Source organism: Mytilus galloprovincialis, chromosome 1 (assembly GCF_965363235.1).
Source record: "Mytilus galloprovincialis chromosome 1, xbMytGall1.hap1.1, whole genome shotgun sequence".
Lineage (NCBI taxonomy): Eukaryota > Metazoa > Mollusca > Bivalvia > Mytilida > Mytilidae > Mytilus > Mytilus galloprovincialis.
The window spans coordinates 19858251-19930339 of record NC_134838.1 but is presented as its reverse complement, the minus strand read 5'-3'; the positions used below and the strand labels follow the sequence as shown (position 1 = coordinate 19930339).

Genomic DNA, 72089 nt, shown 5'->3' with positions numbered 1-72089 from the left:
AATTTCATTCTAAATTAAAAATATTTATAAACTGCAATAAAATTGGTAGGTTATAAATCCAAGTTTTAGTTTTAAAATTTGTTAGCCAAGAAAATGCAAGATGTAATTCGAAAATTAGTAAGTACTTAAACTTTATTTATGCTGTACGGTAATTTTGTATTCACTATTGTTAACCAGTATACAAGGTGTTCCATAGACTGTTCAGCAGAAAGAGAATTAAGACATGTAGGCTGACACTGTTTTCGGTTAATTGTAAAATAGACAATTTAGAATGTACACTGATATTTACTTTTGGTAGTCGAGCATGTATGCAATAGGGTATAGAATGGATTATCATACGTTATTAAGTAGGCCCCCCAAAAAAGAGACCATCTAAAAGACAATTTGACGCTTATCTTTCGATAAAGTTTCGGTTTCGGTAAGGAACTTTTCACCTTTTTATTAAAGGATTTATTTGTTAAGACGTATACAAATTGCAGTTCAGAACCGACTTGTAGCAGATCTATTTAATAAATTGGTATCACATTTTGCATTGATAAGAGATTGCTTCAAACTATGAAAAAAAGTTCTGCGCGGAGTTTTTGTTTATATAAAAAGATACCACGTAATTCAATAAGAGTGACACTGAAATTTCCCGTCAGTGCAATTGCACTTATTTCTATTTATAGGTTGCACATTGTGAATACAGCTGTTTCTCAAAACACGCCTCTTTTGGGGAGATCTTGAATATTCATAGAAAATTAATTTTGTTTACATACTGGTTCCCAGTTATGCTCTCTGTGTTCCATCTCACAGAGACATAACTTGGGAATGTTACCAGTAAATATACATGTGCATATTGTTTACATTGAAATCTGTGGTAACCTTTCATTCGAAGTAGGGGTAGTTAAGAAAATTAATGTTAGTTTAAACTCTGAGAAGTTCAGGGCATATACACGTTGAAAATATGCCGCACAGCCCTATATTTTGACCTTTGAAAAAAATTGTGATGCATATGAACTTTCAATTCTAGGATAAGATTTTTTCAAGACTTCATAGTAAAAATGGTACAGTTTTAGCCGTAAAAGGAGTTCCTATTTGTAAGTTAAATTGTTAAAAAGTGCTGATATTTACTCTTCGCAGGCATTGAAACTCACAGATCCTTCCTGATTTTTTTATGCGGTGTTTGTGTCCTTTCGACAACCCAAAAGTAAGCCGCAACACCTTAATCTGCTTTTTTGTCACCACAGCATAATAAATACAAGCTAGAAAAACAACAATATGTCAACAAAACTAGTGTGTTCTATCCTGAATATGTACTAAATATTCTAAATTGCTATAAACAGCAGAATGATTAAGAAATTTGAGGCCCCAGGGGCAAAAACATAGAACATTTCATATCCCCTTGGGTCATAAAACAAATAACTTAACTAGTAAATGCTATGATTTTATGATTTTAAAGTTCTTGATATAGAAAACAATAACTATGCTTGGAAGTAATGCAAAAATCAGATGTTAGCAGTCATCTCTATAACATTTTAAGTGAATTTATATCTCAGACTGGTATCTGCAAAAATACAACTATTGCAAATATATATGGCTTTGTTTGAACACTTCTAGTATATATATATTAGCTAAATTGTGTCAGATATATGGTTACAGATGAAACTGTTGTGACAAGAATTCTAAATTGACCATTTGAGGCAGAAAATGTGTACTTCAATTGACAAATAGGCATACAGTAAGATTTGGACTGGAGACAGAGGCTGGATTGAATACTTTATATAATCTTGAATGTTGTAATGATTGAATGCTATGCATAACATTTATAGTATTCTAATATGCTTTCAATGTGTTATCAAAACAGTTTTAAACAGGTTCTAGGCTTTTTTTATCAGAAAATATGCAAATAGGGTAAGCTGGTAATAATTAAAATCTTGTTTTCGAATTCTTTGAAAAATTGAAACAGGGAGGGGGTATAAAATGTACAGTAAAGAAAAACTTAGAATATACACAGTGATTTCTTTCAGGCTATAATTCTGATAAATGAGTATTAATGTGAGAAAAACTGATTTTAGAGAGTTTTCTATTTGAATAAATGTTTGTATAGTTTGCACTTTGTAAATACAGCTGTTTCTCAAAACACGCCTCTTTTGGGGAGATCTTGAATATTCATAGAAAATTAATTTTGTTTATATACTGGTTCCCAGTTATGCTCTCTGTGTTCCATCTCACAGAGACATAACTTGGGAATGTTACCATTAAATATACATGTGCATATTGTTTACATTGAAATCTGTGGTAACCTTTCATTCGAGGTAGGGGCAGTTAGAAAATTAGTGTTAGTTTAAACTCTGAGAAGTTCAGGGCATATAAACGTTGAAAATATGCCGCACAGCCCTATATTTCAACCTTTGAAAAAAATTGTGGTGAATATGATCTTTCAATTCTAGGATAAGATTTTTTTCAAGACTTCATAGTAAAAGTGGTACAGTTTTAGCCGTTAAAGGAGTCCCTATGGGAAATGGCATTGTCAATATTTACAGAAATGCAACCGATATGCAGTTTTAATGAGATTTAAATCTGAAGGTTAGTGTAAAATTTACGACAGAAGACACGTATCATATATGATCTACTTGTTAGACTGATTATTATCCATTTCTAAAGTCGTTGAACTTTGCTAGTTGATTTTTTTTAAATCACACACACACACACACACAAACTAATAATATTTTTTGTTTTAATAAAATATATCACTGCAATCGCCCAGTTTTTAAAAGTTGATGTCCAATTAATTCTACCATATTTTCAAAAACAGCTTGTACAACGACCATTTTAGTCGATCTTGCTCATAACCCTGATAAAGAAGTTAGAAAACCTATATTTATGAAGTCCGAAAAATCATACCTTCGACAGTTGGCAATACTGAACTAGAAATCGACACGTGTGTCAGTTTAAGACACGAAGCATATCTTCTAGATTCAGTACTATCGGATATGATGACTGTCAGGAGTTCAACAATATAGGTTAACATTAAAGTAAAACATACAGGAATCTAATTTGTTACCTAATATATAGGCAGAAGCAAATGTGGTACCCAATAAGCTCATATTGGTACAGCAGTTAACGCAACCCGATACATATTTAGTCAGTCAGAAACTTCAACAATTTTGTTTTTGTTGTGTTTGGTGAAGAAATCATGGAGTCTCATTGTTTTGTTCACACTTCGTTGTTAATATAATGAAATTTAATATGACTGTCTTTCAAGTGAGAGGTTTAGCTAGCTTTAACATCAGGTTTAATCCAACATTTCTACAAACAAAAATGCCTGTACCAAGACAGGAATATGACAGTTGTTATCCATTCGTTTGATGTGTTTGAGCTTTCGGTTTTGTCATTTGATTAGGGACTATCCGTTTAGAATTTCCCTCAGTGTTCAATATTTTTGTGATTTTCCTTTTTTTTTCATAAAGTAGATTTTTCATGAACTTATATCATTTTTTCCCACTCCTTGTTGTAAAACACTGTTTAATGGGCTTATTAAGACGATCTATTAATCCAGCAAGATGTATAGCAGTGTTGAGTTTAAAAAATATGTTAACAAAATATTAGGTAATCTTTCTCAAAAAAATAAGGGGAGATAGCCTTATTCAAGATGCTTAGCTGGACATCTAGATTATGCTGAGATTGATATCATACTTTGTTTATGTTAATATCAACGGACGGAACCACATATTTTAGTGTATTTACAATCTCCTCTGTCATGACCCATGTAGGTGTTTCAGTTGAATACTGGGATTTCAGTCATTTATTTACCTGCTTGTCGCATGAATAATTAAACACACAATAATCTTGTTGATACTGTCATTAGTTAATTACTGCCATAAGCTATACATATAGTGCCAAATACATGACTATTTATCATGATATGTATTGATAATAGTTATCACCCTGAGGTCTATGTATAAGCGAATTTGATCAACAAAGAACGAATAATGATATGCTACAATGTCCTTGACATTGATGGTTGTGATATTGGTAAACATAACATCGACGTTACAGTAAATATTTTGTCAAAAAACTAACACCAATACATGTAAAAAGAAATTCAACATCAAACATTTTTGAGAGTGGAATGTTTTACATTCCCCTATGTATTACTAGCTCAAACGGCAGCACTGATGTATTGACATAAAAAAAAACAATGATACGGTTAACTGTTTAGTATTTTATTAATTAGGCGGTGAAAAAAGGTTCCATTCATTTAGGCCCGAAGACCTGGCACAACTTTTCAAAATTTATCGTTGTATTTGCTCTCTAACTCCATATTTGATACTGACATTCCGACTGATTCAATTCAAGTTCTTATAATGAGCATTTTGCAAACGAATACGCGTTTTGCGTAACGATTTGCAACCCCAATATATTTGATAATTATTCATCATCACTGGATTAAGATTTCGTGTGAGGGTATCACAACTTACATAGTAAACACCCCAATGTTAGCTTAAAATATGAATGATTTGGTAAAAATTGTGTAAATTTCCTGTTTTAAAAATTTGGAATTATTCAAAACACTGTCATTTATAGCCATATTTCTCAACCTTTTTAGAATTTTGGCTTTCAATGCTTTGGATTCCCGGACTACTGTTTGGTTAAAGTTAAGTCTGTATAAGTAAATTATGTTAGTAACAATCAAAGGATATACTTTTAAAAATTATTAGTAATTTTTCCTAAAAAACGATTCCTTTGCATCATGGAGGTAACAAAAAAGATTATACCCTGGAATAACTAGTATTTGACAAAACTAAGTTGATTAACACGAATCATTCGACAGCAAAAATCAATGTCGAAATTTACAATTTGTAAACTGTTAGTTGTACAGTTTCTAAATATAATCTTTTATAATTCTTCTCCGGACTTACCTTGATTTTATCATATGTTTAGTAGTAAATACAGTAGTTTTGAATATTTGATAAATAGCCTGCTGTTTAATCCATATCGCGCAACTTTGATGCACACCCTTTATTGCATACCCTTTATCACACCCCTACCCTTTATCGCATACCCTTATCACACCTTTGCCCTTTATCACAACCCTACTTTTTTTTTACAGTTTTTTTTTTATTTTATTTTTTGCTTAAGAAATATTTTTCCTCAAAATAGGTACGGTCATTCGGGCGTGACGCAATTTATTAAATGACGTCATCGTTTGGTATGTACATGTGACGTCAAGAACGTCAAGTCTTCATATTTTTTGGCACACTAAATGCAACTATAAAAAATACAAAACACACGATAAAATACAATAATAAACAAAATATTTTTAAAACAACAGCACGCAAATTGTAAGGTAACCCAGGTGCTTTGGATAAGTAATTGTGCATTTCTTTTAAGGCTTTTAAAACAAGACAAAAGTAGAACTGAAGGTAACCCAGTGAACAGTTCATATAATATAACTTTCCTGTTGAAATATATAATAAAGCGTATAAAACATGGCGAAATCCGTATCAACTGCCGTATCACCCTCGACCAATATCATCCCTCGGGCCTAAAGGCCCTTGGGCTGATATTGGTGTCTCGGGATGATACGACATGTGATACGGATTTTCCACTGAAATTATTCTCTATGTATTGAATAACTAAGCTTTACAAAATTCCGTATAAACATTGCGTTTCGCTTTTTTGTTTAAAAAAAGATCTAAATAATATTTAGTTTAAGTTGCTGCATTTCTCAACCCTTGTACTGTGTGGTATCGAATTTACCCAACAGAGAACGAATACTGATATGCTAATGATGTGCTAGAAACTGAAGGTTACGCTTTTTGTTTAAAAATATTAAGCAAAAATACCTATATTTTGTATAATTAATAAGACATTCATTTCAATTACTCAAGTCATTTTTAGCAAAACTTTTCTGAATCTGAGTTTTTCAATACTCTTCATATTTGTTATTGGCCGTCCGGTGTATTATTTAAAGCGCCACTAATAAGAATCATGTGGACGAAACGCTCGTCTGAAGTAACGATTTGGATTCTTTTTTATCTTTGGTGATTTTTTCAATCCCTAGTCGAGGATCCGTCTTTTTGGGTATCACAGTTAAATGTGTCATAAATAAATAATATAAAATATAACTGATTTGTCAGTTTTAGAATATACCTTTTTATTCCAAAAAGTTGTAATATTTTTCAAAACTAAGTTCATTAACACGAATAATTCCACAGCAAACAACACTGTCTACTTCATTGGGAGAGTAAGTTGTATTAGAGAGTTAGTGGTGATAGGACTATTTGTTAACTGAAAAATTCCTAAAAGCTATCTGTTTGTGTCTTATAAGTAGTTACATATAAGCTACCTTGGGAGTGATACATTCATAGCAGTAATGAAGTTACATAAACATATTGTATAAAACCACTTGCGGGACAAACTACACGTGTTTTGAAGAATTTTTTATTTTTTATTTGTCAACATATGTTGGTGTTCTTAAAGTTGATGATTGATGTTAGTTGTACAATTTTAAACACTTTTAAATAAATTCTCGTAAATGCCGTTGAAGTTTAACATTAACCTGAAAATTCGAGTTATAATTGTTAAATCTTGTTGAAACATTTTATCTGGTATACAAAATGCTGTATAAAATTCAAAAATGAACCCAAATATTTCACAGATTCGTGTAAGTATTCACACAGTTGCTTTTCTTTTAAGTAATGATACTTCTGAACGTCATCATGCTACAGAGTGACTTACCAGTGCCATTTCATAGACTTCGGCAAAATTTAGTCATTAAAAGAATATGAAGTGGGGCATATTCTATACAAACATTTCCTCTGCAAGAACTTATTAGTCTGAATAATGTGTTGCTTTTTAAATTACCATCATCAATAAACATGATTTGAACAACAAAACATCAATAAAATTGAATGTTTAATCTTCCGAGGGTATTATCGATAATTAACGAAAAAAAAAAGAAATAATAAGTTAGTTTTATTGACTGTTTTTTTTTTACAAATTATGCGACACAATAAGATTGTCATACCCCAAGTCCGACATAGCACACTTCTTCTGAATCTTGGTATTACAATGCTTTTCGTATTTGATATTGACTTTCCGGCTTTTTTATTTCAATCGCCACTTATGAGAAATTTGTAATCGAAAACGTGCGTCCGAAGAAACGATTAACATCCTTTGTACCTTTGACAATAAGCACAATCCCTGGTTCGAAGTTTTGTAAGCTAGGGTATCAATCTTAGTAGTCGGCACTTAAATGTTTACATTAAATATATATGATCGATCTGGTAAATATCGATAAATATTCTGTTTCCAAAACTTGAAAAACTCTCATATACTAACATTATAACAACAAAGATAATAATTCATTGGGAGGAGAGTTAATAATTACTAAATCGTTATTCATTTGTAAACTACAAATTTGCATGTCTTGAATGAGGCACATTCTCAGTAAGAATTTATGTCTCGGGAGTGCCGAATACTATCTACAAGGTTTATTATATCCTAGTAAACGGTGAGTTCATTTAGGAGTGATACTGTCCTAGAAGTAATGTAATTACATAGATATATGAAACCAATTGATGTACAGAATTCACGTGTTTTGAAGTAAAAAATGTATGGGTAGCCGTAAAAATAAATATTAACAGTTTTGAACTATTAAAAGCTAGCTTCAGTACGAATTCGGTTACGGTGGATATTAAATTCTTTAGTTATTGTCAACATATATATTTGTTTGATGATTGATGTTGGTTATAAAATTTCTAAATATATACATTTATATAAATTCTTGTAAATACCGTTGAAGTCATATACAAAAACCTGTTCCTAAATATGTTTAACCTGCAAATTCAAGTAACATCTGATCTTGAAATATATTATCTGTTATCACATAATAGAGGAGAAAGATGCCCGACTGTCGCTTGAGAGTCCAGTAGATCTTTTCCGGCATTTATTGCATTGGCAGGCAGGAATATTATAAAATGTAAGAAAAATCCACAGATAAATGTAAGTAACAGTTGCTGTTCTTTAAAGCAATAACATTTCTGATTATTGCAATGACAAAAGGCGACACAACATTACCTTTTGATAGACTTTTGGCATATTTGATGAAGTTAAACACAAGTGGGGAACATTCTCAACAAAATTGACCTCAACAACAACGTATTGATGACGTTTTGCTTTTTAATGTAAAATAAAAGCGACGAAAATACTCAAACAAAAGTTGTTTCTCTGGGAGCCAAAGGTCATAGATGGTTAACACACAAAACAAAACCAGGGAACCTAAGCAAAACATCATATGATTAACTGTTTTAGAGCCATTTCAATAGTGAACTGTTGCAGTCATTGGTCAATTCAAATTTTTATCAAGATAAACCTGCAAGCCGGGTATATAAGGGGTACAAGAGAGAATAATATACATACACAATTAAACGGAATTTCAGGATTTAATAATTACGTAAACAGAATTCTTCAGCTGCGGTTCTACGGTATACAAATTGCAAAAAAATGTAAATTTTGTTTTATTTATTTTCGTACATAAATCATTCGTCTCGAAAACTTTCACATTGCATAGCAAATTATATGTATTTATTTGTGTGTATGTCATCCACCGATTGGGAGTAAAAATGCGTATTTATTGATATAAAAAGACTTGATGATGACTCTTGAATCATAACGAGGACACAATCAAGTAACCCTGAAAAGAAGGGGCTTGTGGTTTAGAGCTATGCTTTTGATCTTGGCTAAAAGAGGAGTCCATTTAAATCTTGTACTATCACTTAAGGGTCATATTGTGTTTACATGTAAATGAAATTCAATGTAAAATGTGGAATTTAACTAGGAACAATATTTCACACTGTTTTAATAGATGCAGATGAGGTGTCTTTCATTTACATTCTACAACGAACGTTTTCGAAATACAGCTTAGATTCATCGAACATTTTTAACCTGTAGATATGACATGTACATGTGACCATGAATGAAATTCAAAATATAAAAAGTTATCCCATTTTTTTTAAATGTAGTACTATTTCCTCCCAGTAGTCATCATCATTTAAATTAAAAAGATTTTGATATACCATTCTTTGTGATGCGGTTTTTTTTTACAATTCTATATCATAAAATGCGCATATAAATTTTCATGGGTAGATGGAATATTAACAAATCCAAAGATTTAAAGTTTTTAAAAGCATGTACGTTTGAATTGCATTGTGAAATTATGCCCGCTGTACACAATTAAGAAACCCTTTGGTGCAGATCATGTCTTTTAAATGTGAATGTAACTTCGATCAACGTGTGCTACCTATCTTGGCGGGGCATGTTAGTTTATCTGGGGTCGACGTTTTGTATTGACAAATGACAACGACTGCTCCGTTTCAAATGACTATAACACGTATAGTTGAATGACATTGCATACCTTTTTAAAAGCTTGATCGCAATTTGATGTATTTGCATGTGTTAAGAAGAAAAAATCCAGTCGAAAATGAAACGTTCGTTTTTCTTATTTTTGTATTCCTAAAATTGTATCAGAAGGTAAACTAATTGTATAACAAAGGAAACATATTGTATGATAAGGAAAACACAACACCAGTAGAAGTCTTAACGTGGGCAGTATTTGTACTCGAATGTACTGATTCTTATTTTTACTAGAAATTATCCCAATCTTAACAATTCTTAACAAACTCTATACCTGCACTTAACCTTTGGTCTTACCCTGCTTTCATGATCTGAAACTGTACTCGACTAGTTCTCAATACTAGTAATACTCAAACAGTTTATTTCTATTTAATCAATCTTGATATTGGTGAATTACTTTTATTTAAAGCTATAGGATGTCTATATCCGTTTTCTGATCAGTTGTAAACAAAAACTACAACGTGCATTGATTAATTTAGGATAAATACACAACTATGCATTATTACATTTAGAAATACAAAAAATGTTACTGTATCAAACTCAGACAGTTCGATAACTAGTTCACACTGTGAAGTATGGTCCAGATAAATGACGTGTACAAATCAGTGCAGTTGAGTACAAATACTGTCCAGATTTTTACTGATTTAATAAAACTGTTTGATGTTAAATCCGACTACTTTTACTTTACATGTACAGCTCATGCTTGAAACGTGCATGTTAATAATTAAAAGAACTTTAGATGATGTATTTATTTATTATGATGGTTGATTAACAGTTACTGGAATTTTCCATTGATCAATATTTCCGCTGGTAATACTGATTTCAGGGTTCAGCTAACAAAGTAGATAACCTCAAACCCTCTACATTTCTTCATACGCAGACCTGTTTGTTGTAAGTACTACTTTTTATACTTCCCAATCTCTATAAACCAGGGACGAAAGATACCAGATGGACAGTCAAACTCATAAATCTAAAACAAACTGACAACGCCATGGCTAAAAATGAAAAGGACAAACAGACAAACAATAGTACACATGGCACAACATAGAAAACTAAAGAATAAACAACATGAACCCCACCAAAAACTAGGGTTGATCTCAGGTGCTCCGGAAGGGTAAGCAGATCCTGCTCCACATGTGGCACCAGTCGTGTTGCTTATGAGATAACAAATCCGGTAAATAGTCTAATTCGGTAAGTCACATTTATAAATGGGAAGGGGATTGTAGTAACGACGTAAGGAACATATCCGATATCATTTGTGAAACGGTTATTCCATAACGGTCAACCATCTCGTGATGGCGTCCGTAAAATTTACGAAGGGATGATTTCAACTTCACCATTTGGAACTCTTGGTTTAATAGCTTCCTTCTGAGCAGCAACCCTCTATCAAGAAAATCATGATAGGAAATGCAAGCATATATGCAAACAATTATAATAGATAGACGTATCAGATTCCTTACAATGCCAATTGACACGTCTTTAATTTGCCTATATTGGTGATTTATGATTAGATTATGATGATGACACACATAAACATGAACTTTATAAATATGTAACTGTGAAAGATTATACATATAAAAGATATGATTTGAACAGTTCAACGATGAATCATTTGTGTGCACTACAAGAGGTTGTGAGTTCGAATCCTGCACATTACAGGTGCGCTTGATTCCACTATTAATTGACTACGAATGTTAGTTTCGTATCGAACGTATGTGTTTTTTCTTGGGGCGAAGTACTCCGTCTTCCTTCAACAATAAAAACTCACCGCAACAAAAGAGTGCAGAAAGTAGTGTTAAACACCTATTAAATAATATATCGTTATTGTAATAGTTGTTATGGTTCTTCAAGGAATTTGTATCATTTTATCCGATTCCCTTTTTGTAGAAAAAAAATCTGTTTAATGAGACATTGTAGTCCATCTTGCAATTAAGCATTTGAATTAGCAGTGTAAAACGTGGAAAAATCAAAAGTTTTCATATTACTGCAAAGTTGTAATGATTATGATAGAAGCTCTTCTGTTGTGAATTCTTTGTTGTGAAGTTTCTTAGTAAGAAATTCCAAAATAATAATTTCTGAATAAAATACAATATTATTTGAGGATTTGTAGGCTGGATCGATAGAATATTTGTCGTGAAGTGAGAATAAATAATTAAATTGAGTCATCTACCTGGATTATGTTATTCGCTTATTTGATTGTACACTTATTTTCTCGAAGCATTCGGTGAACTTGGTTGCTTTAAATGAGTTCAGTATTTTGTGATTTTTCTTTTTGATGATGGATAGAGTGATCTGTTGTAAATGTACAGTCTAATAGTTTTGTAAATTTTAAGTATCGTATCTTAACATGGTAAATTGTATATGTAATACACTCAATCCATCTCTTTTTAAAATTATAGCTTCTAAAATTAAATTATGAAAAATCAAACGAATATTCAGATAGTTGGACATATCATAATTTTACCTGTTGATATTTTGTTGAATAAGCATTTAACTATATTTATAAGAAGATGTGGTACATAAAGTTAACAATAAAGTTCAAAGTATGACTTCAATACGGAAGTTTAACCAATCATTTTTTTAAATGTCCTGTACCAAGTCAGGAATATTGCAGTTGTTATCAAGCTCAATTATATGACAAAGTTGCTAAATGAGCACGGATCTTTCAATCGCATATCCTTCGGAGATGCCCTCTGGAACTCGGTAATACGGCCATCTATAGCACATGGTTGTGCTGTATGGCTGCCGTCGTCAGCTTCAAGCAAACAAATTCTTGAAACTTGGCAAGATAAATCGGCGAAATTCATTTTTAGTACTAATATGAATATCCATAAGACGGCTCTGTTCGTAGATTTTGGTTAGGAACCGATAAATGATTTCCCAGATAGACAAAGGGTGTCTTAGTTTGCTCCATTTCATGACCTAGATAAGAATAGATTATGTCGAATCATATTTGGCGAGCTAAAGGATTTAACGCTACATCGAGGATGGGGATATCCCCAGTATATGAAAAATGTGTTTAATTCTGTTGGTCTTGATCATTTTTACAACTCAAATGTTAACCTGAATAATTTCAAACAGTGTTTTGGAAGGTTTGTTCGTGAAAAAGAATTTCAAGTTTTAAGAAATAAAAGCAGTCTAAATGCGTTCTCTAAATTCAACCTTGCGTCTGGTAGACAAGTTTTGTATAGAATGAATATGTCCGAGACTACCATTTGTCAAATGTGTTCATCCAAATCTGATTATTTGGATTATTTTATAATCATATCAAAACACCTAAAACAACTGCCAGACAAAAATATCATTAACTGACCAAATTTGATAATAAGCATTCAGCTTTTCAAAATTCGGAAGTTAATACGATGACACATGTGATAAAGTATATAATACTTATTGTTGATTTTAATTATAATCATAATATCAGTTGCATTTGTAGTCCATAGTATGTCACGTTTTATTTTGTACATAAAATATAAAACAATCCTTATGCAATATAAAAATAGGGAGGTGTGATATGATTGCCAATGAGACAACCATCCATCCGATTTCTACAAAATGTCTTTTAAAAGTTGCTATGTTCATGTAGTCATAGTTTATTTCTTTCAATTAAGCATAAAAAGACAATAATGGCAGAACATTAAGTAAATCAAATTAAATAAAACATAGCTAAGACGGTAATAGAGCCGATTGTTACTCAGTCATAGATAAAATGTTTTCTCGGGGTAACAATCTTCTCTGTTATCTTCTGAGCTATGCATTATTCATATAAATTTCTCACAGACAAAAGAGTAATGTCATCTGACAGGATGAGCAAATGTCATTGCGAGGGATTACTCACTTTTGTGGTGGTCCTGTTATTTTATTTATTACATTAAAATTAAACAAACTAGTTGATGCTAAACAATTATGTTCCTAGAAGCTAAAAATTCATATAAGGAAAGATAACTTTGAAATTTTGAATGGAATTCTAATAAAGATGGGCGGAATTTTCTTTTACTAAAATAGAGTTTCCTTTGTTCTTTAAAATAAGGAATACCAAATGTACTAAATACATGCAGTTTCTGTTAATACATACTAGTTTTGCGGTACTTTCTTAAAACTATTCAAATGAAAAATCAATTTCTGTATGAACATGTTAGTTTTTTTTAAACTCTTAAAACCACACGCACGACACTCAAGTTTTAGACTAGTATGAAAATGCCAGTTGTGGAATAATTTCAAATATACAAATGAAAACTCAGGCGAATCGTTCATTGATATATTGAACTAGGCTTAAGCGTATTGAAGATTAAATTAAGATTATGAATACAAATCTATGTATATCATAGAGCAAGGATTAAACACTTTGAGAGAAATTATAAAAATTAAAAACCTAATTGTTTACTGTTTTTCCTCGTCACAATTAAATGATTACTTTTTGCTTCCCTGTAACTTGGATATATTGGTTAACTAACACTTATGTCATCGATGTCTTCCTGACAGTGGCTACAAAAGAAACCAATGGAATGATTAAAGTCTTTAATGTAATACATACAATATAGAAATGTTATAAATACTAGAAAGGTGTAATAAGTTATCAAAGGTACCAGGATTATAATTTAATACGCCAGACGAGCGTTCAATAGTAGACCAAGGCCACAATTATATGGATTGAAATAGAACATGGCGTCTTAGCTTTTAACCGATTTTTTTATGACTGTCCTATCTACATTTATAGTCCAATTCAAAAAATATAGGTCAAGAATACTGATAGATTAGAAAATTGATGACCATGACCTTATATAGACATCAATAATTGTATTGTTGTTAGAATGTTTTAAACAGGACTGAATAAAACTTTTTCTCAATTTGTTTTGATAAAATATTGGTATAAAAAAAATATGTTAATAGGGGACGAAAAATAGATGTTATGAATATGAATTAATCGCTACAATTATGTGCTGGTGGACGATCAGTTATCGAATTAATCCGTTGAGTTAAGCTTGTTAATTTACGAATTCTTAGTTACTGGGATGAGTTAAAAATATGTACTTATATCTGATAAATTATGTATATAAGTTACGTAATATAACACTGCACTTAAGAATGCAACTCCCTTTTTGCATAGTTTTTACAGTTTGGCTGTTTTCATGTTTATATGTTTCAATCTCCCCAAACTAATGATAACGAGCCTGCTCAAAATGATTTTCTCAGAAATATTTGTTTAGTATGGATACAATTCTTTGTTTTTATTACAATCACTCAGTTGATCTTGCTGCTGTAGTTCCCTGAGGGTGCCACCCATACAAAGGTCAATGAGATGGCACTGATAAGATCAGAATGGCCAATTCCCATTGACAACTTTAAGTTTATAAATCACAATGGTTAGTTAGGAAAAAGAAACTTTGGGCAAAAATATTGCAGACAATTATATCTTTTCTTCTCTGATTGTTTGCTGTTACTGTCTGTTCTTTTAGTCTAGTCAAAATAGATGAAAAATGTGGCCAACCTAAAAAATGCAACAGAATTATTTTTGGTATTCTAAAAGGTTTTCTTTGTAACATACTAAAAGTCTACCAAGATATCTTATTGGGAAAATGGATTTTTAGGGTGAAAAATAGCAAAATTTGACAAATATAGTGAAAAACTGTGAAAAGCTTGATAAACAGTCATTTTTGATGATAAGAATCTCAAATCAAAAGATTTACATCAGGTTATACAGTGTTTATGAAATAAAATAATTAATCTATAAACATGAAATTTTAGGTGAAAACATCTGTTTTTTGTTGGAATTTGAGATTTACAAAGCGTGAATATAAATATTGGTAATATAATAGAAGTTCATTTGATAGTTCAAAAAAGACAAATACCTTTATTCTAATCATTCCAAAACTTCACAGCAAAACTTAATTGGGTAAATAATGATTTTTGGAAAAAAATAGCAAAATCATCAAAAAATCGTTAAAAACTTGGAAAAACATTAATTTGGAATTTTAACTGTTTTTAAATCCCTCCAAAAATAGAAAAATGCAAATTTTAATAGAATAATAATCAGATCAAACAAAATTCATTGTAAAACATATTTGAAAATAACTGATTTTGGGTGAAAAAAAAGCTAAATTTTGCCCAAAATTGTCAAAAACTGCCAAAAAAAATGATAAAATTCATAGTTTTCAGAAATCAATTAAGATGTTAGTGAAAATTATTTTATATTCTTTATATGAAAAAGTGCAATGCTTGAATTCATACTATATTAACCAACAAGAGATGTTAAGTGAAAATCAAAGATTTGTTGACCATGCATAATGAGAGGTAAAAAGTCTCATTGACCGAAACGGATAATGATTTAAAAGTAAATGACAAGATACTTTGAAACAATTCTTTTTAAGAATACTTCATAGTTTTCTGTATATATGCAACAAATATCTTTTTATAAGTAAAGTCAGATTCAGCAATGGGAACAAAATTAGAACAACTCAAACCACAATATTCACCGTATCCTACCGAAAACTTTTAAAGATTTTGTCTACAGACACATCATTTGGTGTTGCAGTTTAGCTGACAGTTGCATCTTATAACGGTAAAACTTTTATCAGGTGCAGGTGCATCAAAATTGGACGAAGTTTTCCTCGTGAAATTTCCCAACCATAGTCAGCATGGCCTGTAGGATCTATGTCTATTTCTTCTTACATCCATTTTTGGCACCGATAATACACTCGCAGACTATGAAATTGCCCTGAATCGGATGCTTCTTCTCCTGCTTTGATGATATCTGCTTTAATAAAGTATTATTCATTATAACTTGACATGCATTTTCAGATATTCTTAGATAAGTGTTTTTAATACATGTCATTTGCCTATTAAAATAAGTATAGATGATGATTATAGAATGCAAAAAGAGCAACAAATTCCTTCCCAAGAAATCCGTTAGACTGTTCTAAGTTCCATATTTTCATTTTTTTTTTCATCTTCTTATATTGTGCAAATATCTTTGGTTTGTGCTTTGTCTTAAATAGTCATAGTAAATGGTGAAGATATGGATCTATTGGTGTTACTTATTCATCATGTTAATCAGCAGTGCAAAAGGGTTATTTTTAAATCTGATAAAATGGCAATCAACCAAAAAAATGTAAATACGGACCATAAGGATTTCTTGGAGAGGATGTCTGTAATTTGTTGCTCTTTTTGCATTCTATAACAGGTTGGGACTCATCATCTAGGCTATTTTGGAATAAAAATAAACTTAACCAGAACTATTAAGATCAAGTTTTCATGAGTAAGGCTTCATTAATGCAGATATCATCAAAGCAGGAGAAGAAGCGCTCACATGTTTATAATATGGATGACTTCCTCTGAAAGGACTTGACATTCTTCTCTGGAGAAAATTCAAATCCATAGTAATTACTGAAAACACATTGGTTCAGGTGAAAAGTTAACCACCAACATTACATTCAGGCAATTTCATAGTCTTCGAGTGTATTATCAGAAGAAGTTGACATACATCCTACAGACTAAGGTTGGGAAATCAAACATGGAAAACTTTGACCAATTTGATGGAACTTCCACCTGTAGCTGCTAAGCTTCTTAACATTATGAGATGCAACTGTAAACAAAACTGTGACACCAAGTTTTGCTTTTTCTAAGATGCTAAGATCTGTTATTTAACTATTTGTTTTACAATAAATTTTGTTTGATCGGATTATAATTTTATTAAGATTTCAATTTTTCTATTTTGGAGTGATTCAAAAACAGTTTAAACTCCAAATTGGTGTATTTCCAGTTTTTAATGATTTTTTGATGATTTTACTATATTTTACCCAAAATTACCATTTACCCAATTAAGTATTGCTGTAAAGTTTTTGAATTATTAGAATAAAGGTTGTTTTTTTTTTTGGCTTTTTTGAAACTATCAAATGAACCTCATTTACCAATATATTCTATTTCTTGTCCTGTTGGTAATCAATTCACGCTTTGTAAATCTCAAATTCCAACAAAAAACGGATGTCTTCACCCAAAATTTCATGTTTATATGAAAAAAAATTCATAAACACTGTATAAACTGTTGTAAAACTTTTGATTTGAAATGATTATCATCATAAATGAATGTTTAACAAGCTTTTTCCAGGTTTTCGCTATTTTTGACAAATTTTTCACCCAAAAAAATGCATTTTCCCATTCAGATACCTTGTTAGACTTTTAATATGTTACAAAGAAAGCCATTTGGAATAAAAAAAATACAAAAACAAATTCTGTTGCAATTTTTTTTTAGGTCAAATGCTATTTTGACTAGACTATTTGTGTCTGTGTTTTTTAACCGTTCGAGGGTCAAATACTGTTTTCTAAAATGTATATTACGGTTTGCATGCACTGATCTAACATAGAATTAAAAAAAAATACAGAGGGCATGCCTCAATTAACCAGTCTCGCTACTCATTAAATATAACATGCATTTTATGTCATATAATTTGACTGTTTTATCCGATTACATTACGATCAGAACTCTAAAAGTTGGTTAAATAGTACTATCAAATCACCTGTAAAAGTTACTAGAAACAATTATTTTTGACCGACTAAATTTAATAATTCATAATTATCCAGTTAATATGATGACACATGTGATTAGGTACATAATACATAGTGTTGATTTTAATTTTAATCATAAAATATGTTGCATTTGTTATCCATAGTATGTCACGTTACATATGTACTTAAAATATAAAATAATCCTGATACAATAAAAAAAATAAATAAGGAGGTGTGATATGATTGCAAATGAGACAACTATCCATCCAATTTCTACAAATGTCGTTTAAAAGTTGCTATGTATATGTAGTCATAGTTTATTTCTTTCAATTTAGCATTTAAAGACAATAATGGCAGAACATTCAGTATAATAAATTAAATAACACATAACTGAGAGGGTGATAGAGCCGATTGTTACTGAGTCCTAGATAATATGTTTTCTCGGAGTAACAATCTTCTCAGCAATGCATTATTCCTATAAATTTCTCATAGACAAATGATTAATGTCATTTGACAGGATGAGCGAATGTGATTGCGAAAGATTATTACTCAGTTGTGTGGTGATCCTGTTATTTTATATGTTAAATCAAAATTAAACAAACTAGTTGATGCCAAACAATTATGTTCCTAGATGCTAAAAATGCATTTAAGGAAAGGTAAATTTGAAATCTTGAATGGAATTCTAATGCAGTTGGTCTGGAATTTTCCTTTACTAAAATAGTGTTCCCTTTGTTCTTTAAAATAAAGAATACAAAATGTACTAAATATATGCAGTTTCTGTTAAAACATACTAGTTTTGTGGTACTTTCTTAAAACTATTTAAATGAAAAATCAATTTGTGTAAACATGCTAACTTTTTTTAGAACTCTTCAAACCACACGCACGACCCTTAAGTTTGAGTATGAAAATGCCAGTTGGGGAATAATTACATTTATACACATGAAAACTCAGGCGAATCGTTCATTGATAAGTTGAACTAGGCTTAATTATATTGAAGATTAAATTAAGATTATTAATACAAATGTATGTCTATGATAAACCAAGAATTAGACACTTTAAGAGAAATGATAAATATTAAAAGTTAAGTTGTCTACTGTTTTATCTGTTATAAATAATTACGTTTTGCTTCCCTGTAACTTGAATTTATTGGTAAAATAAAACTATTGTCCTCGATGTCTTCCTGACGGTGGATACAAAAGAAACCCATTGAATGATTAAAGTCTTTCATGTAATATATGCACTATAGAAATGTAATAAATTATAGACAGATGAAAATGTTTAATAGTAGGCTAAAGCCACAATTATATGGATTTAAAGAGAACATGGCGTCTTAGCTTTTAACCGATTTTTTTTTACAACTGGCCTATCTGCATTAATAATTTAATTCATAAAATATAGGTCAGGAAAACTGATAGATTAGAGAATTAATGACCATGAACTTATATAGAAATCGATAACTGTATTGTAAGATTGTTTAACCAGGCCTGAATAAAACTTTTTCTCAATTTGTTTTGATAAAATATTGGGCTAAAATAGTATTGTTATAGGGAACGAAAAAATGTTGCTTTGAATATGAATTATGAGTTATCGAGGGTATCAGTTTTTACAGTTTTGGCTGTTTATGGTTAAACCTTTTAATGTTTCAAGTTCCCCAAACTAATGATGACGATCCTACTTCCAGAAACGTGCGGTATGCACGAAATACGATTTTTTAAATTACAATCACTGAGTTGAACTGATCGCTGCTGTCGTTCCTTGGTGGGGGTGGGGGTACCAGGCTCGGGCAGCCACGCTCATTGACAATTTTTAGTTAAATAAATCAATTAGTTTAGTGTACCAAATAAAATCCAGAGAAAGAATACCGCAAACGATAGTAACTGTTCTTTTCAAGCCATTTGTTGGTTTAATGTTGTTTCTGTCTGTTGATGTTATCGGTTTATCAACCTTTAAAGGATCGAATACTGGTTTCTAAACACCATATTACGGATTGCATGTACTTACCTAACTTTTTGCATTGTATTAAAAAAAACACAAAGGGAATGTCTCACAATTCATTAAATATTACATGCATTTTATGTCACATAGTTAAACTGTTTTTATCGATTACATTACGATCAAAACTCTTTTAAAAGTTGGTTAAATAATCATTTTAAAAAACCTGTAACAGTTGCCAGACAAAAATATTATTGACTGACGAAATTTAATATAAGCATTTGGCTTTTAAAAATTCTTATGTAAGTATGATGACAAATGTGATAAAGTATATAATACATATTGATGATTTTTATTATAATAATAAAATATGTTGCATTTGTAATCCATACTATGTGACGTTTCATTTTGTACTTGAAATATAAAAAAATAATCCGTATGCAATATAAAAATAAGGAGATGTGATATGATTGTCGATTAGACAATTATCCGCCATAGTTCAAATGACGTTTAAAATCGGTTACGTACTTGAAGTCATAGTCAATTTATTTCAATTTAGAATTAAAAGATAATAATGGCAGAACATTCACTATAATGATTTGAATAACACATAATAGAAGAGAGGATGATACTTTTTGTTACTCCCATATACAATGCTTACTCGGGGTAAAAATCTGCTACAATACCCTCTCAGATATGCATTATTTATATAAGGTTCTTATATTTAAAGGTAAATTTCATCAATATCATCATATGAGCGATTTGGGGGGATTATTCAGTTGTGTAGTAGTCCTGTTATTTTTGTTGTTGTTTTTTTTTTTTCATTATTAAATCAACATTAAACCAACTGTTAGAGGATATACTACAATAAACGTTCCTAGACGCTATACATGCATTTAAAGAAGGATAACTCAGAAATCTTGGAATGGAATTGTAAAGCAGTTGGAATGGAATTTTCCTATAGTTATTTTTCATTTGTTCTTAAAAAAAAAGGAACAACAAATGTACAAAATATGGAGTTTCTGTAAAAACATGCTAGTCTTGGTAAATTTAATAAAACTATTCACATTAAAAAAATCACTGTCTGCATAGACTTGAAAACTTTTCAAACTATACCCATGGAACTTAAGTTTTTGTATAGACATGTTAGTTTGGGAATAACTTCAAACTTTACACATATAAACTCTGTAAAAGCATGGCCATTTTTTTTTTAAAAAACTCTTCAACCTTTTAGCATGAAAACTCAGTTTTTGTATAAACATTCCATTTTTTTGGGAGGAAAATTCTTTTAACTACCCACATGAATACTCGGTTTATGTATTAACATGCTTGTTCTTAATGGGAAACTCTTTGAATTATACACAAAAACACATTGTCTGTATTTATGCATCCTGGTTTTGGAGGAAAGCTCTTCTAACTGTACACTAGAAAACTTAGTTCCTGTATAAAATTGATTGTTTTTGGAAAATTATCCACATAATTCTAAGATATTAAACATGCTAGTTTGGGTTGGTGGACTCTTACAATCATTCAAAAGAAAATTAGTAATAGTATTTGACTAGAAACATCCACTTTGAGTAAAACGAATGACGTTTTATCATTTTTCAAAGTTGCATTTATCATTAAATATCTAAAACCATCTAACTGAATATTGTGATTCCTCTTGGCTGCAGATGTAAGGAACAAGTCCAAAATTAGCAAAATGAATGTAATACTCTTTTATAGACTATATGCTATATATTTGTATATACAGTAAGTCTTTACAGGCTGGGTATTGATCCTTTTTTTATGATGTTGTTATGTATTTTAATGTAGATCAATATGTGACACTTTAATAAACTAGTATTTATCTTATCTTATCTATGCTGCTTTTGCTTAGCTACGTTAATCACAAGCACAATCAAATTGACTTCCCTGATTATATGTCGATTAAGGTGGCTCGTGGGTACAAAAATTTCAGCAAAAAATTGAACCTTTATTTTTTCATTACAAATTTTATTTATTACACCATTAGTTATTACTTTATGATATGCTAAAAAAATCAACCCAAAAAATCGATTCGGTTTGGCCCCAGATGACTTTTAAAATGCTTATATCATTGAAAAAGCTCCAAATTATCTCCCTTTGGTGCAAAAATGCCATTTTTTGGCATTAAATTTGAAATATCTTTTTTAACTCATCGGTGACCTATATTTTTTATTATTGTTTTCATATAAGCTGTACATAAACTAAATAATTGTAAAATTTAAGCGATTTCTGTAATTAGGTTATTTTTTTATTTCGATATTACCTCTATTTCTCCTATTAGTTCAACAAAAAAAAGGACATTAACAAAAATGTATGCTTCTTCCGGAGGCAGATTGTGAGCTTAAATGAACGGTGACCACATTTTTTTATTTCATTTTTCTTTTAAGTATATGAGAAAGTTCATTTGTAAAAAATATAGCAAAATCCTATATTAGAAAAAAAAATTGATTTATACCCAGGAGCCCCCTTTTTTGACTTGTTGAGTTGCTGTCTCATTTATATACATCCCACATGTTCTTTTATTCGTATGAAAATTCCTGGAATCTTTTTGTCGGTTAGATAGAATGACCGATACTTATATACAATATTTAAAATATGACGCATCATCAATCATAATTCATAAATATACCAGCTACCCTTAAGTTTTGATATATGAATTGACATCGTTTGGTGCACATATATTTTATCGTTATATGATACGCATGGATTGTTGGATTAACTGCATGTTTAAGTGGGTGTGAGATTTTAGATATTTGTATATGATATGTAGATCATACCCCAAATCAATATAAAGTTATCAAACGTAAATGCATTTTAATATAGGATGTCATTAAAAAGGAGGGTCATTTTTATATAAAATCTCGCAAAATTATGACCCATATTTTTGGCACATCCCCGTATACCCAATAATAAAAGGAGGGTCATTTTTATATAAAATCTCGCAAAATTATGACCCATATTTTGTCACATCCCCGTATACCCAATAATAGGAAGTTACCCCACCCCCACTCCAGTGATCGCTATAACCAATTCTTTGTTTGTGGTGGCGTGCCCGCCTATATTGCGGTGAATTTCAAACCAAATACTTGAACTTTGATAAGTGCTGCCTCTCTGCTAACCATACAACAGTTAGGATTGATACTAGATACTGGTCGTTTTGGAGTCCAGGTTATCGGACATGTCTTGTTAACTAGCATGATGAAAATCTGACTCAAAATCCGGTCAATTAAAAGTAAGGATTCATATTTATGTCATCTCGACACGTTCTTGTCCTAAACATGTATTTATTAAAAAAAGAAAAGAAAAACAAAGAAGGACCGATACACATAAGAGAGGATCAAGTTATTTCTGTAGTTTGTCTTTCGTTAATATGTTTAAGAAAGGTATCATAACAAAACCACCGCATCCCACCTAAAATCTAAACTTTTCAATTGACATTTAGGATTCATCCGAGTACTCGAGTACTCGCGAGTATCATGACCGAGTATCCGAGTACTAAATTTCAGATCTTTTGACATCCCTAATTTATTTGCCATGGTACATCAAACATTCATCCATCCATTCAACCTTTGATGCTAAATGTATGCTTTTAACAATTGAAAAGTCTTTTTTCTTTTAAGCTTGAGTGGAAATTATAATCAATTATATTAGTTGGCATTAATCTTAATATAAGAAGATGTGGTATGAGTGCAATGAGACATTCCCCCCAAGTCAAAATTTGTAAAAGTAAACAATTATAGAACAAAGAACGGCCTTCAATACGGAGCCTTGGCTCACCGAGCAGCAAGCTATAATGGGCCCCAAAAATTACTAGTGTAAAACCATTCAAACAGGAAAACCAGCGGTATGGGGTTCGTGTTCTTTATTCTTTAGTTTTCTATGTTGTGTCATGTGTACTATTGTTTGTCTGTTTGTCTTTTTCATTTTTATCCATGGCGTTGTCAGTTTATTTTAGATTTCTGAGTTTGACTGTCCCTTCGGTATCTTTCGTCCCTCTTTTATATAAGGTCTAAAAAAAATCAGAAATCTGTAAAAGAAAGATTACTTTGTGTTGTACACTTTACCTTCGTCACCTCTTTTCTCCATTTTCAAATCAATGGAGATTAAATATTTAAGTTTATATAAATGTTAAAAATAAAATAAAATAATATTATGGTTCATCATAATAGTCCAGTCGATTTGTGAAACAATTGCTCAGATTGTGGCAAAAGCATCAAATTTGGCAGAGTGTTAGTTGAGGTCATAACTAACATTTATAGCTATGGACCCAATTCAGAAAATCAAAATGGCGGCTCTGGGTGGCCATTTTGAAATCATGTCCAAAAAAATCATAAAAAATATTTTAAAAAATATGAAAAACATATTACTTCACCAATTTTGATAAACTTTTGTATATCTTATGACAAAGGATATCAACTGAGGACTATTGAAGTAGTAGGTGGCCATTTTTGAATGGTGGCCATTTTGGAAACGTAAATTTCAAATATATCACTATTCGCTATCCTATATTGTTTTTTGAATTGATACTAAAGTTTTACAACTGTTCCAAGTTGATGAAGGCAATGTAATGGGAGAATCACAAGGCAAAAGGTACTTATCCTGTTAAAGCAGATCTTAAGATCAAAATATATTTTGTCAGGAAAAACGAAAAAAGTCTAAAATTGAGTCATGGATTGAAAATAACAGTAAAATAACCAGCCACGGTTGTGATGAATTAACAAGAAAAATATGATTGCAGGAATTTTTTTCTTTCATTGTGATGAGGTATGTGACTATCATCATGAAGCCTCGACAATTATGGTCAACAATAGAGTATGTGACTGTCACTTGAACTACTAACCATTGTTCCTTTAGCAAGACTCAGTGCTGGAGATTAATATTTCAGGAGCAGATATCATGCTAAATGTTTGTTAAAACTGCACGACAGGGCAATTAGACAGAATTCGAGACACAGAAAAAAGTCAAGAATCTGTTATCCATGGAATGGGGCTCGCCAAATTGATAGAAAACAGTGACGGCTCTCACTATGGAACAGATATTGTTTTAATATTTAAAATTGATGATATTGGTAAATTGTACAGTAAACGTTCTTAGTAAATATGAGTTGTCATGGAAGGAATGATTAACACAACACTTCTCAAAATTGAATACTAGCTGCCATAAATGATATGCAAGCACACATGAAAGTTTGCGTCTTTCTCCGGATTCTCAACGAATATGTTGGGGAAGTTCTGAAATAGGTTTACAGGGACATTCAATGTAGGCTTTCCAAATGAATCAGTTCCACAATCTTTGAGACATCTTACTCTCTATCTGAGGACTGATAAGTTGCAGTTGTATCCTTTCAACGACGATTTGCACAATTGAACAATTATAGCTGAGAAATGGTAAGTCTTGTCTGCCACTCAACGATATATCTGAGCTGTGTCTTGATGTTTGGCCATCCTGTGTCATTTTTACTAAGGAAACTTATGTCTGTTGAACTGATTCGTGTTAACACCTGTTATTGAGTGTCCTTATAAAGTTATTCTTAGTATCAAGCATATATATTTTGCCTGCTATGGCTATGGTGATGCCTCTATTTTTACCTTTTTTTATTAGGTCTGTTTCAGAGCTTCACGATAAAATTTGTTGAAAATCAAGAGCACTAATTTATCTTGCTTGTATGCTTATAGATATCCTATAGCAGCTATATTACAATTTTGTTTACTGCTTTGTATCAGTTCTTCCTTCCATGATAACTCCAAGATCTTCCAGGCGTTTACTGTACAATTTAGCGTGATCTGCAAGCTTGGAGATAGGTACAATATCTCTTCCAGACCGTGTGCCATCAATGTCTTTCATTATTTAGGAAAGCACAACTCCAAGGATAAAAGATTCCTGGCTTTCTATCTGTGTCTTTTATTCTGCCTATTTGCTATGTTGTCAAGTTTTATCAATCAGCAAGCATGATACTAGTGATTTGTCATCTCCAGCTCTTACTTTGGCTAAGGGGATATGTCTTGTAGTACAAGTGCACAGTCATGCCCTATTTATGTCGATTTGAAAATGTCGATGTATCATGGAGATCTTCAGATACATCACCACAGAAAAAATACATTGCAGTCATTGTTCTTTTTGATCCAGTTCCACTTTACAGTGTCTGGTTACTTATTGTTTCCTTTCAATTGGCAACTTATCTTCAACATCAGAAGTATGTTTTCCCTTTTGCTGATGAAATATTTTGAGGTCTGAAAATTTGTTTGACATGGTTTGTACCATTTTGCCTTGTCATTCTGGAGGGCTTCTGCAGTTCCATAGCCCTCATTCAACTGTTTCGAATTGAGCGAAAGGAAAACCAATTCAAGACCCAACATCTTCGTATGCTTGCATCAAAAGAGTGATTGCCAGCTCAAATGTCTATGACTGTTCTGTTTGTATCTGCTTGGTATTGCAAACCCTTACATGTCCTCTCTTGCCGTTTCACACATTCCTTCCAGTCTAATTGCCCATTATGTTTTTCTTATATCTAGTTCCAGTGTTTTTGAAATCTACAATTTTGATCTTTTAAAAAAAAACTTTCGGTCATTAATTATATAATATATACGTAATTTCTGTTTTAAAAAGTAACTTAGGCAAACGTGTAAGTAACAGAAATTTTGAAACTGATATCTTGATTTTGAAAACATGTGCATGTCTTATCTGAGCTCTTTGTGAATATCCAATATAAATTAGTAAAAAAAAGTATGAATGCAAACAGTGAATTGATAAGATTAGCGAATAATGATATATTTGAAATTCATGTTTTCAAAATGGCCATCATTCAAGATGGCTACCAAAAAATCAATATATATGAAGTCCTCAGAAGACAGTCCTTGTCAATTGTGATGAATATACCATATGACTATATAATAATTTCCTGCAGCAAGCGCTTAACTTATAAGTCAAAGTGAACACGGTTACTAAGGAATTGCAAATGTGTAAAGGCAGTATTAAGTTGTACTACTTTATGTTAATGTGGATGACAATGTGATAGAATATGATAAACAGAGTGTGGTTTGACAAAACATGTATATGTACATTTCATTTATTGTTAGATATTGTTAACGTCAATTGAGAACATTTGAGCAGTTGATGTTCTTATAACATTACTTGTATGATATAAAATTCATTATGTCTGCAATTAAGGTTTTTGAAAGTTGTTTCAAATGAACAATATCAACAAAACGAATTATCCAGTAATCTGCCAACTATTATAAATGACAGGTATACAAATATTTTTTTTGCTTTATTTCTACGTATAAAGTAAAATTATCCTGTTATTCTATGTTGAACAAGCGGTTGCACGAATATTGCTTTCAGAGTAACAGTTCATTTTATGATCCTCTTCGTGTCCGCGTTTTAATGCTTTTGTACCCGCTACAAAACAGAAGAATAACTAGGGGGAGGGGTTAGGCTAGCTTTTTGTCCTGTTTATATAGCATAAGCAAATACATTTGTATATATCTTCCACGATGCATGTTTTTTTTATTATATCGAATAAGGACTACATATTTTGGCTTAAAAAAAAGAAGATTTTTCAAGATGGCCGCCATTCAATATGGGTAATATTTCCAAAACTTTTGTTCTACAAGACAATTGGATTCAGTACTGTTATTCTATCAACCAGATTTCATGTCAATATCTTTTCTAATATCATTTTCATGATTTTCTATTATCAATCTATTGAGATCAAACGGCCGCCATTTCAAAATGGCCGCCTCTTCCGCCAATTTCGATTTTCAGATTGGGCCCATAGCTTAAATTGTTGTCCATGACATTTACTCCTACTATGCCAAATTTCATGCTTTTACCACAATCTGAGCAATTTTGTCACAAATCTGCACAAATCGACTGGACTATAACTAATCATATTGATTCATTATACACCGATAAATTATACATAAAGTATTGTGATTTAACGAAATATCTCGTCTGGAAAATGGAAAAAAAAATACACTTCATGAACTTGATGCGTCAAAATTGTCTTCTTCAGATTCATTCAAATTCAAAATTGAATACCAAGGATGCATAAGTACCTAGCCATGTGAAGAGTTACATTGTAAATAATCAAAAGATAAGGCATTTTCAATATATTCAACTCGTAAACGCAATGAGAACTTTTACTATATAATACGGTTAGTGTAAAATTGAACTAATTTAAACTTTCTTGCACGGTGTTTTTTTTTACATATATTTTATCCAATGAATTGAAATCATTTAAATTGTAGAAACCACGTTCCACCCTGTATATCACCGATATAAATGAATCCGGACGTTAAAGCATTCGAGTAGAACACACATGTAGTAAACAACTAAGGTCAAGTACAAGACAATCTATACTTTTAAGGTAAGCTAAATAATTATTTATCGAATTATCGTTATAGTCAGTAGTGAGCGAACTTATTTATTGCTTTGTTTGATTTTTATTGTTTGGGGGTTTAAAATTGTTGGACCTTTTATAAGATTTTGCTTGAATATATTCTGTAATGTTTTACGATATGTTGAGTTATATTCCTGAAACGCATAATTTTGCCATCGTTTAAAACGTACGCATCATGTCTTAACTAAATTTAATGTTAAATAGTAATACATTTTTAGTATTCCGTTCCCTACATTTTATATAAAAAAAGATATCTAGAAAGTTCATTACTTTGGTTTGTAAACTAATATAGCTTTAATTGTGTTTATACAATAATGTAATATCCAACAACGGGGTTAATACTTTATGTTACCTATTTGCTTCTTTGTGGTTCGGTGCGCGTGAGGTGCGTTGAATACCTAACATTATTATGTAATAGACTCTTTTTAAAATGTAAATTACAACTATTTATTAACCAACTAAGTGCATTATTGCCAAAAGTGACTGTTTATTAAAAATTACATATTTTCTGTAATGGCCCTGTTTTTCTGTTTTTTTCTGTAATGGCCCTGTTTTTCTGTAATGGCCCTGTTTTTTCTGTAATGGCCCTGTTTTTCTGTAATGGCCCTGTATTAATGCCCAGTTTGTCTGTATTTAGCCGTGTTAGGGTTTTTAATAAAGTGAATAAAACTAAGTTGTAAAGAGTATAATACCTTTTTGTATTTTATTTAATTTAGTAACCAGCAACCAACATTAAAGAACCATATAAAGGGATCACTGTTCATCCTGTTTTTAACACATATCTCTTTCAACTTAATATCTTGAATATTTGGTATATTTAAAGCTTTATTATGGTGAAGTACAAATTATTTTGTTCAAACTAAACTGTTATTAAAAGAGTAAGACAGTACATCAAGTTAGCAGCAACACATACACTTTTGTTCAGTTGGTTAATAAATGTATTAAGAAATGGGTGTTTTTATAATGGCCCTGTTATATGTCCTCGGTCAGTAATAATGGCCTCGGATGTCTGTAATAGCCCTCGGCGTTGCCTCGGGCCATTACAGACTTCCTCAACCATTATTACAGACCTTATACATATAACAGGACCATTATAAAAACACCCATTCATTAATACTATAATTCAGCTTCACAGCGAATATTTTCGATTTACTAGCAGGAATCAATATATTATATTCAAATGACGTGGATTTTAGCAATTATAAGAAACCATACAACCTAAAAAATGGGGAAAACCATACCTTGTAGTTAGCTTTAAAGGGTCCTGACTTGACAGGATGTAAAAGAAATTAAAAAAAATAAACCTGCAGTCTAATTCATGACAAAAAATAAACCTGAAGTCTGATTTATGACAAAAAAAATAAACGAAAAACCTATATATTGAATAAACTCATCATAGATACCAGGATTGATATCTAATATTTACGCCAGACGCGCGTTTCGTCTACAAAAGACTCATCAGTGACGCTCGAATCAAAATAACAGACATCAACAAACTGTAATGGATTACATGCTCTTGACTTCGGACATGCAGATACAGCATGTGGCGGAGTTGAACATGTATTATATCTGCCCTCAGCTGGTATAAAAAAAATACACGAAGACCAAAAGCATAAAACTACGGAAGCGTATAAGCGCCACACATTTTTTTTTTATTTTTTCTTCCTATGTTTGCGTTATAACGCAAACCTTTGATATATATATATAACGCAAACCTTTGCGATATAACGCAAACCTTATAACGCAAACCTTTGCGTTTGAACGCAAACCTTTGCGATATAACGCAAACCTTTTCCGTTATAACGCAAACATTTGCGTTGTAACGCCAACCTTTTGCGTTTAACTCAAACCTTTGCGTTAAACGCAAATATTTGCGTTAAAACGCAATCCTTTGCGATATAACGCAAACCTTTGCGTTATAACGCAAACATTTGTTTTATCTCATTTCTTATTCAAGATCCAAAGGAAACCGTAGTTATTAATGGAGGAGGCTGTATATATTAAAATTTGTCACCTTTGTAGTAATTGCAAAGTAAAATGCTTGAATAATTAGATCATATCAATGACTAGTAATGAGCAGAATAATATAAGAACATGTGGTATGAGTGCCAATAAGAAAACTCTCCATCTAAGTACTATTCGTAAAAGTAAACCATCATAGGCCGAATTACGTCTTCAACAAGGAGCATTGGCTCACACTGAACAACAAACTATAAAGGTCCCCAAAAACGATATCCATGTTTCTACTAGTATATATATTACAAAGAAAATTGAGTAAATTGAGGTTATACCTAAGAAAAAAATCAACCCTGGTAATATAGCTATAACCGAATATAAATATACTTCCAAAGTAAGCTCTCGTTTGAGAACTGTGTAAAGTAGGTTAGATTCAAACAAGCTACCCTTTGGCAATAAATGTATAGAATGAAGATGTTTTATTAATAAAATTATGTTCTCTCTATTCAAACTGCTACCCAAGCATCTTAAAAATACTTCATTATATTGAAATGAAAATTCAATGACTTTCTATCAAAGAATCTTGATCATATTCTGAGATTTAAAAAAAAATGTTTCCTTATTAATAATTCATTTTAAAGCAGAAAGATCATTTTGTCTATTTGACTTGGAGGTTGGTTTCACAATTGTATGACATTATTTTTGATCTTTCAATTTTAATATGACTATATACTAAACTATATCTATTTTCTTGTTAAATTATATACTTTTCTGATGCACAAATCAGTCTTAATTTATGTATAATTGCACTTCAATTATTCCATTATTCCTATGCATATTTATTATAATGATTTGGCCTTGTATGTAAGTTTCTTTTTTTTATCTACTAGTAAATCACATCTGAAATGAATGACAGACGGACATATATACAAAACTTAATGAATAATTGAAATCAAGATATTTGCGTTATAACGCAAATGTTTGCGTTATATCGCAAAGGTTTGCGTTGTAACGCAAATGTTTGCGTTATAACGCAAAGGTTTGCGTTATAACGCAAAGGTTTGCGTTAAAACGCAAAAGGTTTGCGTTATAACGCAAATGTAGATTTACTAGTAGATAAAAAAAGAATAAAATTGAGAAAGGAAATGGTGAATATGTCAAAGCGACAACCACCCGACCATAGAGCAAACAACAGCCGAAGGCAACCAATGGGTCTTCAATGTAACGAGAATTCCCGCACCCGTAGGTGTCCTTCAGCTGGCCCCTAAAATATGCATAATAGTACAGTGATAATGGACGTCATACTAAACTCCGAATTATACACAAGAAACTAAAATTTAAAATCATACAAGACTAACAAAGGCCAGAGGCTCCTGACTTGGGACAGGCGCAAAATTGCGGCGGGGTTAAACATGTTTATGAGATCTCAACCCTCCCCCTATACCTCTAGCCAATGTAGAAAAGTAAAAGAATAACAATACGCACATTAAAATTCAGTTCAAGAGAAGTCCGAGTCTGATGTCAAAAGATGTAACAAAAGAAAATAAATAAAATGACAATAATACATAAATAACAACAGACTACTAGCAGTTAACTGACATGCCAGCTCCAGACCTCAATTAAACTGATTGAAAGATTATATCTTCATCATATGAATATCAGGTACAATCCCTCCCGTTAGGGGTTTAGTATCATACTATCATAAAATATATGAGAAGAACATAACCCGTGTCATGCCAACAACTGTTTTTTTAGAAATAAATGTGTTTAGTTCCGATGCAAAGACCCTATCAGTGAATCAATGTTAAAGCCAAAATATGCAATCTTTAATGACCTGACAACAGTATCGTAACTATATCCCCTTTTAATAAGTCTATTTAAAGGTTTTGTTAGTTTCTGAGGAGAATACTGACATTTTTGTGCTTTATAAAGAATATTTCCATAAAATTTTGGATGTGAAATACCTGAACGTATAAGATGTCTGCATGTTGAGTTATATTTACGAATTATTTCCTTATACCGGTGATAAAATTTAGTAAATGTTTTGACCAGTTTGTGATATCGAAAACCCTGGTGTAATAATTTTTCAGTAATACATAAATTTCTCTCGCTAAAATCTAATACATTGTTACATACACGAGCGAATCGTACAAGTTGAGATATATAAACACCATAAGATGGTGACAAGGGAACGTCACCATCTAAAAATGGATAATTAACAATAGGAAATGAAAAATCATCTCTTTTATCATAAATTTTTGTATTAAGCTTCCCGTTTATGATATAGATATACATACAAAACTTAATGAATAATTGAAATCAAGATATTTGCGTTATAACGCAAATGTTTGCGTTATATCGCAAAGGTTTGCGTTATAACGCAAAAGGTTTGCGTTGTAACGCAAATGTTTGCGTTGTAACGCAAAAGTTTGCGTTATAACGCAAATGTCTGCGTTATAACGCAAAAGGTTTGCGTTATATGACGCAAATGTTTGCGTTATGACGCAAATGTTTGTGTTACATGTATAACGCAAAGGTTTGCGTTGTAACTCAAAGGTTTGCGTTACAACGCAAACATAGGAAGAAAAATAAAAAAAAAAATGTGTGGCGCTAATACGCTTCCGTAGATTTGTGCATCAGAAAAGTATATAATTTAACAAGAAAATAGATATAGTTTAGTATATAGTCATATTAAAATTGAAAGATCAAAAATAATGTCATACAATTGTAAAACCAACCTCCAAGTCAAATAGACAAAATGATCTTTCTGCTTTAAAATGAATTATTAATAAGGAAACATTTTTTTTTAAATCTCAGAATATGATCAAGATTCTTTGATAGAAAGTCATTGAATTTTCATTTCAATGTAATGAAGTATTTTTTAGATGCTTGGGTAGCAATTTGAATAGAGAGAACATAATTTTATTAATAAAACCTTCATTCTATACATTTATTGCCAAAGGGTAGCTTGCTTGAATCTAACCTACTTTACATAGTTCTCAAACGAGAGCTTACTTTGGAAGTATATTTATATTCGGTTATAGCTATATTACCAGGGTTGATTTTTTTCTTAGGTATAACCTCAATTTACTCAATTTTCTTTGTAATATATATACTAGTAGAAACATGGATATCGTTTTTTGGGACCTTTATAGTTTGTTGTTCAGTGTGAGCCAATGCTCCGTGTTGAAGACCGTAATTCGGCCTATGATGGTTTACTTTTACGAATAGTGACTTAGATGGAGAGTTTTCTTATTGGCACTCATACCACATGTTCTTATATTATTCTGCTCATTATTAGTCATTGATATGATCTAATTATTCAAGCATTTTACTTTGCAATTACTACAAAGGTGACAAATTTTAATAAATACAGCCTCCTCCATTAATAACTACGGTTTCCTTTGGATCTTGAATAAGAAATAAGATAAAACAAATGTTTGCGTTAAACGCAAAGGTTTGCGTTATATCGCAAAGGTTTGAGTTAGAACGCAAAGGTTTGCATTACAACGCGAACATAGGAAGAAAAATAAAAAAAAAATGTGTGGCGCTAATGCGCTTCCGTATAAAACACCAATCTATGAGTACAGTTACTGAAAGTAAAATCAAAATTCAAATTCTATTTTTCGAGAAATCAGTAGGGTGCTTGATTAAGTATTTCTAACGACAGTGTTCCTTCGGTCATTTTAACCAGCAACAAAACTTGACAGATTTGTTGTAACTAATGATACAGTATCAGATGAAACTATCGTGTTTGATAACTTGTGTTTATTCTTAATTCTAGGGAACATTTGAAGGTTGATGTGTTATTTGCATGTTTGATACAAAATTTATTAGAAAAGGGAATTTATATGTTTTTATTCAAATTACATTTAACAATTTTTAAAGGATACACATTATATTTTCCAAAGATTAACAGTTTTATCATTAAAATACATCCTTTGAATTTTAAGGCATTCGAGGGACAGATATTTGATCAAATGTATAAAGCATGCAAGGAAGACACCCTCTGGGAAAATACATTTGTTCAATTTGAATATATAACATAACAAAAAGTTATCATAGATATGTTGATAATGTTCCTTTTTTCTAGAAGTTTTTGCCTGTGAAGTTCTGAAATAAAAAAAATACGACTTATCATTATAAGAAAAAAATCACAACTGAAAGCTATTCATACAAATTAAATCAATAACAAGTATATATCCATATTTTATGCAGTGAGATTGTCTGGAAAACTGTAACGATATTTGTTTGTTTTGTTTTCTTTGCCTTTTATAGCCGAGTGGTATGAACCATTTGTTTTATACTATAGAAGGAGATCGATTAATGTTTGCTTTATTGTGCTGATGCAGCATAAAGCATACACTTATTATCCATCTGAAGTATTAAACAGTTGCAAATATAACTCAGCATCTGCTTTCATAATGTTCAGTCGAGAGTGCTTGAGATTTAGCAACTAGTGCTGCTCAGACCAATTGCAGCGATCTTGAACTTTCATCAAAGCGTGAGCTTTTGCTACGAGCCGAAATGCCTCTCGGTAACTTTGAAACAAAGAACAACACCGTTTCTTTGCTTTTTACTGTTCTAAAATACGAGATAGGGATGTGTGCATTTTATATTTCTATTCGATAGGATAAAGAAAGGTAACTCTTTAACAAACATTGGAATTTATAATGTTACTAGAACACACCCGCGAAATCGCGGGCATATACAGCTTGTGAACTGTTGTAGGATTATTTTTTTGTAAAAGAAATTATGTATGGAGAATTTCAGAAAAGGTATCAAAAGCCCTCTCCCTTTTTTCCAAAGTCTAATATTTGTTTCCTTTCTGTTAAGGGGGCTCGCGGGTCTAAATTGATTTTTTTAATTTTATATAAGATATCGCTATATTTTTCTATAAATGAACTTTATCTTATACTTGATAGAAAAATAAAATTAAAAAAATGGGGTCACCGTTCATTTACGCTCATAAACTGCCTTCGAACGAAGCATACATTTTTGTAAAGGTACCTTTTTTCTGTTGAACTAATAGGAGAAATAGAGGTAATATCGAAATAAAAAAAAGAAAATAATTACAGAAATCGCTCACATTTTACAATAGTTTAGTTAAAGTATAGCTTAATTGAAAAAAAATATATAGGTAACCGATGAGTTAAAAAAGATATTTAAATTCTAATGCCAAAAAATGTCATTTTTGTACCAAAAGGAGATAATTTGGAGCGTTTTCAATGATATCTACATTTAAAAATTCATCTGGGGCCAACACGAATTTAATTTTTTTTAAATTATTATTTTACCATATGATAAAATACCAACTACTAAAGGTAAAATAAAATTTGTAATGAAAAATAAAAATTTTTATTCCATCGAGTCTCCTTAAATTCAATTATTTTCGTGTTTCTGGCCTCGGACCAAATTATTCTTCTCCTTTGCTACAATGCATCTTTTGTTAAAAGTCAAATTAAATTACTAATTTGCACCGCTTCAAACATGAAACAAATGTAACTGCTTATATGTATAGACCATTATTAGTCTAAAAAAAATATGCTTCCAGGACAATCTATCAGTGCTTTTTCTTTTGAGAGCCTTGTTAACATGGTAGGATATGAATCTTGTATAAATGACTAAGACCGACTAAGGCTAATTTGAGGGGTGGTCGGAGGGGTCTTGATCCCGAAATCTCGAGATGCAGAATTTAAAGAAATTCATATCCCGAAATCGAAAAATATATTCCCGTAAGGATCAACCCCCAAATCCCGAGCTTAAAAATACCCGATCTCGACGTCCCGAAAAAGTCATCCCTACTTTCATTTTTGCCAAATCACTACTTTGTCACTTTCAACAATTAATTTGTATGCCCCATGTATGGGCATTATGTTTTCTAGTCTGTGTATCCGTGCGTTCGTTCGTTCGTTCTTTGTACCGTCCGTCTGTCCCGCTTCAGGTTAAAGTTTTTCATCGGGGTAGTTTTTGATGAAGACTAGAAACTTGCGTGTACTATGGACACATTCTTGTTTCCACATGTTATACTTATTTTAATATATATGCAACTGGTATGACCCCTTAAATGGTAAACATTTCAAAGAAAACAGTAGACAGAATACAGAGAGTCTCTGTATATTTAAGTAGTATAATCATAGTTTACATGTAGAAAAACGCTAAAAATTATTGTCCACTCTCAGGAGGTATAATAGTTGTGGTTCTTGCGATCTAAACACCATGATATGGAGAACGCTCTGATTGGCTTATTTATTTTTCATTTTTGTTATCTATCATACGGCCCGAGACCACAATTAATTCCTCTATTAGTTCTTTATAACGTTTTGTCTCATAAAAAAAAATTGAACTGTTCTTTTTGGCAGATCTTTTGTGTGTGTAATGTACAGTACAAGTCCAAAAATATGTCCAAGTTTCAGAAACATTGCATGTTTACAACTTACAAATTTAGCCAATACACATCCATACCCCTATGGACAAGTCAAGAGATGTTCCGAAAACTGTAAATATCACCTTTTTGCACCTGACCTAATCACTCTTTCCATATCAAAATCAGTTAAAATAAAACATCTAAAAAATTATTTCACCTCTCTTCTTTCATTTCCACCTTATAAAAGCTAAGAAATGTTTGAGAAAAGGAAAGACAAAAAATTAAGAAGAAATACACTTAAATTAAAGGGAACTATATTCGTGAACAACGAAAAGCGGGGTCATTAATTGTGGTCTTGGGCCATACAATTGGTTGTACTTGTGCATGTCGACGTCTCAAACCGGAAATCTTATCTATGACTAAAAGTCAGTCTTATGACGGAATCAATATCGGACTCTTTTTTGTCGTTTTTCTTCAAAAATAACCCAATCTGAATAATCGTAAGAATGTATGATATGTGCGACTATGCATGTTACCTATAGAACACAGAGGCATGATGATTAATTTATCGTGGAAGGAACACACAAAATAAGGTCTTCTCGTTTAATAGTATAGATACGGAGTTTTATTGTTTCGATAGTGAATTGGGCGTTTCATCTAATTCCTAAACTAGTCTGTACATTTTTTTTTACCGAGGACAATACTTATTTACTTATCTTACTGTCTTATAAACTGTCACTAAAGTTTTTATTTAAAACCCTGTCTATAAATACCTGGCCTATACCCCTTTCCCCCACATCGTTCCCGATCCTACAACAAAGAATATCTTAAATATTATGTATATTTATATATGCATACTAACGAACTTAGAAAACATCGAGAATATACGATTAAATACGATTTCTTTTTTAAATCGCTTTTGTGTCGTAGTAGAAAACTATATTTTCAATCTTATAACGTTTTCTATTCATTATAATTTTACAAAAACTGAAAATGAAGGGAATATTGAAATTTACAAGTTCAATTACATCAAGATGATTAGCGACATATTTGATAGGATGAACCGCGTCAAACATATCCCTGTTCATGATATTTGTAAGGATACTTGATTCGATATTTATAATGCATAAAAAAGTATTCCATGTTGAGAAATACCCTCTTTCACTAGCATGTCGTATAAATATAATGAAAGAAAATAAAGTCAAAATACAGTCGATCGGTCTAATTAAAAACAACGTATAAAATAAGACCAACTGATCGTTTTAAAACCGGATTAAACTAACGGAAAATTGAGTTTTAATGTGATTAAAAAATGTTTTATTTCTCGTACATGTATCGTCTATTTTAAAAATGTAAAGCATATAGGATAGGTTAAGCGTAAATTTCAACTTCCGTTTTAAATGTTAGGATTAAAAAGAAAAAAAAATAATGTAAAGTTAACTATAAGTTTTATTTTTAATCTTATTCAAACAATAACAAATTACATATGCAATAGAGAATTCAAGCTCTAGTTTCAGATAGGAATGTACAGAATACCAGACATACATTTCAATGTACCTTACATCTTAACGTCGTTTAACAAGGTAGGAGAACAGCTGAGTGTTTCACCTTTTCTTGATTCTTTATCATAACATTTTACAACTTTTGTTGCCTATCAGGTTGTCAAGTATTTAAAAGGAAGGGGAGACAAATATATTTTGTCGAAAAATAACACAAATGAGGATGTTGATTTTTTAAATCCTATGAAAATGATAGTCTACAATTTACTTGATGGGATGAACTGCAAACAAATACCCCTTTCTATGATATGTGTATGAACACATAATTTCGATATATGAGATGCATAAATAAGAATCATATGTTGAGGAGTTCATCTCTCACAAGCATGTCGCATAAAACACAATGAAAGCTTTATCATCTTGTCTATACGTGATTAGATCACCAATAGTTTAAACATATTTTATAGTGGATTGGGAAACAAGTTTTGCAACTTGTATTAATCCCTTTCCACTTTGCGGGTGCGCGAGTGCTGCTTTGTAGCGGCATTGGCCTACTCTTTTTCGAAATCTACAAGGGTGTCTTTAACATGCAAGAGATATGGCTCTCTCTTAAGACGTGTCAGCCATTTATCGTCCCCTTCCGACGGACTATCATCGTTTCCTCAAGATCATTCTCGCAGATGGTGTCATGGGAGAGCCGAAAATTGAGTTCCTGAAATTTCATCCCAAATGGGAATCGAACCAGGAACCTTTGTGTTAGTAGTACGATGCACTAACCACTACACCACCAATGCACACACTCCAATTCAAAACATAATAGAATCCCTTCCCTGACGTAAATCGTGATTTTGGAGTAATCGTTTACTTCAACTAACCAAAATATTTGCAGAAATCGGATACTTTTATTGAAAGAGAAATATATTAATACCTTTGATCCAAAATTTACTGGTCAATGAGCTTGCTTTTAAAATTAAATTTTAATGAGGCCCCTCATGGGGGGGTCCTAGTAATCACATAATCACCATTTTTTTGCCAATATAATCACATAATCATTAAATATCTGCTTATCTTTAGTAATCAAATAATCATAAACTAAAAATACAGTCCTAGGTAATCAAATAATCATGAAATATTTGGCTTAATAATCAAATAATCATTAAAAAAAACGGCCAAGTAATCACATAATCAAAAACCCCATGAGGGCCCTCTTTAATGCAGTGGCGGATGCAGGAATTTTCGAAAGGGGGGTGCTAGCCCAGGGCAAAGGGGGGGTGCAAAACATATGTCCCGATTCAAATGCATTGATCGGCCAAAATAAAGGGGGGGTGCGCACCCCCGGAACCCCCCCCCCCCCTCTGGATCCGCCACTGTAATGCACTCCATAATGTATACTATCGACATTATATTTACATTCACTTGTCTTTATATATATATATTTGGTGATATACTCTTAGCATAATAATTATCGTCCTTTACATACAATTTCTTAGTTTTGAACACATGCATATGATATATAATATTTCTTGTGAGGGTAAAAACTCGTTCCCCTCCCCTTTTCATTCTTTTCCGTTTCATATCTATTTATATCATCTATTTCAGTTTCATTGTATAGTAGCCTTTTAGTGCTGCAAGTCAACAACCATCATGTAACCGTCTCAGCTTGAAGTAACTACATGTATACTATTGTTACTCCATGTTATATAGCAATTCAATGGCAATTAAATTTTCATTGACTGGGTTTTACCAATTACAGTTAGAAATGACAACCTTGACCTTGCAAATGTATTTATTTAAATACTGTATTGTACATATTAAATCTCCAATATATTTTGTGTCGACACAACATATCATAATTAAAATAGTTTATAGTATATGAAAATCAAATCATTGAATATTGTTTTAAAAATTTAGTTTGGACAACTGGCTCATGGAAATTTCTTTTAATTTTGTAAATTGCAATTGTGACTTTGGTGAATTTCGTTTAAATATTGTACATGCATATAGGTATTTAAATAAATAAGGTCAGCTTAACATATTTAAGCAATGTTGTTTTCACATATAATATTTATAAATCTTTTTAAACTTAAAGTCCCCTAGGGATGACATGATCCGGAAATAATATACATTTGTTTTTATTTTTTGATTTGTGCCAATTCAGATCGAACCTAGACGACATAGTATATATCTAACTTGCAGCACCCGGAGTCAATGTACGATAAAAAGTACTTACGAAGTGAATAAGTACATCTGACGCAGTCAGTTAGTACTACAGACGTGATTGCTATTGGATAGGATTGTAAGATAAATGGCTTGTTACAGAAAATTCCGCGGGTTATGTACTGTGTGGTGTTCTGTTGAAATACTATTATTCTCTGGAATTATTTACGGATGGAGTTCTCTCGTATTTATATTTACAAACGAAGGATTTTATGCAGATCTCTGTAAGATAAATCAATTGATTACTGATGTTAAAATTAACTTCACGCATGGAGAGAATGTATCAAGCATTTATAGTGGTGACTATAGTAACAATATAACACTCTTTGATTCTAATGATGAAGAATATAAAGATTGCACAGAACAAGAGAGTCGACTTGGGCTCTTTTTTTCCATTGGTGTTGGTTTTACATGGGCAGGAATGGCTATTCTCGGACCAATGACAAAGGCACTTGGAACGCGTATTACACGGATTGTAATTTTGTAAGATATGTTGGTTAAGATGATTTTATGTCTTTTTTTCTACCTATAAGCTTTATACATGACATTAAAATCCGTGCCTTCTCGTACAAATGTGGAAACCTTTATTCGTGCATGCATATATAGAAACTTATTAAGCTCGCCATACGCTTCCTTTTATACATGAAAACGATAAATTTATTCTTTTGATAGTTGTCCCTTCCTAAATCATGAATTTTTTTTTTTTTTAAAAGAAATGAACATGAAAATCATAGCTGTTTTTTTTTTACCCCCCTTTTTTTAAAAAAAAAATGATGATAAAAGAATGTAAATCAAAAGGTGTTAACTATTCATGTCATGGCCATGCAGGGCATTGAAAAACATACTATTGAAAACTGCTGATGCAAAAAAAAAATGTTGACTAGGAAAGCTGTCCTAGTTATCGACCAGTTTTACTATAACATAGATTCATGTTTTTTGTAGGTTGGTATACGAGATTGGACTCTTTTGTCTTGCATTTACAACAACAGGTAGTTCTATATTTTTATCTTTTGAACATTTCAATGCATAGTTTCCCTCTATTTTTACTTAGCCATAATTCTATTGTCACGCATATTTTAGATATTTTCCAATTAGATGTGTGTACTTTTATCAACAGTAGACACTGAAACTGGACTTTTTAAGGAAGCCTCCTCATACCTTACTGCATTGCAGTACCGTCAAATAAATTTTCACGAATATTATACCAACTAAAAACGAGTGCAACTTAATTAAAATTAAGGAGGCTTCAGTAAGATGATATTGAGTTAGGATTACAATATATATTGTATACGTCAAAATAGTATTTGAATTATTGGTGAAATACAGACTATACTGTTTACCGTTGATCTCAATTTTCGAAAAAAAAGTTTATTTAAGCTTAATACTTTGGTCGTTGAATGCGACCTCGTTTTTTTTATGTAGGTTTAGTACTAAATTAATGTACATATACGAGTATATATAGTATGTACACAAAAATGAACAGACATATAATATTTCAGAGGTGTATTTGAGAATAGTACTTGTTGTCTGACAGTAAAATTTCCCAGGTCATCGAGAGTTGAGAATATTATTTGTTCTCAAGAAAAGTATTTTTCGAAAGTTCACCTTCATACATTATTATCTAATCACATCGAATGTTTTAATCAAATGTATTATACATAAAACTGTGGAAATAAAACGTTCACCTTTTATTATTAGATAATTTATGTAATTAGGAACTGTGTTGCTTTTTAATGGTGGGTTAATATGCATACATACATACATGAGCATGTTGTCTCTTATCAAGGTCATTACGTATTTTGTAGATTGTTGCATGCTTCTGACATGTCTGAATAATGCATCGTCATCAATTAAATTTCCGGTCGTACCAAAAGTTAATACACGACGAAGTGCAGACGCACTCAAACTTTGTATGTCATTGACTTTAAAATGCAGATATAGAAAGACCAAATGGTTCTGGCGGGGGAAAATTTACTCGCGAGGGTATTTTATTTAATACCAGGGCATATAAGTAATTGGAGGCAGATTCACTCAAAATCGTGAAATAACCATGCATATTTGTGCATAACGAAAAAAAAAAAAAGAAAACCACGTTAACACAAGTTTAAGCAAAATACACTTGCTATTAAACAACTAAAATTTTTGGTATTAATAAAATATTATTACATTTTTTATTTCAGAAACATCCTGGTTAATATGTCCAGGTCTTTGTTGTATCGGAGTTGCTGGTCTTGCACACTTTGCTAGTAATATCCAAGTGAGTTCTACTGTTAATTATTTAAAATTGAGAACGGAAATCGGGAATATATGTCAAAGAGACAACAACCCGACCAAAGAGCACATAACAGCCGAAGGCCACCACTGAGTCTTCAACGCAGCGAGAAAATCCTGCAATCTGATGTGGGCATCAGCTTGCCCTAAAATAAAAATGTGTACTACTTCAGTGAAAATGGACGTCATACTAAACTCCCAAAACATATAAATGAATAAATATTAAAAAACATACAAGACTAACAAAGACTAGAGGCAGGCGCAAAAATGCGGCGGGGATAAACATGTTTTAGTAGATCTTAAGACTGGTTTATACTGTACGATTGTGTATCTAAGAATTTAAATTGTGATTTTATTTATTTGTCTTTATGTTGAAATTAAAATTTAACTTCAATTTAGATTAGATTATTGTTTTACTGTTTATTGTGAAGGAAGAAAGACTTCATTTGTACACAAAGCACAATCGAAATTTTTAAAACATTGTACTGAAAGTTGTCAGTTTTAAGTTTGCGTTTTCGTTTTCTTTTATTATTCAATTATTTTTTTTTCGGAAATGAAACCAAAAAAGATTCCAGTTCTCAGCATGATCTTTATTTCTGTTTCCAGGTAGCGAATCTCTTTCAGGGATTCTCGTCAACCATTGTAGCATTATTCTGTGGACTCTTCGACAGTTCGTCAGTTATTTTACAAGTAGTCAAGGTAAATGTACTCACAAACAGATACTATTTTCTTTAAAAATGAGCCCAACCAAACTGAAAAATGTACCGCTGTCAGTATATAGAAACCAAATATTCTTAATGAAAGTTTCTCACTTTATTATTTTTCTGGGAATTTTGTTTGGTAATTGTTGTAACTTGTTTTGTCTCACCATCTTATCATGGTTGAAATATTTGTTGGTAGCTTTTGTAGCTGTTATTTTGTATGCTTAGTTCATAGAATTTTTTTATGCCAACATAAACACACAAATCTGGTACCTGCATATTTCAAGGTCGATAGTCTTTCATTGTTTAGGAGGCCAGACACCCAATTGATTTTTACTATCTCTAGATAAATTTCAAGAATGTGACAGTGTGACTTCTTCTGAAATTCTTTTACAAAATAATATTTTCAAGGTCGATTGTTCTCTGTCGTTAAGCAGCCCGCATATCTAACTGTGAGAATATGACAGTATGTATTTATGTTCTCTTAAATACTATTTCAAAAACATCATGTCTTTGGAAGTATATGGATCAACAAGTAACATTTTATTGTACAGCGAATTGTACAACGGTGTATTATGATGATCGATAAAAAGAGAAGAAGTCAGTTCATCAAAAGTTGTTAGAATTAAAATTAAAACAGTATACTTAAGAACTCGGTAGAACTGTTTTTTAAAAATGAACATAAATAATTTAAGTTGTTTCAACTTCACTAGATCCACTACGTTGGTTCCAAAGTTAGGGCGGTGATAATACACTAAGTTGTAGACAGTTACAATTTATCGACATAGGGACTGATCCTTCATCTTGGTTGGGTTTTTCTCCTTCATGCTATTCAATTTATTTGCTTATTTAATAAAAAAAAAAAGAAAAAAAAAGAAAAAAATACTGTGTGTACAAATGCCCCTTTATAATACTACCGATCATATACATTAAAGAATATGAGGCTTAGATAGATTTAAACATGATACAATATTAGTAATGCTAAGACCATATTGTTGTCGTAATAGAAATAATGATTTAAAAATTGAGGTAATACCATGCCAAACCTTTTGGTTAATTGATACGTAAACATAACGAGTATATATATATTTACAATGCGTTTTCGTACAGAAAGGTTTGTCCTTCGATTAGCAACCATACTACATGTCGACCTGCGTTAGAAAATAAAGTACATGTGAATTTTTGTATAACTAAAGTATATATATTAAAGTTGTTTGTTACGCCAATTTAGATGCGGCCTTCAGTAATTTCAGAATATTTCTCACGACACTTTTCATTTTGATAAAATTATGTAGGTGTCACCAGTTTGATGAATGTGTAATGGTTAGCAATTTCTCTATAGCATTACCTTGACAGAGTTGGTTTGTCATGTTGTTTGGAAGCCGTAGAAGTAACACTTTGCTTGGTGCGAATGCTGTCATATTATCATTAAACCCCTGCAGAATTGCCTATATTGTGCAAAAGAGACCGTATCAATTGCCTTACATGACTTAATTCATAACTATTCCTAATTTGAACACATTTTTTTTTTTTTTTTTTTTTTTTTTTTTTTGCTTTAGACTGAACAAACAACGCCAATAAAACATGATGTCATGTATATTCTGTAATCATATTTAAACTAAATTTCTTTCTAAAATTCGATTAATGTCATCTCATAGTTTATTTTAAGTTTTTCCATGATTCTTTTTAAGACGAGGTTACTTATGTGTACCAATCCATTTTTTTTTTTATTTTAGTCTGTATGTTAATCAAACGTTGTCATGTTTTCATTCCAACTACACGTTGCAATGTTATTTTGCAAACATCTAGTTGCGCTTTGTGGTTTTTCGAATGGGAGGTAGCATTGTTTCAGTGACATCATAGAGCAAATAACGACAGCTTTCGATTTATTCGAAGCCTTTTCTAGTCTTTCATTTGTTCATATTACTCCGTGTCTGTATTAGTCTTCAGTGTCCAGTTGCACCATTTGAATATATATCAACGAATATTTATGCGGTTTATGATTCTATACATATTTATATAGACATAAGAAAATGTGGTATCTATCAGTTCCAATGAGACAACTCTCCATCCAAGTTACAATTTGTAAAAGTAAATTATTATAGGTCAAAGTACGGTCACTAACACGGAGCCTTGACTCATACCGAACAGCAAGCTATAAAGGGCTTCCAAAATAACCAGTGTAAAACCATTCAAACTGGAAAACTAACGGTCTAATCTATATAAAAAACGAGTTATGTCTTATCTATTGTAAAGTAGCTAAATTTGTGGAAAAGCAACCTTAACACCAATGAATTCATTTTCTTTTCTTTTATTTTCTGTCAGAGGCCTCATATGGTTCAAATCTGGAAACATAAATGCTCTTATCAGAAATAAATATAGTGACTGATACTTAATCTATATTCAATATTTTTCGTTTTTGCTATTACATTATAATACACTTGATACACTTAAAATTTTCTTACGGAAAGAAGGCTTGGTTTGATTTAAAGTTATTGGTAATTTTAGTAATGCTTATACCATATTTTAACCTTTGTTGTTTTATTATTAAGTAATAGAAATATTAATCTAATAAGTGAGGTAATATACCCTACTAATCCAGTTATTGGATATGAAAACTGTATTATATTTCTAAAATTCTATAGCTTACTTAGTCTATAGTCCGCTGTCACAGTCGATTACTAATGCTTATACATGTCGATATGCAAAGACAAAATACGTGTGGATTTTTTGTAAAAGTTTATAATCAAGTTGTTTGTTACACCATTTAGGATTGACATTAATCAATTTGAAAATGGTTCTCACGACATTTGTCAATTGTTAAAATTAAATTATGTTCGTGGCGTAACCAGTGAATTAAATCATAACATCATGAAAAATGCAAAGCTATGGATTACTTAGGGCTAAGCAGGATTTGTCTCCCCATTACAGAGTTTGTCTCTTATTAGGTCTTGAAGTCAAAGGAAGGTTGTCTTAGCATAAGGTTTATCATCTCATCTTTTAAACTTTTAAAAATGACGTACTTTATGTAGAGATATCCTTCTTCACAGTACATGTATCTCCCTAGATCGATATGTTTATCAATATATAATTCACCCGTTTAATGCATCCTGGTTTCTATGATGAGTTTATTCATACATCATAAAATATTCGTTCATTGTATGTTCATTTGTTTTTGGGATACGATTGCTTTTAAGCAATCTGTAGACTTTTACCGTTGACTCAGGGCTCATTCCCTCACGTCAACCGTTTTATTCTAAACATTCAGCAACATCTCAGATTCGTATGATTGTCTTGCTTTAAAAGGTAAAAACAAGCAAAAGGATTGAACATAAACAACTTTCCTGTAATGTTCTTCTCATAATCTTCATGTTTGATTTTTCCCTTGACTTATATGCGTGTTTTTAACAACACGGAAAATCAGAATTAAGCAGTATTTATATTTAGTGTTTTTATAAATTTAGAAACACGTCAGAGGGAATTCCCCAGTTTTGATAAATGCGAGAGTTCTTTGAATTCCGATAATTCTATTTCTGTCATATATAAGAACTGAAGTGGAGTTTTCTATATTTTACCGTTATGAAACTGATACTGTACTCTCATAAAGAAATTGAGACTCATTCATCATATCAAATTAAATAAACGTTCTTGTTCCAAATCGCAAGTCGCGGGTTTTTTTATGTATTAATGCGCATGCGTATAGTTTTCTTGATTTCAAGGGGTATCAGATTGAGTGGTTGTTCTGGATTCCCCGCTTATTAATTAATTTGAAACTCATTGGATTCTTTCTATGTCTGCCTGCTATTGAGGGTTTAATATTGTTGTTGCATAATTTAAAATCATATGCATCATTTAAATTAAAATCAATGAAGTTTTACCTATAACACCCCTTTAGCCGAAATGGAGTCTTCCATATTATCGTTTCGAGTTGTCTCCCTTTCAGGAGTATTTCCCGTCAAAATCGTCAAGAAAACTCGTTAGATGTCGATAAACGTCGTATTATATTAAGAACGATCTCAATTTAAACAGAGGAGTGTGTACGGAAGGATTCATGCCCACTGACCCAAAGGAAATTAATAATTAAAGAGTTAGAAATGGGGTTCCTCCTAGAATTAACGGTGATAAGATACGAAGTGAAAAGTCCGAGATTACTGGGTACAAGTCAAATCGGCACCCATAGAAAAAGTCAAATCGGCACCTGGTTAAATCGGCATCTAGTCAAATCGGCACCTATTTAAAAGTCAATTCGGCATCCAATTATATTTGATATAATATATGGGACTAGGAAATGGGGTTCCTCCTAAAATTAACGGTGATAAGATACGAAGTGAATAGTCCCGAGATTACTGGGTACAAGTCAAATCGGCACCCATAGAAAAAGTCAAATCGGCACCTATTTAAAAGTCAATTCGGCATCCAATAATATTTGATATGATATATGGGACTGGGACTATTTAAGTTTGTAATTTAAGTATACTAGCATAAAAGTCCCCCACGGTCCAAGCTTGTCTGGCAAATCAGCCGTCGGACATCAGAGTAATCTCGAACTATGAAGTGAAATACCTTCTCTCTCTCTCTCAGTGACTGCTGTGGAAAGTAAACTTGTAATTGATGGCACACAAATAAAACACAATAAGTACATTGCTCGTACACTTGTATCCAGGATTAGCTATTTTTAAAGTTGAGTGACTATTCAGATTTACATAACCTTTGCATGTGCAGTTGAATTAGTTTTGAAAATAATACTATCCAGCTGTACCAGTAGTCCAAATAATTATGACGTCTTGGAAGGCTTATATAATTTTTTTCTTTGAAGCCTTACTTCGACGTCGAAGTAAGGCGTCAAAGAAAACAAAATATAAAAGCCTTTCAAGACGTCATAATTATTTGGACTATCAAGGCCAGGGCTGCCAAAAATGTGTGATACTCACGCATGTTCATGCTTTTTTGCAGCAGTATCCTTGGATCAATTTTTTCCTCTTTGATCTTTTCTATTTTGGCCAAATCTCACGAATTTGCTTAATGAAAAGTTGGCAGAACTGCTATACATGTGTCAATGAAAACTATACGGCAATCGTATCCCTCAGAGCATTCTGCTCTTTGATTGTTAATATGTCTTGTTTTGTTAATGTGAACTGGGGTCGAAATTAGCGTTGGTCCGGTGGTCCGGGACCAGTAGAATTTGAGTCGGACCAGTATATTTTGTTACCTGGTGGTCCGGCGGACCAGTAGAAATTTGTCGATAAAATCCCTGATTGAATCGCAATTTCGTTTTTTTCACAAAACAATTTACCTGCGAAGTCAATTACACGGTACTGGAGGTACTAAGTATTACAATTGATTAAGTTTTTATTAATATCGAGGTTTGGCGTCCTTCACAACAATTCAAAATGTGGAAATTTTTGGAATGAGTCAAATCGACGGACCAAAAAATAAAAAAGAAAGTGACATTCAAATGGAAGATCTGAATAAAGTTTATGAAATTGACAAAAAGAAACGTAAATATCAAAAATCATAGGTAAAAAAATAACGCGAATGGTTTAATTTTATAGTTGATTGCAATGTAATGGATTGTATTATGTATATCATGTGAACAATTTGCAGTGACAGACCTAGATAAGAATGTATTTTTGTAACGAGATCTTCAAATTTTAAGTTAGATTCTGTACTTGCACAAGAACTATAGGGTGTTTTTCCATGTTGTGATGTTACACTCTTGTTTTGGGGTAGGGTGAAAATTGATGCCTATTCAAACTTTTAAACCCGCTACATTTGTTTGCACCTGTCCTCAGACAGGAACTTGATGTTTAGTGGTTATCTTTTGTTGATCTGATTCATAAGTGTTTCTCGTTTCTCGTTTTATTTTATGGATTAGACACTTGGTTTCCAGTTTGAATGGTTTTACACTAATCATTTTGGGCCCATTATAGCTTGCTGTTCGTTGTGAGCCAAGGTTTCGTATTGAAGGCCGTTCTTTGAGCTATAATGGTTTACTTTTACAAGTTTGGACTTGGATGGAGAGTTGTCTTTATTGGCACTAATACCACATCTTCTTATATCTATCACGATAATTTCTTAGAAAATGTATCATGTTTTATTTTTAGATTGCATATGGATTGGGCATTGGACGCAGGGAGTCTTTCCTATTTTTGGCTTGCCTGTATCTTGTAATGATCGGAACGAGCACTTTCTTTATATTACCAAAATGTTACATTACCAACGATGAGAAGCCGGATGAAGTTGAGATATGTGTCACCAGTGACAGCGTCCTTCAGTACACTGAAATACAAAGAACCGATAAACCATGTAAGCCAGAAAGCAAACGCCAATTACATTAACGAATCGCGTACAACGAATAAGATGGCAGTAACATGATAACAAAAGAGTTATCGTTATTGCTAAAATGAGGTTAAAATGAAAACGCATTTAAAATGGAGGTAGAATATACCTAATAGATACTAGAACTCAAACTCACAAGCCGAAAACAAAGTGGCAAATTCTATGAACAAAAATAGAAAAATGATCAAAAGACAAATTATATTACAAACCATATTATAGAAAAATTCACAGAGGAATTACACAAACCCCACCAAAACCGGGGTTGTACAAACTAAGGTTGAATAATATCTAACTACTCCTACACTTTTGAAGGATAGCTTTATAGGTTAAACCTTCCATTAAGTAAAATCGTTTATTAGTTATGATTCTGTTTTAGTTATTTCAATTAAATGTATTGACCATCTGTGTTTAATATAATTCTAAAAGATTATTTTTTAACCATACTTATTATAACAATATGAGAGTCGCACTCCAATAATTGCCCGTAATTTGTTTATGTTGAAAATATTTAAATGCCTACGCACTTTTAATTGAATAAAATGATCCAGAAATTGTACAACCTTGTGAATAAATCGGTTATTTTTTTCTTGGTCAATTTTTGATATATAGAATACAAGTACACAAACTTCCGGAAAGACAAAGTGAACATTACAATTGCCCCCCAAAAAAGGAACACTTTGAGATAGCAAACATCTAGAGAAGTAAAGCTGTACATGTATAATACTAATGTCGCGTGCTTTTTCGAATTCGCGTGCTTAGTTTATACCACAAGAGACATGAGAGACAAAGCAGGCAAATATAAAAAAAAAAAAAAGACCTGAATATATTAAACTGAAAAGTTTAAACACAATTGTAACATTCTAAAAGGTAAAAGGAATAACAACTGAGAAACAAATATGTAATGCTTGATATAAATTCACGTATTATTACACCTACATTTTTCAAATTTCTTAATGATAATATTAGAACAAATAATAAAATCCAGACCGAGAAGTAAAAAACATAGCTTATCACATTATATATCTTTTTTTTATTGTCAAATGTTTGGGAGACCAAACGACTATCACTGCGTTAGCTACGTGTTTGTATTAGTGAATATGGACTGGTTTATTAATGTATTGACACGTTTTTGTATTTCCTCTTCAGCTATTGGAATAAAACCTAGCCCTAAGAAAGGTGTATTGTCTTATATGAAATCTATGACATATATATCACATGTCTGTTGGATGACAATTCACTGTCTGCTTTTCTCTACATTCCTGAATTTACTGTATATCAGAATAGATAAATTAGCCAATGGCGAAGTATCTACAGGTAAGTGAGACACACATTGTTTGACTAAGGCTTAGAAAAAAATATGTGTCATTCTAAAAAAAAAGTTGAATTGCATGATTAAACCATGATTGTAGTATTAAAGATTCTGTGAAATCTGCTTAATATTTTCTTGCACCTACAAATATCAGTAATGGTCGGTTAAAAACTAAATTTCACGACAAAACTGATGAGAACTTTGTGTTACAAATGACCATAGATATGTTCCAATTATTGAAGTCATAATTCTCTTTCTCAAATAAGACATCGCGCAATGCGATAGTCAGCAAATATTGTGTCATGAGCAGCACGACGGACGCAAGTGTGGAACTGGAACTGGTTACCCTTCCGCAGCACCTAGGTACACCCGTGTTCGTTTTGCTTAGTACTCTGTGTTATAAATGCGGTTTACTTTCAATGGTTATGTTCCATCGTTGACGGTCATATCTATCGTATGTCCATCAATATCATTTTTATAACAATCTACTGTATAAGTTTGTACTTGCTTGTTTTACAGTTAGTTATTATGTTGGTGTATTTGCCTATACTACCATGGGATCAGGGATAGGGTCAGTAGTTGCTGGTCTCATCTACGACGCTGAACGGAGAAGATATTCAGGTAAGATTGTACATGCGTCTCATTACTTTTGTTACTTTCCGTACAATTTCAAATAGGAATCAAATGTTTGATGTCTCAAACTTCAAGTCACTGCTTATTTTTTTGTGTTCGTAGATCTATATCTTTAGTTTTACTCATTTGTTGTATTCCAGTTTTGTGATATATGTCTGAGCAGAAAAAAGTCAACATTGAAGTAGATAACTACTGGTAAGGTGACACTTATAATTAATAAAGGACTACTGAAGAATATTGAAATCTTATTTGTATAAATTTTATGAGTACAATTAATGGTTCGAAAAAATTATAACACTATGTGAAAACTCCAACTTTCCTGTTTTTACCAAATCTATAAAAGACGTTCATGAAGTTGTAAGTTTGTTTCCAAATAATGAAAATGTATTTACTTCAAATGATTTATGTATTCAAATATTTCAATTCCTTATCTCTCATATTTCAGACTTTTCAAAAACTGAGAAGAAATGGAAGCCAGTTGTTATACCGATGACTGCATGTGGAATATTCATAGCAGCCGTATTCAGCTTTTTACTTGTAGAAAATATAAGTTTTTTGTTTCCTAGTTTCGTTTTGTTCACACTATTCCGCAATTTTCTCTTTTCCATTGGAGTAGCATTTGTAAATGAAGCGTGAGTATTTTTATAAGTTTTAACTTTTATTTGAACACAAGCTGTAAATGTACTGCCACTTTGTTCCTTCAGTTACGATGTTTTGGCGGAACTTTTCAACTAGTTACGTTCCGATGGAACTTTCCAACTAGTTGTTTTATTCCGAGTGCAGTCGAAAGTTCCGGGAAAATGTAGCTAGTTGAAAAGTCCCGGAACAATGTATCTAGTTGAATTGTTCTGACGGAGCAGAACAACTAGTTACATCGTTCCGAATATACCATATTTCTTCCTTTTTGTAGAAAGAGGGAGAAGAATGAGTATCAGTATATATAAGAGCAAATCATTAATTTACAATAATACCCAACGCACTGAAAGGGGTTTCTTTGGGGACAAATATGAAAAAGGGGCATGGAACTTTATTTTTGGGGAAATAATGAAAATGTATGTAAATTTTGATGTACTGAGGTGGAAGAACAAACTCCCCTAGCAAAATTTAAGTTGTATTTTATAGCTCACATAAAACGGAATAAGTTGCATTATCATGTAAATTAAGCATTCATAGTACCCTCAAGAAAGGGGAAAATACCCCCTTCTTCATGTGGGTCTTGGATCAATTCTCCAAATGGAATTTTTGGGATAGTTTGTTAGTTCCAGTTTTGACTTATTTGCCAAAGAGGAACTTTGTGGTTATTTGACAAGGTCCTTTTGACTTTTGTAATCAGTATCTTGGTTTCCCTTTGAAAGGTTCAAATATAATTAGTTGCGCTTTTACTTTGCATCAATTCTCCAAATGGAACTTTCTGGCTGGTTGATACGTTCCGTTGGAACTTTTGGGCTAGTTTGTTTGTTCCGGTTGTGACTAATTTGGCAAAAAGGAACATTCTAACTAGTTGATATGTACCGTTGGAACTTTTCAACTAGTCACTTTGTTCCGGTGGAACTTTTAAACCAGAGCAAGAACAAAGTTGCTAGTTAATAAGTTCTGGGTTCGGCTAGTTAGTTCTTTCCGCCCGGAACAAAAGAGCATTTACATAAACAGCGTGTCAAGAAGTAATATCATATCACTGTGACAACATACCATTGGTCCGTTTTAATAGAAAATATTAAAACAATATATAAAACATACCTTTTTATACTGTTAAGTTCAAAGGCTTTTATATTATTATGATGACGCAGTTTTGTTCAGTTTCATTCCTTTAAAGGCAAAAATAATATGTTATTTTAAACATCATTCACCATTATGACAGAGGTGCGACCAGACTATATTCCATGCTTGATATAAAGTTTGACAAAATCTAAATACGTAACACAAATCGTTTAGTGCGTAAATTTTGCTTATCTTAAGAAACTAAGTTTGCAAAAGTACGACATGATAAGGACAGCAAAAATGACATTTCTACACTGATGGGTCAAGTTTTGTTTATTCATTTTAATAGATTTAATATTGATTGTAAATAAAAATGTAATTGTTTTGCAATCATCTCGTGTCATGATATACATTGTTTCAGCTGTAACCTACATCCTATTATGCATATCGTCAAAAAATGAAGTTGAAATTTCACCATATAGTCTTCTTAAAATATGATGTTAAACTATAAAAAAACACGCGACGGTTGAAATGATATAAAAAAAAAGTCAGAATTAAAATGTCAATTGTTCTTGAACAATTGAGAGGTCTTTCCTTTTGTAATGTAAAATACATGTTCCAATAGACGTAGAATGTATTGAAAAGCTTTAAAACACACTGAAAATTCTTTAAATAAGGTCAAAAACACATAATTCGCTACATGGGACATGACCTTGACATTTGACCTTTTGACCTTTGTCAAGGTCATTAGTCCCCAATGTCATTGCTGAAGACCCCATGGGTCTAGGACCTTTGGTCATATAGTAAAAGCTGATTTTGCCTTTTCAGAAACCTAAAACAAGAGTTATGCCCCATACAGAAAGGTCAAATCTCTTCGGTCAAAATGTAACAAAGTTGCGCCTTAATGACCCAAACATTTTCCACTATTCAAAACTTCTGTAAGTATAATGGTTTCTGAGATGTTCTGATAACAAGGTGTTAGGTCAAAGGTCAAGGTCAACATACACATTTGACCTTGAGGTATTTTTCATATTCACATGAATTGATGATGAATGGTGAAGATCCTAGGTGTCTACGACTTCCGGTTTCTGAGTTTTGGTGGCCAACCGACAGCGGTTAATTTTAATAGGGGCATAACCCTACCAATGAGTCGTTGAATCTTTTCGATCCAAATGTCTGGTCCTGAACAAATTTCACCCTTCGTTTTTTTTTCTACCTATTACGGTTACGGTGTTGGAACGATAACAAGGTTTTTGGGTTTTGGAGGGATTACTCCGAACCGACAAAATATTTCGACTCACAGGGTGAGTTCCGGATAGGTATTCATGACACCGATACAAAGTGTGAACATGAAAGGGACACGTCTTACGGTTACGGAGGCTAACTTCGTCAAAGTTTGGCGGAAAAAGAATAATAATAAACAGAAGAAATACAGTAAGGTCTTTCCCTTTTGAAAAAGGAAAGACCTTAATTATCACACATATCGATATGAATATAAAGACATTTTTGTATTTTCCAGCTTTATAGCTGCCTAAAACATAAAACAAACTTTAAGAATTTAACATGTACGGTCTAAATACTATTAAGTTAGTAAAGGAAAGTCAACTTATTCCAAAATACTGATGTAGATAGTATTATGTCATACTGATACATGGAGATGTTTGACGTACATCAATTACACAGCAACCCAACAGCATATAAATGAAAGGACAACTTATAGGCCAATATACGGTCTGTAACAATAGACTGTCATTCTTATAATATAATTATATATTGTCGAAATGCGCATCTGGTGCAGGAAAATTGGTACCGTTAATGTTAATATAACAATTTTTTTAAAAGATAAATATATTTCTTAATAAAAAAAAAAAAATGCTATAAAAACTTAGATTTGCAGTTTTTATTTCAGATTTCCTTCCGAATATTTTGGACCTCTGTATGGTTTTATGACTTTTATAAATGGAGTGTTTTCATTAACGCAATATGGATTCGTCAAGTGGGCTGTATCCTCTCAAAGTGGATGTAAACAGGTAAGCTAGAGTTATCTCGCTTTCCATGAATCGGTTATGTGAAAAGTAAATTCACAAAAATACCGAACGCCGAGGAAAATTCAAAACAGAAAGTCCCTAATAAAATGGTAAAAAAAAGCTCCAACACATGAAACGTATAGATAACAACTGTCATATTCCTGCCTTGGTACAGGCATTTTCTTATGTCGAAAATGGTGAATGAAGACTGGTTTTATAGCTAGCTTAACCTCTCACTTGTATGACAGTCACATATTGATAACGGTGTGTAAACAATAGAAGACCAAACTTTGTACTTCCTAAAATACATTAATTAAATATTCTTATACTTTCTTCGTATATATTACGTATACCTTTTTAAAGTTTTAAAATCAATTGGATACTATTGAGGTTACCTCGAATCTTTTTACCCTCATAGAAACAATATTTTTCAATATATTATATTTTGTTTCCAAAATTTCAACTGATGAAATATGGAAACGATGTCGTATTGCTTCTGTAATATTTTGGAATCGTTATCCTTTTTATCCTTTTATATGAGCCAGTCCATGCGAAAAGGTACAAAAAGTCCTTTTGGTAAACTTTACAGGACACGTTATCGAAGTTTGTTATAGTATTTTTGAAAAACGATTTTATCCGAAAAAAAAATACATTAATGTAAACATTCATAAGATTGTCAATTCTATCCCGAATTTGTCAACTAAAACAGAAAAAGACGTAGAAATATCTGAATTTTTGGTATTTGAGCAAGTGTAAAATCATTTGTTCCCCGGACTAATGCTATACCGACCAGAAACTATAAAAGTTTATGACACTACAGAGACAAAAGTCAAGAATTTCCGTCAGTTCTACAGGTTTATAGAAAGTAAGACAACATTAAAACATGAGGGAAAATACAAAAACTATGACATCTTGTGTTTTAGAAATTGAAATTTAAGTTAAGTCATTTAATATTATATGAATCAACCTTAGTTGCACGGGATTCGAACCGTTGCCCGGTTTGATTGCATTGATATCCGCATCGTAAGCGAGAGCCTTATCCCCACTGCTACCGGGGTTAACATAATCAATTGGCAAATCAAGCCATTTAAACTGTACTTTGAAAATGATTGAAATATATGAAATAATTCACTAAAAATCTTGATAAAACTAAGGGGGGGGGTCTCAACACTCGCAGGTGCGTGTAGCTCACAGCTTGATGATATGAGGGAAAGTAAATGTGTTTTATAAATCACAAGTCTACTACCAATAATTATGCACACTTTTTAGAATTTCGTAAATTTATCGTTTTTGTACCTTTTCGCATGGACTGGCTCATATTTTCTTGTTGCAGGTATATATTACTTTAATCATTATGGCATCAATTACATTCCTACATCCGCTACAGTTATGGATAAGGTCCAACAAAATGAAGAAATTTCCACAATTGACACATAAAAGTGATGAGGCAGTTCCTTTACAAGATAAAGCTTGACCCGAGCTTTATGGCGATACATATCAGATCTGGGATTATTTATTATTCAGCTGAAATAGAGGAACGAAAAGTATTGTTCTTGTTTTCGAACGCACACGCATCAGAGTAAACAACGTTGTATCTCGTCTGTCCGTCCGTTCGACATATATATATATATATATATACTTTGATTCAAGAGTGCCTTCAGTGATATTTTCTATCTTTATAAATTTATTAAGAATAGTCGTCTGTGTATCTTTAATATACTCTTTGATACCATGTGGTTAGAGTGACATGTGCAAACCATCCGAGCATGGCACAGCAGGTGGGTTTTTTTTAATGGTATATTTGAAATGTTGTGACGTTACGCACGGTATTCGGTCTATGTTTCATTTGACCATTTCTTGATGCATAAGTAGGACAGAAACAAATCAATTATGCGTATTATCAAATTATTACTTGTCTTGGTTCACCAGTTTAATCGATATTAAATAAAACCTAATTTTTAAAATATTTAATTTTATGTATTATTACATAATTAAGCAATAAGTCCCGTGTTCATAATACCATTTTTGCCGTGTAAGACGTAACAACAATAACTTACCATACAAATATAAACGAAAAAAAAAACCCAAAAACTACTGAATGGATTACGATGAAATTCAAACAGGTGGGATATAATATGATCATATGTATATACATTGATTCAAGAGTGCCTTCAGTGATATTTTCTATCTTTATAAATTTATTAAGAATAGTCGTCTGTGTATCTTTAATATACTCTTTGATACCATGTGGTTAGAGTGACATGTGCAAACCATCCGAGCATGGCACAGCAGGTGGGTTTTTTTTTATGGTATATTTGAAATGTTGTGACGTTACGCACGGTATTCGGTCTATGTTTCATTTGACCATTTCTTGATGCATAAGTAGGACAGAAACAAATCAATTATGCGTATTATCAAATTATTACTTGTCTTGGTTCACCAGTTTAATCGATATTAAATAAAACCTAATTTTTAAAATATTTAATTTTATGTATTATTACATAATTAAGCAATAAGTCCCGTGTTCATAATACCATTTTTGCCGTGTAAGACGTAACAACAATAACTTACCATACAAATATAAACGAAAAAAAAAACCCAAAAACTACTGAATGGATTACGATGAAATTCAAACAGGTGGGATATAATATGATCATATGCATGGTGTGAAACGGTTACGATAAATATCATGTTAGTTCGCATTCTAGTGGCCATTTTCGAAATTCCATACAGCTGTAAGATTTGAAAATTCGAGTATACAAAAATGAAAGCAAGCACTTTGATATTACAATATTTTCACATAAGTCATAGAAAAAGTCATAGAAAAGGTTCGCCACATCTACATGCAAATGTAATTTTATTGAAATTTACGAACACATATTTATTTCTAACATAGCTTCTCTCGTTTTATTTTTTTTTCAGTTTTTTCCATGTCTCCCTTAAATGTTACCATAGAGCCATTGTTTAAGATTTTGTAGTACCATGCTAATTTAGGGTATTTTAAATTTGTGACAGACAAATGAACTATGAAAACAAATGTTACTACTGAAATGTAATTTTTTTAAAGATTGGTTTAAGCCTTCAATGTTAAGGAAACGCTAAATTTTTCATCAATTTCCATCAAGTTGTCCATGTCTCCCCAAAATGTTACCACGTCCAAATTGAACGGTTTTTTGTAAGGAACGTCAATGTAACGTATATATATTTAATTTTCCATAGACTAAAAGTTAAGCATTTTTGAGTCTTAAGCATTTGACACGTTCTGTTTCATGATATATTTTTGGGAGAGAATTTTCAAATATTTATTCTAAAATGTAATAAATCAACAAGAAATTTGACTTCCATCAGTGTTTTGTAAACCATGTGCTGATCTTAAAGGCGTCGAAGTTTTTGATAAATGATAAGTTTTCTATAATACCGAACCTTTCGACTTTGGGAACTTTAGCAAAAGATATGTTTCTGCTAGTACGAATGTTTGTTGCATACACTAGCAGTTATTTCCACGCATCCGACAAACTGACGCATGTGAAAAAAATACTGATCCTAATTCAAGGACTGTAGATCACTTTTTAATCTTATAAAATGAGCAATTTCAAATTGCCGTTTTCTTTCCAAAAGCTGAGAATGAAATTGAAATTATAGATCAAGCAAACAGAGGATACATATAGAAGCTGTTGCTGCCATTGACCCGATCGAGAATTATTTTTCATTATAATATTCTCGAAAGCCTCATATTTGGAATGTAACTTTTGGTAGTACGGATAGAAAGACCCTAAAATTATTTCAATAAGTTAAGATTATGAGGAAATAAATCAATCGAGAATGGAAAGATTATTCATCAAAAATGTAAAATCAGTCATGTTCACAGTCTATATTTTTTTTAAATAAGTAGTCAAACATCAAAAAGCCATATGTTTTAAAAATAGTGCAAAGCTTGAACGTTTTGTACAAAAGTCGGTTGAAATAAATGAAAATTACGTCGACTAACGTTACCATTACTAAACCGAACACTGTGCGTAACGTCTATGTTAAGTGTATATATACAGGTAGATTGTAATGTGATATTTAGTCTTTCATGTCATTTGTTGAATCTGTTTACATAAAAATTGTTTCTTATGTTTGTACCGAAATAAAGTATATATGATATTAAAACTATGTTTTGTTCAAGTTTCAATTATCTTTGAAATGGTACAAGTTACAACAGCATAATTGACGCCTGTATGTTGAATTGTTTAGAACTACACGTATGATTTGATATATAGTTACATTGAATGTGTATGTGTGTGTTTGTAATAATCGCCAAATTTTAAATTAACCAGAGTTGAACTGAAAACCATAGGATATTTCTATAATTCAAGCATTTGAAATAGTACATTGATATACATGTAGGAAGCTGTGACACGAGCGCCAATGAGACAACTCTTTTGCCTTCTTTAAAAATTGCTTCTGCATAACATATAAATTGATATGCAGATACAAGGCAAATGTAAGATAGAGCAGACATACTTCAAAGCAAACATTTTTACTAATTATATTATGAACAGTAATTTCCTTTTAAAATGATGCAATATTTGAATCATGTCAATAGAAGCACTTTCTACAGGATGGTTTATACTCTATGAGACTGACGGCCAACTGCCGCAGTACCAGAAATGTCTTATACGATATCAATACGCACGGTCGATCAGTGTTTGCTAAATATTTTACGCTCAAGAACAAAATATGTCTAGGAAGCCAAATATTTATCATAAGTGATAAGAACGTACAATCGATTTTTGGAAAATTAAAAGTCAAAAGGTCCTGTACACATATGATCCAAACTCCATACATCTCCTATATAGTACGGCGGCTTTGTGAAAAATTGTGCACATACTGCTACAAGCATGAAATTTGGCATATACCTTCCTCATCTATTACTCTTTAATTTCAGATAGGGAGGCATTTAAAAAAATGTCGCACTTCCGTTAAAATCCAAAATGGCGGACTTCATACTTAAATCAGCCCAATATCGAGGGTAGTATATGAAAAGGTGTAATAATCATGCTACTATCATAATATTTAACACAAACCTTTGTTTTTTACTACTTTTGGATATATTATATTGATTAGATGTCTTGAAAACCCTACTTCCGGTAAAAGCTAATATGCCGGACATTGTACTAAAATAAGCTTATTTTTTAGGGAGGGTGATTGAAATATGTTCAAACATATTGCTACTATCATTACATTGTGCAGTAACCATTTCTTTGGTGCTTCTCATGGATACAATGTATAAGACATATTTCTTTAAAACCCTTACTTTCGGTAATATCCAAAATGGCGGACATAGAAATATCAATTTCTTTTTTTTTTATTCAACTTTTTTCAAAATGTAAAGAAAATGTTGTTTATTGTGCTGGCTTTAAGTTATCCTCAAAACCATTTATTCTATTCTACTGAAAATGTTTAAATACAAAGTTATCACTTCCGGTTAAAAAAAAACAATTTGGCGTAAATTTCAAAGATGAGTCCTCAATCCATTTCTTCGAGGTAGAGTTTTGTATAGATTGATTAAAACAAAATAAAATTACTTAAGTACTAATATTTTTTAAAATTGCTACTACAATTCAGCCAAGAAGATATGTTCATTGACGATCACCACCTCATGCACACAAGGCAGTTTACGGGAGACACGATTTTTTACATCACCCTTTCTTACATCCACATGTACAAGCTTCTGACAAAATGATGAGGCCTCAGAAAGAGTTTTTTTTTAAAGGGATCCTCTTTGTCATTTCGCCATCCATTAACGCCTGGACTGGGAAGCATAAGAGCCAATTCCAAGCTCGTCCCCCTAAATACATGCCTTAGTATATTGCACGTTTTACATGCTGGAAAAGACTAGATCAAGTTGAGGGAATAGCCTCAATTAGCCTTCCCTTTTGCGCAAATAGTTATAATCTTGCTTTGTTAACCATGTTAACCCAATCTATTAAATTTGTGGTGCGATCTTATAGTAAAACCCCGGTGATTTAGGTTGATCAATCATCATTCTTTATGTTAATGTTACATTTTCAAATACCATCAATGTCTCACACGCAGTCTTTTTCTTTTCAAGCAAAGATAGAACTGTATCACAACTGGTAAAGGCATGGATCACAATAAGTGTGTGTGATCACTCATTGCCTAGTGCATTTGAAATGTCATTGATAAATATTAATTCAAAGTTATTTGCCCTTGCAAACACAATTCATAGTTCGTCTACCCCTCTGTCACGGAGAAGCGAAACAGTAATGACAGCATCATCAGTAACGACTATTCGAATCATGACTCGTCTAAGATCGTGTTTCACTGCATCAGATACATGCACCATGATTCTAGTGTCTGCCTCTTAATGTGAACATAGTGCTAAACTTGAAATACATAACGTGGTGGATAAGATAGAATATCCTGAACATTTGTTGCTACTAATACCATACGCATCCGAGAAATTCATCCACTCGTGTTACAGTTTCAATGTATTTTATTGAGGTAAGGACATAATACCCAATCAGCATACTCTATAGCCCGCAAATACATGTTTATTCACAATCGGAGAGCTGATCTTTTACATTTACAAAGACTGGTAACTTTGTTTCTTACATCCATAATGTACAAGCTCCTGATAAGATGAAGAGGCCTCACTAAGAGTTCAAAAGGGTTCCCATGGATCATATTTGTTCCTTCGCCATTCATAAGCGTCTGGACTAGTTAGCATATGAACCAATTCCAAGCTTGTTACACATTCATAGCCGCCATGGTATATTGCACGCTTTACATGCTGAAAAAGACTAGACCGAGTGTGGGAATAGCCTCAATAAGTCTTTCCTCTCCCCAAAACGCATGTTTTCTTGCTTTGTACTCGTTCTAAATGCTTAAGTCGCATCTTCAAACGCCATCCATGTCACCAACGCAGTTCCTTTTCCAGCAAACGTGTAATCTCTCAATGCCTAGTGCATTTGATAGGTCATGTATAGATATATCTAAAGTTTTTCCCTCTTCCAAATGCAAACCAAAGTTCGTCTGCCCTATGTCACGGACTAGCGAAACAGCAATGACATCAGTATCGACTGTTCGATGGTGCTAAACTTGAAACATCATCAAGTGGTGGATAAGACTGAACTTCTGAGCATTTGTGGCTACAACTACCTTTTCATCAAAATTTATTGCTGTGAATGAAAACTAAAAAATTCTTTCTTATTGTCGTCATCTCTCAGAACTTTTTGCCAATTTTGAGGAATTTGATTTGACCCTGGATTCGTCTGTGTATTCTCTTTCCCCAAAATGTGCTCTTGCTTCTTGTAGCAGCCTTCAAAATACCAGTTTTGTCTATGTACGCATCAGAGACTACTTCCACTATTGTTACAGTTTCAAGGTGTTTCCTGATTATTATGTCCTTACCTTAATAAAATAACTTAAAACTGTAACAAGAGTAGATGAAATTTTTGATGAGCATGGTAGTTGTAGCAACAAATACTCAGGATTTTCAGTGTTATCCACCACGTGATGCATTTCAAATTTAGCACCATGTTCACATTAAGAGGCTGACACCAGAATCATGGTGCAGGTGTATGATGCAGTGAAACACGAACTTAAACGAGTCATGATTCGAACAGTCGTTACTGATGATGCTGTCATTACTGTTTCGCTATTCCGTGACATAGGGGTAGACGAACTATGGATTGTGTTTGGGAAGGCAAAACACTTTGGATTACTATCTATCAATGATCTTTCAAATGTACTAGGCAATAAGGGATCACACACACTTATTGTGATCAATGCCTTTATCGGTTGTGATACGGTTCTCTCTTTGATTGGAAAGAAAAAACACTGCGTGGGAGTCATTGATTGCATTTGAAGATGTGACTTTAACATAAAGAAAGATGATTGATCAACCGAAATTACCGGGGTTTTACTGTAAGATCGCACAAACTTATCAGATGGGCTAGTGTAGTCGCACTATCTGGGTATGAATAAATAGTAGACTGTATAGGGTTCTGGATAGTTTTATTATTCAATGAAGCATCAAAAGAAACCCTGTAATATAATATCACATTTAATAACAACGTATATAAATCAATTCTTTTAAAACATGTATTATATCAATCTGATAAATTTACGTAATATGTACATGTGTACTCAAAATATTTAACCAATTTACTGTAAAATACGTCACAGTTCATGAAATTACCAAAATGTGCAATTAACCTTATCTAATCAAAATATAACTTTCTGTGACATCCGAAACAGAATTTAACTTGTCAAAAAAACAAAATAGAAACATAGTTTCTCATTTAACAAAATATTATGATATACGAATTAGCCGTTAAAACTATAAACAAACTGTCTAAGCAAAATAAGCATTAATTAAGCCAATACCGAAAAGCAGTTAACTAATAAAGCTAAGCTAAGCTAAACAAAGCAAAATAACTAAGCTAATAAAATAATAAGCAACTACAAATGAACAATCATTCTTACCTCGTATGAGGTACAAAGTTAGTAACAATCAAGGCTAAACTAGTCAATCGTCAAAGTCCGTGAATATAAAATCCGAATAGCACCACTCATAATTAATGTCATTAATTACAATCCGTAATTAATCTTTTTGAAAACGAAAACACAAATATGAATTAGGAATTAAATCATTTTTATTAAAGGCAAATTCAAATCGGAAATAAAATATACATTACAAAATCATAACGGTATTTATTCAATCGTGAATAAATACACGCTAGCACACTAGCATGGTTAACAAAGCAAGAAAATAACTATTTGCACAAAAGGGAAGGCTAATTGAGGATATTTCCTCAGCTTGGTCTACTCTTTTCCAGCATATAAAACGTGCAATATACTAGGGAAGGTGTTTAGGGGGACGCGCATTGGATTGGCTCTTATGCCACCCAGCCCAGGCGCTAATGGATGGCGAAGGGACAAAGAGGATCCCTTTTAGAAAACTCTTTCTGAGGCCTCATCATTTTGTCAAAAGCTTTTACATTGTGGATGTGAGAAAGGATGTCTCGGTCGTTGTTAATGTGGAAAATCGGGTCTCCAGTGCACTGATTTGTGTGTATGTGGTAGGGACTGTGAATAAACATGTATTTTTGGCCAAATAATAGTAATTTTAAAAATGTTTTAGTATTATACTGATTTTTTTTTAATCAATCTATCCAAAACTGTACATCGAAGAAATGGATTGAGTACTCATCTTTGAAATTTACGCCATATTTTTTACCGGAAGTGTCTACTTTGTATTTAAACATTTACAACAGAATAGAATAAGGGGTTTAGAGGATAACTTAAGAAGGAAGACCTAGGTTAAGGGAAATAACTCTTAAAATCATCAGTACATTTGTGTCAACCATTTTTAAAAATATATTCTAAGCTTCTAGGTTACATAGATTATTTTCAATCAGTTTCAGGTAAATGCTTAAAATACATTGATGAACTTGACTTTTACAAACGTACTGATGATTTAAAGAGTTATCTCCCTTCACCTAGGTCTACCCCCTTAAAGCCAAAATATTAATGACCAGCACAAAAAACAACATTTTCTTTACATTTTGAAAAAAAGTTGAATATTTAAATAATGAATTGATATTTCTATGTCCGCCATTTTGAATATTACCGGAAGTAGGGGTTTCAAAGACAGATTTTTTATACATTGTATCCATTAGAAGCACCAACGAAAAGTTCCTGCACAATGTAATGATAGTAGCAAAACGTTTAAACACATTTCAATTACCCTCCCTATAAGCTTTTTTTAGTACAATGTCCGCCATGTTGGAATTTACCGGAAGTAGGATTTTTACAAACATCTAAACAATATAATATATCCAAAAGTAGTACAAAACAAAGATTTGCACCAAATATAATGGTTGCAGCATGATAATAACACCTGTTCAAATACTAGCCTTTGATATTAGGCTGATTTAAGTATGAAGTCCGCCATTTTGGATTTTACCGGAGGTGAAACATTTTTTTCAAATGCCTCCCTCATCTGAAATAAAAGAGTAATAGTTGAGGAAGGTCTATGCCAAATTACATGCTTGTAGCAGGATGTGCACAATTCGTCTGAAATATGCTTGTAGCCGCCGGACTAATAGTACGTATTTTTTTTTAATTCTGTTAATTAAAGATTAAAATAATTTAAGAAATATTGTGTGGAATAAAACAGGCCGCATATGGTAACGGTTTTGCTCATTATTGAAGGTTGTACGGTTACCTTTAGATGCTAATACCAACGTTGTTTTACAGCTGAGTTGTCTCATAGGCAATCATTACGCAACTCCTAATACTAAATAATTCAAGAAATCTTATGTGGAATTAAATCGGCCGCAGGGGAAAAACAGTAAACGAGGCCTGGCAAGACGATACAAACCGCCGGCATTTTTAATCTTGGCAAGTAGGTGTTCTTCTGGTAACAGAAGTAACAAAAGTTTCTCTAAGCAAAATTAGAGTGAACGAGGAGCACGACCCCACACTGACGCTAGGCCATAACTTGAATAACGCTTGCTCGGTACTCTGAGGATAAAATTCAAAACTGGTAACAGTGATGAACCGGCCGCTCTGGTAAACAAGAGAAAGCCGTTTATAAAAAACACAACTTCCCTGTGATACCACAGTAGAATATTTTAGCATATGGTCTAACGTAGAATTATATGGTCATGACCCCCCTGTCATCTTGCCAGATCCCGCCAAAATGAGAAGGTCTATACACTCTCATCCCCAACGAAACGAGTTTACTACACCGTACTGAAATATAATTTATAGTCTCATCAATTAGGAAATACTCGACGGTCCGTACTTGTAAACAACTCTTAAGCTCCCTGAACATTATTTAAAAAAACATCATTACCTTCAACTGACAAGTGCACTCCGTCAAGCCTGAAATAAACCTCTATCTTGAGCTTTTATATTTGTATGGCAAATTACAAGGCCATGATTTAATTCTTCTTGAATATATTGAACAATTGCCTTAACTCGTTTACGAGTCGAATTGATAGCCACCTGATTGTCTGACAAGTGCCAGTATCTACGAGGCAAAATTTCACTCCACACTAAGGAGAGATTTTGCAATAACACATGTGATTGCACAATGTCCAACTTTATTTGCTCAATAAGCTTTTTTTCCTTTGATTAAACCAAAAACTTAGAACCCAAATGGATGATCAAAATTTGTGTAGGTGGATAACATCTCCACTTCTGACCGCCCAATATACAAAAGATGACCCCATGACCAAAACTTGACGGGATTTTACAATGACAAAATTCTTAATGTTCTGTTAAAACCTTTACAAAACATATTAAAATACAGCTTCGAAGATCTTCGTATCTATAAATCTATCAAATCCGATGTAACTAGTGTATTCATCAACCTAAACCAAACTTCCCGTCCCCACTTCTTAATTTCTGAATCCGAAGCCCCCATTCTGCTATACTGGGATGCTCCGTCTATTCTAAACAATTGTGAATGAATGCGGTCTTTAAACATTTACAACAGAATAGAATAAGGGGTTTAGAGGATAACTTAAGAAGGAAGACCTAGGTTAAGGGAAATAACTCTTAAAATCATCAGTACATTTGTGTCAACCATTTTTAAAAATATATTCTAAGCTTCTAGGTTACATAGATTATTTTCAATCAGTTTCAGGTAAATGCTTAAAATACATTGATGAACTTGACTTTTACAAACGTACTGATGATTTAAAGAGTTATCTCCCTTAACCTAGGTCTACCCCCTTAAAGCCAAAATATTAATGACCAGCACAAAAAACAACATTTTCTTTACATTTTGAAAAAAAGTTGAATATTTAAATAATGAATTGATATTTCTATGTCCGCCATTTTGAATATTACCGGAAGTAGGGGTTTCAAAGACAGATTTTTTATACATTGTATCCATTTAATTCTTCTTGAATATATTGAACAATTGCCTTAACTCGTTTACGAGTCGAATTGATAGCCACCTGATTGTCTGACAAGTGCCAGTATCTACGAGGCAAAATTTCACTCCACACCAAGGAGAGATTTTGCAATAACACATGTGATTGCACAATGTCCAACTTTATTTGCTCAATAAGCTTTTTTTCCTTTGATTAAACTAAAAACTTAGAACCCAAATGGATGATCAAAATTTGTGTAGGTGGATAACATCTCCACTTCTGACCGCCCAATATACAAAAGATGACCCCATGACCAAAACTTGACGGGATTTTACAATGACAAAATTCTTAATGTTCTGTTAAAACCTTTACAAAACATATTAAAATACAGCTTCGAAGATCTTCGTATCTATAAATCTATCAAATCCGATGTAACTAGTGTATTCATCAACCTAAACCAAACTTCCCGTCCCCACTTCTTAATTTCTGAATCCGAAGCCCCCATTCTGCTATACTGGGATGCTCCGCCTATTCTAAACAATTGTGAATGAATGCGGTCTTTAACGCCACAAAATAAAGGGGGTTTCTTAAGTATAGAAATAAACTGAAAACGAGTCAATGGAGACCAATTAAAATGTTAAAACAAGGGTTTGTCAGAAACAGGGTATCTTATTCCCCAAAAGGCACGCAACGTCCAGGAATGGCTACTGTCACAGGGTCCAACTCCGCACGGTCACTTTGGTTTCGGTTGGAGGCAATAATCTCGTCTCCGCTATCATTTACCATAACTTGAGTTGAATGACTACTCGACGCAATAAATGTTTTGATTCACACGAGGAGCCATAAGTCTTTTTGGATCAGAATGCACACGACTTTTACTAACATTTGGTCTTTTATTACGCTTAGAAGTAGCATTTTTCTCTGCACCAGATCGTAAACTATTAGGCGGTTGCCTATTTTTATTCTGACGTTTCATCCGTGTTGAGGATGGAACTGGATTTTACAAAAACAATTTTGAACAAGCTTCCCATTCAAACGTTAGAAAATTTAGAAGTGACGTCACAATACGGTAATGTCACGTGACAGACACGGTCAAAGTTCAGAATGCAAAGACAAAAGGGGGGACTCGAAAATAAATGCGGAATTTTAACTTTTATTAAACCTGTATTATCAGTAAACCGATAAACATTATTAAGTCCTTGTGTTGCACTATACAAGCGACATGACTTGAAAAAAAGGTTCTATCTAATGAAGGTATTTATGATTCTAATAACTTATTTGATAAACAAAAAAAAAAGATTTCAAAGATTAGCTGACAATGAATTAGTTGTGGACTCGTATTTATTCTAAAAAAAAAACCTAAAAAAAAAACGTAAAAAAAAACCACATACATGTCATACATTGTACAGTTGTCTATTTCAACCAACACATCATATTTTACTTCTTATTTTTATGTATATAACATAATTTGGCGGTTCAAACATGATTGTTAGCGTTCAAATATCCACTATCCATGGACAATGGTGTAAAAGTTAAGAACAAACTGTAAAAACATCCTTTCTAAAGGGCTTAACTCAAACGAAAAAAAAAAATAGACTAAAGACACAAGTATCGTTCTTATTGTCCTTGCAGTTACTGAAATCGATTAAAAAGCTAATGTCAACCAATACATTGAGCATGTTTTCCAAGGCTTAAAAAACAATCAGAAAACATTAATAACTCACAAACACTTTTTGTTTAGGACCAGCTATAGCATGCCTCCAGGTGCGGGATTTTCTCGCTGTGTTGACGACCAATTTGTTGTCTTCGGCTGTTTCGTACACAGCGAGAAATTCACACATCGAGAGGCGCACTTCAGCTGGCCCTAAACATAAATGAGTTCTAGTTTAGTGAAAACAGACGTAAAAAAAAACTCCTGAACATATCAATGAACTAAAATTAAAAAAAAAATACAAGACTAACGAAGACTAGAGGCTCCGGACTAGAGACAGGCGCAAAAATGAGGTGGGATTGAACATGACTTGTGAGATCTCAACCCTCCGTACATCTAGCCAATTTAGATGAAACAAACGCACAGCGCTAGCGATACGCATAGTAAAACTCAATTTAAAAGAAGTCCGAGTCAGATGTCAGAAAAGATTACAAAAGAAACTATGCAAAATTACAATGATACATACATTAATAAAGGATTACTAACAGTTACTGACATGCCAGCTACTGACCACATTTAACTGACTGATTGAAAGACTATTTCTTCATCATATGACAATCAAGCACAATCCCACTTTTGAGGGTTTAGTATCATACCACTAAGCTATGAAATATATGAGATGAACATAACCCGTATCAACAGCTGGTTTTAGAATAAATAAGCTTTTTTTAGTTAACCTTTATCAGCAACGCTCAAACAAAACTTTTGAAAGTCAACGATATACAAGTTACTGAGTAGTTTTTAACAGATGAAATATTCCAAACCAATAACATTTGAAATAAAATCAGAGAACAGCAACTGAAGGAGCAAAAAAATAAAAAACAACAAAATAAGTATTGATACATATTTTTCGTAAAGATCGTTATGTAAATAACATCATACCCGTAGCCAGGGGGGTTCGGGGGTTCGGACGAACCCCCCCCCCCTTGAAAACAAATAAGCACTGTTAAAGTCAATGTTCTTTGAAATCATTGTAGTTTTATAACCTGTAACTTAACTCAACGGAAGCTTCTGATTGTAAACTAATTGCAATTACTGTCAGAAGGTCGACAAAACATTTGAAAAAACATAAAGTACAGACAGCCTAAATGCATTATTTCGAAACATTAATTACGGACAAAATGATTTCGACGAAACAAATTGGAAAAAATTGGGTTTAATCAGTTCTTTGATGAAGTGGTTAAATTTGCCAGAATTCACCTCTGATAAAGATGCTGATTTATAATGAACAAGACGAACTATGGCTTGTTATAATTGGCTATAATCAATATATCAGTAGTGACCAGATGTTTCAAATAGCCTACTTCAATCATTAAAAAACCACTACAACTTGTTAATGTTCATCAGACATTATCAATTATGTCTCAACATTTTCATAGGTATACAAGTAGATTCAGTCTTTTATCATATCCGGCTTGAATCCATCCCTGTGATAGTACATATTTATTTTAAAAAGGTACCAATTGGTTGTTAATTAAATAAGAAAAGACAAACTACATTGTTTATAGCACATTTCTTGTATGTGAATTCAGTAAATCCAATAAAGATTATTCTTAGCGATTTTTAATTGTTCTTATAGACAACTGAAGCAGAACCTTTATCTGGTTGAGTTTGTCTTTTGTTATCTTTTTTACCCCTTTCTTTTATGTATTTAGTTGTATTCTTCATCTCTCAATCGTTTTTGTGTTGAATAAAAGAATTTAAAAATCTTACTGCTATGTGATCATTTGTGTTCTTGCTTTTTCTTTGGCGATATTTGCAAATTTATGCAATGAAAAAAGTTTTCGATGAGTATTATATTTGGCTAAAAAGTATTTTGAAACAGTTTTGAATTATCTTGAAACTTTATATTGTAAAATTCTGTTTCCAACTTGGCTAGACGTTTATCTTGAGGTGTTTTTGTAGATTTATTTTTATTAGTGGGGTTTTTATTTCGTTAATTTCGTCAGTATAGTAATTATCATTTTTATCTAGTTCATACAATTTTTTTTATTTAAGCTTATCTGCATCATTTGACAAAAACTCGAAAACAAATATCCTCGATAAGAAAAATTTCAATCAACGAAAAGGGATATCCAAGATAAAAAATAAATCCATATTATAATTTGTTTCAATTTTCAAAAATAAGGGTTGCTAGTAAAGTCAATTTGCGAAAATCTCATAGTCAATTCACCAGCAGCAAATCTGAAGAGTGCTATTATAACTGGAACTCCTACAACCTTTAGAGTGGTTATCATTAATTTGATCAAACAAGCAAACCTTAAAAAATGTATGTTGAACGAATTTTGTAGACAAATCAAAACTTGCTTCGTCTTGAAGTGAAGTTATTCTTATGCCTATTGTGCAAATACGTGTATCTAAGATGAACTCAGAATACGCTATTTATTTTGGAGCACCTCAGGGCTACATTTGTTTTGGGGTGTGTGTGTTTTTCTGTCTTTAGTTTTTAGTTTTCTATTGCTTTTTCGTGTGCGCCTGATAGCTGTCTCTCTTAGACATATGCGTTTGATTCTCTCCTTTGTAACTTCCACCATCTGTTATTTCATTTAATTGTGGCTCTAATTTTGCTTTATATTTGAAACACATAGCATCAAACTGTTATCATCTCTAAAATATCAAATTATGACATGCAAATTCGATCCTAGCTTTAATAATAGTGTCGTATTTTGATATTAACTTCTTCTTATTACGAGGGCATGGATCTGTATATGAATATGTGGGCGTGAAACTTCTTTTCTTACATGTACCATGCTATATTTGATTGAAGTGTTTATCATGATTTTGTCTTTATGTTTCTTGTATACGAAGATATCTTTAAAATAAAAACTTCAGACGAAATCCTCGTTTGATTTGAATGAAACATATTTATTATCAGCTACTAATCGCAAATATCTCGGCAAATATACTCCCCCGCTCACCCTATGATTGAAGTAAAACACGAAGTTTAAGAGTTAAATACATTGATAAAGTTAAGGGCTAAACACAGCTCTGCCAATCAAGATAAGCTTTGTATCAAAAATAAGATAGCTCGAATTTTGAGATGCTAGGACACGTGAACGTAACACTTTATATTTTGAATAATATACATACTGGTTTTTACTTATTCAATAACTGATGCGTATATTGGTTTTGATATTTTTAAATACATGTAAAGCAGTTCTAGGACTTTCTCTTATACAAAAACCAAATGGTCAAGT

General features: G+C 32.1%; 1 protein-coding gene and 1 long non-coding RNA gene across 3 annotated transcripts; one reads left to right on the top strand and one right to left on the bottom strand.

The window, feature by feature from the left end:
* The first annotated feature begins 28124 nt into the window (after positions 1 to 28124).
* LOC143068440 (equilibrative nucleobase transporter 1-like) lies at positions 28125 to 59448 on the top strand. 2 transcript variants are annotated; one of them, XM_076242522.1, is made up of 11 exons: positions 28125 to 28231; positions 40245 to 40786; positions 41246 to 41292; positions 42484 to 42560; positions 43181 to 43273; positions 49380 to 49581; positions 50761 to 50928; positions 51443 to 51544; positions 52002 to 52188; positions 55164 to 55284; positions 56615 to 59448. In XM_076242522.1, the coding sequence occupies exons 2-11, from the start codon at positions 40392 to 40394 to the stop codon at positions 56753 to 56755; spliced, it is 1533 nt and encodes a 510-aa protein (XP_076098637.1). In that variant the 5' UTR covers positions 28125 to 28231; positions 40245 to 40391; the 3' UTR covers positions 56756 to 59448. The 2 variants fall into 2 exon arrangements, with proteins under 2 accessions (XP_076098637.1, XP_076098627.1); XM_076242512.1 differs by lacking the exon at positions 28125 to 28231 and having other exon boundaries at positions 39877 to 40786.
* LOC143068448 (uncharacterized) lies at positions 42443 to 53525 on the bottom strand. Its single transcript, XR_012976173.1, has 4 exons — positions 53294 to 53525; positions 49493 to 49554; positions 44624 to 44723; positions 42443 to 42720 (listed from the first exon to the last, which is right to left on the bottom strand). It is a non-coding gene; the product is annotated as an uncharacterized LOC143068448 (long non-coding RNA).
* Positions 59449 to 72089: the final 12641 nt, after the last annotated feature.

What these genes read in the sequence shown, in the direction of transcription:
- LOC143068440 (XM_076242522.1), top strand. Translation starts at nt 40,392, where the DNA reads ATGGCTTGTTACAGAAAATTCCGCGGGTTATGTACTGTGTGGTGTTCT. An exon ending in TCTTGCATTTACAACAACAG is followed by an intron (nt 41,293 to 42,483) that starts GTAGTTCTATAT and finishes TTTTTATTTCAG; the next exon opens with AAACATCCTGGTTAATATGT. An exon ending in ACAAAGAACCGATAAACCAT is followed by an intron (nt 49,582 to 50,760) that starts GTAAGCCAGAAA and finishes TTTCCTCTTCAG; the next exon opens with CTATTGGAATAAAACCTAGC.